Here is a 72089-nt window from a genome sequence, read left to right as displayed (position 1 = left end):
GGCGGCACTAAACACTACCACCATGATCTCCTGTGCCCGCAGATCATGACATCAGTCGAGCATGTAACGCCCCGGTAGTGCCCCGGACTGGATATTGAGTCGTACCCCCTGCCTTAGCATCTGCCGCTAGGAATGACAGGTAGAGGGGAACGTTTTCAAGTCGGGAAGAGGCTGGGGGAGCGCTATTTAAAGGTGGGCGCTTCCTGCCTTTTCTTGTCGGCAAAATTTTTGGTTTTAACGCTGTCCTAAGGAGTTTTGGCCCTCAGCACCACTTTTGAAGTTCCTAAGCGCCGAGCTCTTTCCCTGGGCCTGTCCATTAGTGCTTCCAACACAATTGCTTTTGAGGTCTCTCCAGGCCAAGATTCAAGGCTGCAATGAGCACGGTGTAGCTGGCCAGTAAGATAGCCCCTCCCCTTTAAGAACTGGATGGCGACAGTCTGTCTGGCTTCCATGGTAACTGGCATCGCCTGAGCTTCGGTAGCATTCTGAGGTAGTGCCTCGCTCCCTGACGTTTGCGCCTTAAGAGAGTTGTGTAGCACCTGATTTAGCACTCAAATCATGTCCAGGGGCGATGGAGGCGATAATTAGCGCCGGGCGCTTAACTTTGCACCCAGCCGATATTAGCGCCGCAAAATGGGCAGAACCCAATTTTTCCCCCATATTGTTTAAATCATACTGTGTGATTCTAGTAGTGAATGAGCTAATATATTTGCATGAAGCTCCTTTGCTATTTTAACCCCTTTTACATTAACCTGTTTCCAGAACCAGATGTATTAGGCCTATTGTAGTACCTAATCCAGGCTGTTTTAACAATGGCCCGGATATTCTGATGCCCACAGGTGGGTATGCGCTGTGTACACACCGGTAGGGACATCGGAAATGCCAGTTTCAGGCATGCCAAGTGCATGCGCTGAAAACCGGCATTTCTGATCTGTCAAGAATGCTCTTGACAGAAGGGCCTCTGCGGGCGGATAGTTCCACTTTCTGGAGAACCTCCGCCTGTAGAAAACCTTTAGAAATCTTACGCCTGGTAAGGATAAGATTTGAAAAATGTAAAAAAAAATAATGCTTTCGCTCATTTATCATTTAAAAATACTTTAATAAAGGTAAGTTTATTTTGAGCCCCGTAAAAACCTTTAATTATTTTTTTCAAAAAATTAAATTTTTGTTTAAATTATTTAATTTATTGTAATTTCAACTAATTTTAAAAATGTGATTTAAAAAAATGTACTTAATGTTTTACAATGTTTTTGCGGTGATCTCCATTCATATATTTGACAGGTCTATCTGTCAAGTGTATGAAGGGAGATTCCCTTCTTTGATTGGCTCCCCATGGCCCACATGATCCCAGAGACGCTTGCGAACTGCATGCGCCTCTGGGATACGTGGGCCCTGCACATTTCGAGTTGGAGAGGCCCAGGAGTGAAAGTGTCCGGACCCCGGGAGCCCTCGGGTAAGCCCGTAGATTTTTTCCAGATCGGAGGCCTCCGCACGCAGGACGCCTCCTATTGGAAGTTATGGGCCCATTATCTAGTCAGACAATGGTCTTTGCACCCAATAGATAGGATTAATTCTTAAGTTCATAATTTTCCATGCACTGGAGATGTGAGTATAATGGTGCATCAGTTTGAGTATGTAATTTGGAGATACCCCTCTGGGGTATTGAATAAATTTTTAGATTAATTAAAGGAGTAAGTCATGGCAGGAGAGCTCAGACCCGTGTTCTGCTCCTCCTGCTCTATGTGGGAAGTCAGGGACGCTGCCAGTGTCCCTGGCGACCATGTGTGTGGGAAATGCATCCAGCTGCAGCTACTTGTAGACCGCATTGTGGCGCTCGAGCTGCGGGTGGATGAGTTTTGGAGCATGCGCGATGCTGAGAGGCTCGTGGATAGCACGTTTAGCGAGTTGTTCACGCCTCAGGGTAGGGCTGCACAGGGGGTGACCATCAGGCGGAGCAACAGAGGCAGGCAGGAAGTGCAGGGGCCCCCTGCGGACATCCCCCTTTCAAACAAGTATACCAAGTTGGATACTGTTGAGGGGGATGACTCACCAGGGGAAGGCAGCAGCAGCCAGCTTCCTGGCACGAGGGACGCTTCTGCTGCTCAGAAAGGGAGGAAAAAGAGTGGGAGAGCAATAGTGGTAGGGGGTTCTATCGTAAGGGGAACAGATAGGCGTTTCTGTGGCCGCAAACGTGACTCCAGGATGGTTTGTTGCCTCCCTGGGGCCAGGGTCATGGATGTCACTGAGCGGCTACAGGGCATTCTTAAGGGGGAGGGTGAGCAGGCAGAGGTCATGGTCCACATTGGGACCAACGACATAGGTAGGAAGGGGGATGAGGTCCTGCATCAAGAATTTAGGGAGCTAGGTAACAGATTAAAGAGCAGGACCTCAAAGGTTGTAATCTCTGGATTACTCCCAGTGCCACGTGCTAGTGAGTATAGGAATAGGAGGATAGAGCAGATGAATGCGTGGCTAATGAGTTGGTGTAGGGGGGAGGGTTTCACTTTCCTGGATCACTGGGCCTGCTTCTGGGGAAGGTGGGACTTGTACAAGTCGGACGGGTTGCACCTGAACCAGAGTGGGACAAATATCCTTGCGGGGAGGTTTGCTAGCACTGTTGGGGGGGGTTTAAACTAACTTGGCAGGGGGATGGGATACAGAGGGGAGCTGAAAGAGGGGGTGATGTGCTGCCAATTATAGAGAAAAAAACAAGTCAGCTTGGTAGACAGGGCAAATATACAAGGGCAAGGCTGGATGGCATCTATTTTAATGCAAGGAGTCTTGCAAATAAGGTGGATGAACTGAAGGTGTTGATAAACACATGGGAGTATGATATTGTTGCTATCACGGAGACATGGTTGAGGGAGGGGCAAGACTGGCAGCTCAATATTCCGGGGTACAGAATCTTCAGGCGAGACAGAGGGGGGGTATAAGAGGAGGGGGTGTAGCAATATTAATTAAGGAGTCAATTACTGCAGTAAGGAGGGATGACATATTAGCAGGTTCCTCTAATGAGGCCATATGGGTGGAGCTTAAAAACAAGAAGGGAACAAGCACTTTGCTGGGAGTGTATTATAGGCCTCCAAACAGTCAGGGGGAGATAGAGGAACAGATATGTAGGCAAATCTCAGAGAAATGTGCAAATAATAGGGTAATAATAATGGGGGATTTCAACTTCCCCAATATTAACTGGGATAGTCAGAGTGTGAAAGGCACAGAGGGTGTAGAATTCGTAAAGTGCATCCAGGAGAGCTTTTTGAGCCAGCATGTAGAAGGTCCTACAAGAGAGGGGGCGGCACTGGACCTAATTCTAGGGAATGTGGCCGGCCAAGTGGAAGAAGTGCGAGTAGGCGAGCACTTTGGTGACAGTGACCATAATATGGTGAGATTTAAGGTGGTCATGGAAAAGGATAGGGATGGGCCGGAAGTAAAGGTTCTAAATTGGTGGAAGGCCGATTTTAATAGGATAAGGCAGGATCTGGCCAAAATGGACTGGGATCAGCTACTGGTAGGAAAATCCGCATCGGAGCAATGGGAGGCTTTCAGAAGGGAGATTGAGATCATACAATGGCAACATGTTCCCGTAAAGGTCAAGGGTGGTTCCAAAAACCACAGGGAACCGTGGATGTCAGGAGATATACGAGAATGGATTAGAAAGAAAAGGAGGGCTTTTGGCAGATACAAAAGGCTAAAGACGGAGGAAGCCCTAGAGGAGTACAAAAAGTGCAGGGGGATACTTAAAAAAGAAATTAGGAGATCAAGGAGGGGCCATGAAATAACACTGGCGAGCAAAATAAAGGAAAATCCTAAGATGTTTTATAAGTATATTAAGGGTAAGAGGATAACTAGGGAAAAAATAGGGCCCATTAGGGACAAAAGTGGCAATCTGTGTGTGGAGCCGGAAGATGTAGGAGGGGTTCTAAATGAATTTTTTGCATCTGTTTTCACTATGGAGAGGGACGATGTAGACATAGAAATAGGGCGGGGGGACTGTGATATGCTCGAACACATTAACATCGAGAGGGAGGAGGTATTGGCGGTTTTAGCAGGCCTAAAAATGGATAAATCCCCAGGCCCGGACGAAATGTATCCCAGGCTGCTGTGTGAGGCAAAGGAAGAGATTGCGGGGGCTCTGACACACATATTCAGAACCTCTCTGGCCACAGGGGATGTGCCAGAGGACTGGAGAACCGCTAATGTAGTTCCATTATTCAAGAAGGGGAGTAGGGAAAAACCGGGGAACTACAGGCCAGTGAGCCTAACATCAGTGGTGGGAAAATTATTGGAAAAAATTCTGAGGGACAAAATCAGTCTCCACTTGGAGAGGCAAGGATTAATCAGGGATAGTCAACATGGCTTTGTCAAGGGAAGATCATGTCTGACTAATTTGATTGAATTTTTTGAGGGGGTGACTAGGTGTGTGGATGAGGGTAACGCAGTGGATGTGGCATACATGGATTTCAGTAAGGCCTTCGATAAAGTCCCGCACAGGAGACTGGTCAAGAAGGTAAGAGCCCATGGAATCCAGGGTGCCTTGGCACGTTGGATACAAAACTGGCTTAGTGGCAGAAGGCAGAGGGTGATGGTCAAAGGTTGTTTTTGTGACTGGAAGCCTGTGGCCAGTGGGGTACCACAGGGATCGGTGCTGGGTCCCTTGCTGTTTGTGGTCTATATTAATGACTTGGATATGAATGTAAAAGGTATGATCAGTAAGTTCGCGGATGATACAAAAATTGGTAGGGTGGTAAATAGCGAGGAGGGTAGTCTCAGTCTGCAGGACGATATCGATGGGTTGGTCAGATGGGCGGAACAGTGGCAAATGGAATTTAACCCGGAAAAGTGCGAGGTGATGCACTTTGGGGGGACTAACAAGGCAAGGGAATACACAATGAATGGTAAGACCCTAGGCAAGACGGAGGGTCAGAGGGATCTGGGTGTGCAAGTACACAGATCCCTGAAGGCGGCGGAACGGGTGGATAAGGTGGTAAAAAAGGCATATGGGATACTTGCCTTCATTAGCCGAGGCATAGAATATAAGAGCAAGGAGGTTATGATGGAGCTGTATAAAACACTGGTTAGGCCACAGCTGGAATACTGTGTGCAGTTCTGGTCTCCACACTATCGGAAGGATGTGATAGCTTTGGAGAGGGTGCAGAGGAGATTCACCAGGATGCTACCAGGGCTGGAACGCTTCAGCTATGAAGAGAGACTGGGCAGATTGGGTTTGTTTTCCTTGGAGCAGAGGAGGCTGAGGGGGGACATGATTGAGGTGTACAAAATTATGAGGGGCATAGATAGGATGGATACTAAGGAGCTTTTTCCCTTAGTAGAAGGGTCAATAACTAGGGGGCACAGATTCAAGGTAAAGGGCGGGAGGTTTAGAGGGGATTTGAGAAAGAACTTTTTCACCCAGAGGGTGGTTGGAGTCTGGAACTCACTGCCCGGAAGGGTTGTGGAAGCTGGAACCCTCACAACATTCAAGACGCATTTGGATGAGCACTTGAAATGCCATAGCATACAAGGCTACGGACCAAATGCTGGAATATGGGATTAGGTTAGACAGGGCGTGATGGCCGGCGCGGACACGATGGGCCGAAGGGCCTCTATCCGTGCTGTTTAACTCTATGACTCTAATACCAGTAACTATCAAAATTGCAATAAGGCAGTTAGTTAAATCCAAACTGGACAAGTTAGCCAATTCATAAGGTAAAATCAGTAAGGTAGTGGTAGCTAATGTATGTAAACCTTGTTTTTACATAGAATTTACAGCACAGAAACAGACTATTCGGCCCAACTGGTCTATGTTTATGCTCCACATGAGTCTCCTTCCACCTTACTTCATCTCATGCTATGGACATATCCTTCTATTCCTTTCTCCCTCGTGTACTTATCTAGCTTCCCCTTAAATGCATCTATGTTTTTGCCTTAACTACTTCATGTAGTGGCAGGTTCCACATTCTAACCACTCTCTAAGTAAAGAAGTTTCTCTTGAATTCTCTATTGGATTTATTAGTGGCTATCTTATATTTATATTTATGGCCCCTAGTTTTGGACTCACCACAAGTAGAAACATTTTCTCTACATCTACCCTATCGAACCCCTTCATAATTTTAAAGACCTCTATCAGATCACCTCTCAGCCTTTTCTTTTCTCGAGAAAAGAGCTCCAGCCAGTTCAATCTTTCCTAATAGTTATAACCTCTCAGTTCTGGTATCATCCTTATAAATCTTTTTTACACTTTCTCCAGTGCCTAAGGTTTTAAACCTTAACAAATCTATTTGTTTCTCTTGTATTTTAATGTTTATTGTCTATGGGTTAAAATCATGCTGTGCAATACTAGTAACGAAAGTGAGAATACAATCATGTGAAATTCTTTTTTCTGCTATTTTAACAATTGTTTTAATATTAACCCATTTCCAGAACTGAACACGTTTTGTCTAGGTCCAGTAGCAGCTCATCCAGCCTGTTATAACATTATCTAATCCATAAAAGTAATCCAAAATGTTCCTTTGCTCAAACACACAGCTTGATTGGAATAGAGAAAATGTAACCTTCCACAATGGCAAGAAATTGGCCTCTATTTTCCACCAAAGGAATAATGGTGTGAACATTTACTTAGCATAAAGCTGAACTCCAATATGGATTTTATGTTGTTTTATATTGATATACAGTGAGCATAGCTGAGACAAACAATTACATGTTCTGTAAGATGTCAAATGACCCAATTCATTGCAGTGCAGCCAGCATAATAATAAATACTAAGAAAGGCTAACATTTAGAAGCATCACAAAGTACGATAAGCATTTACCACTGTGATAATATAAATATAGCAAGTATAATCCCAAAAAAAGACACTAAAGCATAAATTATAGCATAAACATTTGTCAAAAATGGTTCACCAAGCACTAGTTGTCAAAACATTTGAAAAGTAAAGAGAAATTTATAATAGTGTCTTAAAATTTTATACATTAAACCACAAATTAAAGGCTGTACAGCATCAAGAACTTTCTTTGCAAAACAGTACCCATTTAAAAGCTATAGTTCATCAGGAAATATTTTACAATATGGCCATTTTGGGGTATCAAAGCTAGCACAATTGTAAAAATATGATGTTCACATATATATGAAGACTCTATTACAAAAATATACAAGAGATTTTTGCCTCCAGTTTTGATATGGTGCTAGGAGATGTGCCATTACGGTAACCAATTACGCAGTTTTAAGCTGATACCTTAATAGTGCTGATGACTCCCCAGCTTGCCAATGGCAATGGGATAACATACAGCCTTTAAATTGTACTGACACTGCTATTGACTTAGCCAGTGTCTGCATAATACAGCTACTAACCAGAAGGCACAAATGCTGTCACGTGACAGGAACATTTGATTGATGCTACCTAATTTTGACTTAATTCATATTTTAGTGGTAGTCCTAAAGAATCATTGTTATAACAGTTATGATTTTTAGCTCAATATTTTGTTATAGTGGCATGCCATACAAATAATATTTTGTCATGTATGATGTTTGCTTGCTTATGCCAGAAACTGTGAATAGATATCAATTTCAGAGAAACAAAAAGGATTTATAACAAAATTAGGGAACAAAATTGTTAGATTTGTGTTCAAATGTGTTTGATGTACAAAACCCTTCACCTTCAAATTTATGTTAATGCAATAAAAACAGGCCTTTGAAAATAAATAGGTTATGGAATGTAAAGACTATCTTACACAGCAGGCACTAAACTGTCATGATTAAACAATAATCCACCCATTATACTAATTTGATTGATCAGGGGACGAAGTAGAAAATTCTGTTGCTTTATTGATTCTGTGTGCACGTGTATGTTAAATGCACAATGTCAGACTTGATGTGCTTGGGCTTTCACAATGAGCTCAGTAAGCTAATCTCAGTTCAGAGGAATATGCACAACGGGAAAATTAAAAAAAAAATTGGTTTAATTGCAAGAGCACCCGAACAGTTACAAACCGTATCAGCATACAAATTAAACATGAGCTTCGCCCGCATCCACCCACCACCCACCCCCCCCACCGCCACCTCCCCCTCCTGGAGAAAACAGCAAAACACATCAAGGCTTTGATGCTGTTCTTCATGAACGTAGCAATTACCAGCTAAATTGGGTTTCGGCTTCTCACCCATCAGCCATGATAGCAGACAAAAAGCAATTAGTTCCCCTGCCTCTTTAGCTGAGCTGTTAGTGAAGTTCCATCAAGTCCACAGGAAGCGGTAGCTAAAGAAATTTGTGTGATTAATGATCAAAGGTCAGTTTGACTGGAGCATCAGCCAAGGCTCAAATTTCCTAATATAACATGACAATGAGATTTATCTGCTATATGCATGAGTGAAGTTAAGGTGTCTTGGAATCCATTACCATGGCTGATCACAGATCAACCCCTTCTCTGAATGCATTAGGTCCTGCTGAACGGATTAGAATATGATAGTGTTTTCAACAGGTTTACCGATCATTCCTTCTTCATTACGATGTTGCAGCCTTAACATTTAAATGAAGACCGTGTTCAAAGAAATAGTAGCAGTTTTGCTGTTACTGATTGTCATCACGCCCATGCTATTGACAAAGATTAGAAATTGATTCATTAAAACTTGTCTGAGTGGACACCCAAGGGGAAAAATTCGGTATTTTTGAAAATATATTTCTTAAAAAACGTAAATAGAAAATGACAAGGTAAAGGAAAAGAATTGAGAAAAAGAGAAAGTGGAATAAAGGTCATTTTGCTCAACAAGTTCTGATAGGAGATGCATCACCCACATACATACGTATGTGTGTATATGTGCATGTGTGTTTGTATATTTACATGCGTATTTATATGTGTGTATGTATATATGTGTGCGCGTGTGTATATATCTATATATCTGTGTGTATTTGTACGTATATCTGTGTGTATAGAATGGGGGAAAAATTCAGTATCACCCATTTTGGGGCGCTAATATTGGCCGGATGCAAATTTTAGCGCCCGCCGCTAATTATCGCCTCCGACTGCAAAATTCGCCTCTATCGCTCCTGGCGGTGATTTGAGCGCTAAACCAGGCAGTACACACCTCGCAAACATCAGGGAGCGAGGCGCTATCTCAGTACGCTACCGAAGCTCAGGCGATGTCAGTTACCATGGAAGCCAGACAGACTGGTACCGTCCAGTTCTTAAAGGGGACTTATCTTGCTGGCCAGCTGCACCCTGCTCATTGCAGCCTTGAATCTAGGCCTAGAAAGACCTCAAAAGCAATTGTGTTGGAAGCACTAATGGATAGGCCCAGGGAAAGAGCTCGGCACTTAGGAACCTCAAAAATGATGCTGAGGGCCAAAACTCATTAGGACAACGTTAAAACCAAAAATGTTGCCGGCAAGAAAAGGCAGGAAGCACCCACCTTAAAATAGCGCTCCCCCAGCCCCTTCCCGACTTGAAAACATTCCCCTCTACCTGTCGTTCCTAGTGGCAGGCACTAAGGCAGGGGGCACGACTCAATATCCAGTCTGGGGCACTACCGGGGCATTGCACACTCGACTAACGTCATGATCTGCGGGCGCAGGAGATTGTGGCAGTCGTGTTTAGCGCCGCCACAAAATGACTGGTCAATTTCGTGAGCGGCGCTAAAATCACTGCGCTCAGGCGCTAAGTTCCTAGCGCCCCGTTAGGGCCCCCTGGAGGTGCTAACAGGAGGCGCTAACCAACCGAAATTTCCCCCCCCAGTCATTGCATTACACAACGTACTGACGGCAGCTTACACGCGGTACAGATGGGAGAGGAAAAAGTAAATGATTGGTCTGGTATAAATAAGCCAGAGGAAGATCCAGTCACCTATTCTGAAGCAATTGGCAAGACAGATCAAAGAACAGTCGGGCTGTGTATAAGTGCAAAGCACAGCCTTTTAGCAACAGAGTGCTTCAGTTACACAGTGAATGTAAAATGATTGCGAAAACCTAGCAGAAAATCATACTGTACTGGAATCGAAATGAAATAGAAAACGGATTCTTTACAAAGAAGAAGGCAATTTATACAAACTTAACAGAAGACCAGAGGGTATTGGTATGGTTTCATTTGCCAGGGAAGAGTTATAGTGGTTGTCAGAAATAAAAGATTACAGAACGGTATAACTGGATGCCCTCAAACCATCAAAGAGTAGAAAACCCAGTGCTCCATACGAATTGAAACTGAAGAAAATATTACTCTCAACAAGACCTAGTTAACAAATGTGCAAATTTTAACAGTAAGTACTAATGTCAAATATGGACAATACAAACTAGCAGATAAGCAAAGTAATACAGAAACCATGGGGACAAGAGAAGTAACAATCACTAAAATAAATAGCACACATTCTACTCGGATAATTATAGAACTCCGTCATCAACCTATTGTCAAACATCAACACTGATCAGATAAAGAGAGAAACCACAAATACTAGATATTTGAAATAAACACAGAAAATGCTGGAAACGCACAGTAGTTCAATCAGATAAAGAAAATCAATTCCTTTAGGCGTGGAATGTTGGTACCCAAAATTTGTTCTGATTGCGCCCGTTTTACACCCATAAATCTGCTTGGCTCAGGTGTCAGATTACCAAGTTGGTCATAAGGAGTAAAGACGACAGGTTTGAATTCCTCTGATGCAGACAGCAAGTACCAGGAACTCCTCACGAGTATCCTGGTGAGCAGCACCATAAAATGTGCATGGAGAATTAAGAACCAACAAAAGTGGATCAATAAAAGTTATGTTTAGAAAGCTTATGCTTTAAATTTTGATTGAATTTTTTTAAGAAGCTTATTACGTGATCAACATACAAAATAGCTACAAGTATTAGACGATGAAATGATTGGGATATAATAAGTTCAGAAAGTAGGATCCCAAAATATGTCGGAAATGAATTAACTATCTCTAAATGTTGGCCAGGATTTTGATTGTCCACAAGAACTAATATCAGCAAGGCCAATGTTGCAGACCTTGGCCAAGTGACACTGTCATCTGAATATGGCTCTCTGATCAACTGACTTTCAGCACTGGCCTGCAGTCAGCTACCATCCTCCATGCAGCTCAGGGATGCTACCATTCATAGCCCCACCAAGTGATCTGAAGGGCCGACTAACAGGATTGGTGCTGACGCTTTTAATCTTATTGACGTTGATGGGCCTCTTTATTTACAGGCTGCTTCTACTGCCTCTTCTTCCCAATGTTCTTTTTAAAATCTGTTTTTGTCTTTAAACAAAAGAAAAACAATGCAAATAAAACGAAAAAGAAAACTGCAAATGCTAGAAATACACAAGACGATAAGTCAGCATCTGTAGACAGAAAAGACAAGTGAATGTTTATGGTAGAGCCCTTCTTTAGAACTGAATACTGAAAGATCAACAAACATTTTAGTGGTATTGGAGAAATAAAGGGTGCATGAAGAAAGAACAGATACTCCAATCACAGCGAAGAAGTAGTGATCCAGAATTTCCTGAAACAGTGCAACCAGCAAATTAGGCTGAAAGTTACGGCAATCTTCCTGTCGGTGAGGTACAGCCAAATTTCCTGGGAATCTCATTTGCATATGCCGGAATGTGAAACCGGCGGAGTATAAGTGGAAATCACTGTAAACAATCGGGGTTCAAGGGAAGTGCGGAACTGACGCCATATTTCTTCTTTAAGTCCCACTTGATGCATGAACATGAAAGTTTGAAGCCTTTGCGCATGTCTTTGGGTGCATCCGGGCCAGCATGTTTAAGAAAATGCGATTGTGGAATTTATTCAATTTTTAATGCAAATCATTTTGTTGTCATAAAATGCATTCAAAGATACAGAATTGCATTACATGGCAGGTCTCAGTGAGGAGAAATTTTAAAAATTGCATAATACCTCAGAAATATGGCTTTGGGTCCTGTTGCACCTGAACTAATGTACACTAAAACAGAGCAGCCTGTAATTATGTCAAGCCTTAGAGGCTGTGACACTTTGGAAAGAAACTGCCATGTTTTTCACCAGGGAAATCTTTGCGCTACACAAGTAGAGTGGAACTATTCACTTTGATAGAGCATATGCCTCTCTGCAGTCACTTTCACCATAGGCGCTCGATCACCTTTCCATTTTATTGAGACACCCAGCTAAAGGGCCAAGGCCCATGGTGTGGCATAGCACCATGGCTGAAAAATGGAAGAGAGATTAACTGAATTAAGTTGTCGTGGTTAAGTGATAGAAAGCTTGACTGCAGGAGACAGTACACAATCATTGATAACATTTTTTAAAAAGTCTGGATTGAGAAGGGGCCATTTAGTCCATCGAAGCCTATCCTTCTTGGGCAGTAACTCACCCCTCATGGAAAATAACTGCATTTTGAACCATATCAGTGTGGGTTTGGCTGCCTCATTTTCTGAGGCAGTTTCACTGTATAGATGTGCAGAAACAAATTATATTTAACATCTGCCCATATTCATGGAAGTGGTAGCTTGCAATTGTGCTTTAATTTCTCTATATCCTAAGATGTTTCAAACAATATACAAGTTAATCTGTATGGTAGGCTGTGCGAGCAATCGTGAACCATCTACAATGTGTCTAAATTATGATCAGATGCCTGTAAAACTTGCATAACTTAATACAGCACACACACACACACATACAAGGAAGCAGGAATACTTGTTGAAACAGTGGAGCAGCAGATGCTGATAACAGGAAGACAACTGCACTGATGTCCTTACTAAATGCAGGGCCTTGAGGGGAAATAAAGTTGACTGTTCCCAATTGTTATTGTAAAAAAAGAAACTTCCATTTATATAGAGCCTTTCATTGCATCAGGAAGTATCAAAACACATCAGAGCAAATTAATTACTTTTGTGGTCACTGTTGTAATATAGGGAAACGTCGCAGCTAATTTGTGCAAAGCAAGATCACACAAACAGCAATAAGATGAATAAACAATTAGGGCTAGATTTTCAGTATAGACAGTTTTGGGGCGCTAACCTTAGCGCCCGCCCGAAGTTAGCGCCCGCCCCAAAGTAGCGCCCCGTTGCTGGAAATTCAGTGGCTTCGCCCTAAGAGGTTGGTGGAGCGCTAAAAGAGGCGTTCCACTACTATCTTTAGGCGCTAAGCCAGCGGTGCAGAGCGCAGCACCCGAGCTCGGGCGCAGCGCACGGCAGACACTCTGGTGCCAGTGAGCTCTTAAAGGGGAAGGGTGCATGTGTTTTTGGAGGAGGAGGAGGAGGAGGAGGAGACACCGTTCACAACAACACACTGGATCCTTCCACACAACACATGCAGACTGCCGTTTATAGTGCAGGAGGAGTGCCCTTTAATTTGCGCTCCCCAGGGTGTGTTGCGTTCCATTTTACAAACGCTCTGGACGCCAGCCGCAGAATGGGGCGGTCCGACTGAAGTTTGGATTCGGGGCGGCCAAAGGGCGTTGCACGAGGATGTGACGTCATTTTCTGCGCGCGCATCCGGGCGGCCGCTAAACTTTGCGCCGGCGCTAACGGGCAACTTAATTTGGGGCAGGGCGCAAACTGCGCTGCGCCCGGGCGCTACACGAATAGCGCCCGAAAATCACTTCTCTTAAGGCGCTAACTGCTGGCGCAAGCAACTGAAAATCTAGCCCTTAAACTTTTAATGATAACAACAGAAAATGCTGGAAAAACTCAGCAGGTCAGGCAACATCAGTGGAGAGAAATTTGAGTTGACGTTTCGGGTCGAAACCCTACAGTTTTGAAGAAGGGTTTCGACCCGAAACGTCAACTCAAATTTCTCTGCACGGATGTTGCCTGACCTGCTGAGTTTTTCCAGCATTTTCTGTTGTTATTTTGGATTTCCAGCATCGCAAATCAAATCAAATCAAATCAAATCAACTTTTATTGTCATTGTTAGTGCACAAGTGCAGTACAACGAAATGTAGGCTTGTGGCTCCCGAGAGTGTACAATTTGGATTAGGACACTTAAACATTTCAACATACATTTGTACATATATATTAGCATAAATATGACCATAATAAAGTGCATCGGCAGATGTGCAGGCTTTAGTGTTTATTTGTGGAGTTCAGTAGGATGACAGCCCTGGGAAAGAAGCTGTTCCTAAATCTGGTCGTACGGGTGCAAATGTATCTGTAGCGTCTTCCAGATGGTAGGAGGGCGAACAGACCGTGGCTGGGGTGGGTAGGGTCTTTGATGATGGACCGTGCCCTCCGTAGGCAGCGTTTCTGATATATATGTTCTATGGTCGGTAGCCAGGTGCCGGTAATGCGTTGGGCAGTTTTGACTACCCGCTGCAGGGCTTTCCGGTCATGGGAGCTACAGCTGCCGTACCATACCGTGATACAGTTTGTCAGGATGCTCTCTATAGTGCAGCGGTAGAAGTTAGAGAGGATCGGGGGTGACAGATTACATCCCTTCAGCCTCCTCAAGAAATATAGGCGCTGCTGGGCCTTCTTCACCAAAGAGGAGGTGTTGAGGGACCAGGAGAGGTCTTCCGTGATGTGGACTCCGAGGAACTTAAAGCTGGCCACCCTTTCCACCTCCGCCCCATTGATGTGGATGGGGGTGTGACTTCCGCCTTTGGACTTCCTGAAGTCCACGATTATTTCCTTTGTTTTCTTGGTGTTAAGGGCCAGCTTGTTGTCGGCGCACCACTTCACGAGATGCTGGACCTCCTCCCTGTAGGCTGACTCATCGTTGTTGGTGATCTGGCCTACTACCGTGGTGTCATCTGCAAACATGATGATGGTGTTGGAACCATTAACAGCCACACAGTCGTGGGTGAAGAGGGAGTAGAGGAGGGGGCTCAGCACACATCCTTGTGGGGCCCCCGTGTTCAGGGTCAGGGGGGGCGGGGAGGTGTGGTTGCCTAATTTGACAGACTGGGGTCTGTTTGTTAGGAAGTCCAGGGTCCAGTTGCAGAGGGAAGTGTTCAGGCCAAGAGTTTGGAGTTTGGTGGCCAGCTTGTTGGGGACGATAGTGTTGAATGCTGAGCTGTAGTCTATAAACAACATTCTGATTGCTATCAAACTTTTAATGATGTTGGTTGAGAGATAAATGTGGGACAAGACATTGGGAGATCGCACCTGCACTTCTTCAAATACTTCCAGGGCCGATGGGTCTTGGTTCAACATCTCATCCAAAAGATGCCACATCCGACAGTGCGGCACAACCTCACATAAGCATTAGCCGAGACCTGGCAGTGGGGCTTGAACGCATGATCGTCTGACTCAGAGGCAAGAGTGCTAACACTGAATCATAACTGACACATACAGCTAGGTACTTCTCCAATGTGCTCCAATATATAGGTATTCCTCCAGTCTGCTCCAATATACAGGTCCTCCTCCAGTCTGTTCCAATGTACAGGTACTCCTCCAGTCTGCTCCAATACAAAGGTACACCCCCAGTCTGCTCCAATATACAGGTACTCCTCCAGTCTGCTCCAATATACAGGTACTCCTCCAGTCTGTTCCAATATACAGGTACTCCCCCAGTCTGTTCCAATATACAGATACTCCTCCAGTCTGCTCCAATATACAGGTACTCACCCAGTCTGCTCCAATATACAGGTACTGCTCTATTCTGCTCCAATATACAGGTACTCCCATCTGTCTGTTCCAATATACAGGTACTCCTCCAGTCTGCTCCAATATACAGGTACTCCTCCAGTCTGTTCCAATATACAGGTACTCCCCCAGTCTGTTCCAATATACAGATACTCCTCCAGTCTGCTCCAATATACAGGTACTCACCCATTCTGCTCCAATATACAGGTACTCCTCCAGTCTGCTCCAATATACAGGTACTGCTCCATTCTGCTCCAATATACAGGTACTCCCATCTGTCTGTTCCAATATACAGGTACTCCTCCAGTCTGCTCCAATATACAGGTACTCACCCATCTGCTCCAATGTACAGGTACTCCTCCAGTCTGTTCCAATATACAGGTACTCCTTCAGTCTGCTCCAATATACAGGTACTCCCCAAGTCTGTTCCAATATACAGGAAATTCTCCAGTCTGCTCCAATATACAGATACTCCTTCAGTCTGCTCCAATATACAGGTACTCCCCCAGTCTGCTCCAATATACAGGTGCTCCTCCAGTCTGTTCCAATATACAGGTACTCACCCAGTATGCTCCAATATACAGGTACTCCTCCAGTCTATTCCAATATACAGGAAATTCTCCAGTTTGCTCCAATATACAGATGCTCACCCAGTCTGCTCCAATATACAGCTACATCTCCAGTCTGCTCCAATATACAGGTACTCCTCCATTCTGCTCCAATTTACATGAAATTCTCCAGTATGCTCCAATATACAGGTACTAACCCAGTCTGCTCCAATATACAGGTATTTCTCCAGTCTGCTCCAATATACAGGTACTCCTCCAGTCTGCTCCAATAAATAGGTACTCCTCCAGTCTGCTCCAATATACAGATTCTCCTCCAGTCTGCTCCAATATACAGGCACTCCTCCAGTCTGTTCCAACATGCAGATTCTCCTCCAGTCTGTTCCAATGTACAGGTACTCCTCCAGTCTGTTCCAATAAGCAGATTCTCCTCCAGTCTGCTCCAATATGCAGATTATCCTCCAGTCTGTTCCAATATACAGGTACCCCTCCAGTCTGTTCCAATACACAGGTACTCCTCCAGTCTGTTCCAATATACAGGTACTCCTTCATTCTGAACCAAAAAACAGGTACTCACCCAGTCTGCTCCAATGTACAGGTACTCCTCCAGTCTGCTCCAATATACAGGTACTCCTCCAGTCTGTTCCAGTAAACAGGTACTCACCCAGTCTGCTCAAATATACAGGTACTCCTCCAGTCTGTTCCAATAAACAGGTACGCCTGCCGTCTGTTCCAATATACAGGAAATTCTCCAGTCTGCTCCAATATACAGGTGCTCACCCAGTCTGCTCCAATATACAGGAACATCTCCAGTCTGCTCCAATATACAGGTACTCCTCCATTCTGCTCAAATTTACTTGAAATTCTCCAGTCTGTTCCAATATACAGGTACTCCTCCAGTCTGTTCCAATATACAGGTACACCTGCCGTCTGTTCCAATATACAAGTACTCCTCCAGTCTGTTCCAATATACAGGTACTCCTCCAGTCTGTGCCAATATCCAGGAACTCCTCCAGTCTGTTCTAATATGAAGGTACTCCTCCAGTCTGTTCCAATATACAGGTACTTCTCCACTCTGTTCCAATATACAGGTACTCCTCCAGTCTGTTCCAAGATGCAGAATCTCCTTGAAATAAAGAGTAGATTGCCTTTCAAAAGCTAGGCTTTATTAACCTTAAAAAACCAGCAGTACATGTTGAGTACCCAGTCTCAACCAAACTGTAGAAACTGAATTTAAGATGGCCACCACAGGTCACATCGAATCAACTAACCAATAAGTTTACAGCATATATCTCAAGGCAGGAAAACAGGCAACCAATTACAATGCTTCTTATAAAACAAGAATAATCACCACATTCACCCTCCTTTTACAATATACTTCAACCTAGGTAGCCTTTACAGTTTTCAATTAGTTATTTATGACTAGAGCAATACATGTATAATGCCTTCAACAATTTTAAAATTTTACTATTAAATTATTAATTATTTTAAAAGTCCATTTTTAATCGGTCGACCGGATATCTTGTTCGTGTCGACCTTCTTAGCCTTGGTGGAGTTCCTTGCCCTCCCACACCAGGAGACACAGAAATATCTTCTGCAGGGAGGCTATCAATATCCCGACTATCAACGGTTTCCGGATTGGAAGTCCCATTAGAAGGTAGACTGGGAGGGTCATGAACATCCATCGGGGGCAGACTAAGAGAATTGTAAGTGTCTGCAATAGGATTGGAAATGTTCGTAGTATCTGTGACGACATCAACATTATCTGAATTATGGCTATTGTTAATGTCCTCAGGAGAGGGCTGGCCACCACAAGGAGCTAAGGCCTAGAAATTCACTAGCCTTAGCGCCGCTTTTGAGGCGCTAGAGGGACTAGCGCCAGAGTTATGGCCAGTTGAAAAATTCCCTGGGGCCCTAAAGCGGCGTTGCACCGGTAGCGCTGCGCCGGCACCGATGATGTCATCGGTGTGCGCAGCGTCCCGGTTGCCATGCCGACGGGCCCCAGCGCCGAAATTCAGTTGCGGCCGCCTCGCCCGTGGCAGCCGCAACTAAGACTCTGGCAATAGAGTCCAACATGTGTTTGCGCCGGCGCATTAAAGGCCCCGCGGCGGCCGGCCGCTTTCCCGCCGGCCGCCTGCCCGCAGCTCCCTCCCCGGACTTCTCCCCCCCCCCTGGAACAGATGCAAGCCCGGCACTTGTCCGAGGTGCCGGGCTCATTTTTAAACAGATTTGCGCGGGCCGCGGCCAGGTGCAGGCAGCTCCTCCTTAATGGAAGGAGGAGGCCTGCACTTCCCCAGCCTGCCGCACCGCATCGGGTGCCGCAGCGCCGGAATTGCGGCGCTAAACGGCAGTTAGCGCCCTTTTCCAGGCGCTAAGACCCTTCAGTAGCGCTGGCAGCCGTTTGGGCGCGGCGCTACTGAATTTTTGCCGCGCGCAGGGGGACTTAGCGCCGGCACTAACTTCCGGCGCTAAAGCCCTGGCTAAGCCAAAACCCAATTTCTAGGCCTAAGTCTTTAACTGAAACCGTACTTTCTTTCCCATCTTGGAATCGAATGTGAGCATATTGGGAATTTGCCTCCAATAGTTCCACCTCCTCCACTAAAGGATCATACTTTGACAGTCTAACATGGCGTCAGAGCAGCACAGGTCCCTGCATAGTAAGCCATGAAGGTACCGAATATCCCATAGAGGATCTCCGCGGATAGTTGAAGAGCCTTTCATGGGGGGTCATCTTAGTAGCCGTTGAAAGCAATGATCTAATGGAATGCAGGGCATCAGGCAGTACCATTTCCCACTGTGTATTCTTAAGGTTCCGGGATGTCAAAGCCAACATAACTGCCTTCCAGATCACCCCATTGTATCGTTCGCACTGTCCATTACCCTGGGGATTATACGGGGTAGTTCTGCTAGTAGAAATTCCCCGACTCTGGAGGTATTCCTTCTACTGGGAAGACATAAAAGAACTTCCCTGATCCGAATGGATATACGCAGGCATCCCAAAGATGACAAAAAGTTGAGTCAGACATTTAATAACTGTAGCAGCTGATACATCTGCACAAGGAATAGCAAAAGGGAACCTTGAAAACTCATCCACAACAGTAAATATATATCGATTCTGAGTCGTTGAAGGAAGAGGCCCCTTAAAATCAACGCTCAGGCGTTCAAAGGGAGAAGTAGCCTTTATAAGATGAGCTCGTTGAGGCTTAAAGAAATTCGGTTTGCACCGGGCGCAGACAAAGCATGACGAAGTCATCCGCTTGACATCCTCAACTGAAAAGGGCAAATTCTTACTGCGTATGAAGTGTATCATCCTCGTAACACCAGGATGGCACAAAGCATTATGAAGATTAATAAGCGTATCTCCGTGAAGCACAGAACAATAAGCCCTCGACAGCGCATCAGCGGCAACATTATCCTTCCCCGGACGATAGACTATATCGAAATGATAGCATGCCAACTCGATCCTCCACCTCATTATTTTATCATTCTTAATCTTTCCGAAATGTTTGACATCAAACATGAAGGACACAGATTTTTGGTCAGTTACTAACGTAAAATGTCGCCCAGATAAATAATGTCTCCATTTACGCAGTGCTTCTACTATTGCGTACGCCTCTTTCTCTATTGATGAATGTCTCTGCTCACTATTGCTCAGAGTACGTCAGAAAAAGGCCACAGGTCTTCCATTTTGGTTCAGGGTAGCCCCAATTGCAAAATCGGAAGCGTCCATCTCAATCACAAAGGGAACCTGCTCATCAATAGAATGCACAACTGCTCCAAGGATATCCATTTTAAGATTATCAAAACACATCCTGGCCTCCCATGATAGAGGATATGTCGTAACCCGAATAAGGGGCCGGATCTTCTGCGAGAAGTTTGCTCCATTATAGCAAAAGGTTAATAAATTGAAATAAAAAGTAGATTGCCTTTCAAAAGCTAGGCTTTATTAACCTTAAAAAACCAGCAGTCCATGTTGAGCACCCAGTCCCAACCAAACTGTAGAAACTGAATTTAAGATGGCCACCACAGGTCACATGGAATCAACTAACCAATAAGTTTACAGCATATATCTCAAGGCAGGAAAACAGGCAACCAATTACAATGCTTCTTATAAAACAAGAATAATCACCACACTCCTCCAGTCTGTTCCAATATGCAGATTCTACACCAGTCCGTTCCAATATACAGATACTCCTCCAGTCTGCTCCAATATACAGATACTGCTCCATTCTGCTCCAATATACAGGTACTCCCTCAGTCTGTTCCAATATACAGGTACTCCTCCAGTCTGCTCCAATATACAGGTACTCACCCAGTCTGCTCCAATGTACAGGTACTCCTCCAGTCTGTTCCAATATACAGGTCTCCTTCAGTCTGCTCCAATATACAGATACTCCTTCAGTCTGCTCCAATATACAGGTACTCCCCCAGTCTGTTCCAATATACAGGAAATTCTCCAGTCTGCTCCAATATACAGATACTCCTTCAGTCTGCTCCAATATACAGGTACTCCCCCAGTCTGTTCCAATATACAGGAAATTCTCCAGTCTGTTCCAATAAACAGGTACTCCTCCAGTCTGTTCTAATATACAGGTACTCCTCCAGTCTGTTCCAATATAATGGTGCTCACCCAGTCTGCTCCAATATACAGGTATGTCTCCATTCTGCTCCAATTTACATGAAATTCTCCAGTCTGCTCCAATGTACAGGTACTCACCCAGTCTGCTCCAATATACAGGTCCCTCTCCTGTCTCCTCCAACATATAGACTTTCCTCCAGTCTGTTCCAATATACAGGTACTCCTCCAGTCTGCTCCAATAAATAGGTACTCCTCCAGTCTGCTCCAATATATAGATTCTCCTCCAGTCTGCTCCAATATACAGGCACTCCTCCAGTCTGTTCCAACATGCAGATTCTCCTCCAGTCTGTTCCAATGTACAGGTACTCCTCCAGTCTGTACCAAAAAACAGGTACTCACCCAGTCTGCTCCAATATACAGGTACTCCTCCAGTCTGTTCCAATCAACAGGTACTCACCCAGTCTGCTCAAATATACAGGAAATTCTCCAGTCTGCTCCAATATACAGATGCTCACCCAGTCTGCTCCAATATACAGGAACGTCTCCAGTCTGCTCCAATATACAGGTACTCTTCCATTCTGCTCAAATTTACATGAAATTCTCCAGTCTGTTCCAATATACAGGTACTCCTCCAGTCTGTTCCAATATACAGGTACTCCTGCAGTCTGTTCCAATATACAGGTACTCCTCCAGTCTGTTCCAATATACAGGTACTCCTCCAGTCTGTGCCAATATCCAGGAACACCTCCAGTCTGTTCCAATATGAAGGAACTCCTCCAGCCTGTTCCAATATACAGGTACTTCTCCACTCTGTTCCAATATACAGGTACTCCTCCAGTCTGTTCCAAGATGCAGATTCTCCTCCAGTCTGTTCCAATATGCAGATTCTACTCCAGTCTGTTCCAATATGCAGATTCTCCTCCAGTCTGTTCCAATATATAGGTATCCCTCCAGTCTGCTCCAATAAACAAGTACTCCTCCAGTCTGTTCCAATATGCAGATTCTCCTCCAGTCTGTTCCAATATATAGGTATCCCTCCAGTCTGCTCCAACAAACAAGTACTCCTCCAGTCTGCTCCAATATACAGGTACTCCTCCAGTTTGCTCCAATATACAAGTACTCCTCCAGTCTGCTCCAATATACAGGTACTCCTCCAGTCTGCTCCAATATACAGGTACTCCTCCAGTCTGTTCCAATATGCAGATTCTCCTCCTGTCTGTTCCAATTTACAGGTACTCCTGCAGTCTGCTCCAATATACAGGTACCCCTCCAGTCTGCTACAATATAGAGGTACTCCTCCAGACTGTTCCAATATAATGTTACTCCTCCAGTCTGATCCAATATGCAGATTCTCCTCCAGTCTGTTCCAATATACAGATACATCTCCAATCTGTTCCAACATACAGGTACTCCTTTAGCCTGTTCGAATATACAGATTTTCTTCCAGTCTGCTCTAATATACAGGTACTCCTCCAGTATGCTCCAATAAACAGGTACTCCTCCAATAAACAGGTACTCCTCCATTAAGCTCCAATATACAGGTTGTCCCCCAGTCTGCTCCAATATACAGGTACTCCTCTAGTCTGCTCCAATATACAGGTACTCCTCCAGTCTGCTCCAATATACAGGTACTCCTCCAGTCTGTTCCAATATACAGGTACTCCTCCAGTCTGCTCCAATATACAGGTACTGCTCCAGTCTGTTCCAATATACAGGTACTCCTCCAGTCTGTTCCAATATACAGGTACTCCTCCAGTCTGCTCCAATACACAGGTACACCTCCAGACTGTTCCAATATACAGGTACTCCTCCAATCTATTCCAATATAAAGTTACTCCTCCCCGTCTGTTCCAATATGCAGATTCTCCTCCAGTCTGTTCCAATATACAGGTAATCCTCCTGTCTGCTCCAATATACAGGTACCCCTCCTCTCTGTCCCAATATACAGGTACTCCTCCTGTCTATCCCAATATACAGGTACTCCTCCAGTCTGCTCCAATATACAGGTAGTCCTCCTGCCTGTCTCAATATACAGGTACTCCTCCTGTCTGTCCCAATATACAGGTACTCCTCCAGTCAACTCCAATATACAGATGCTCCTTCAGCCTATTCCAATATATAGGTATTCCTTCAGCCTGTTCCAATATACAGGTACTCCTCCAGTCAGCTCCAATATATAGGTACTCCTCCAATCTGCTCCAATATACAGGAACTCCTCCAGCCTGCTCCAGTATACAGATTCTCTCCCACTCTGCCACAATATACAGATTCTCCTCCAGTCTGTTCCAATATACAGGAACTCCTTCAGCCTGTTCCAATATACAGGTACTCCTCCAGTCTGCTCCAATATACAGGTGCTCCTCCTGTCTGTCCCAATATACAGGTACTCTTCCTGTATGCCCCAATATACATGTATTCCTCAAGTCTGCTCCAATATGCAGGTACCCCTCCAGTCTGCTCCAATATACAGGTACTCCTCCAGTCTGCTCCAAAATATATGTACTCCTACAGTCTGTTCCAATATGCAGATTCTCCTCCTGTCTTTTCCAATGTACAGGTGCTCCTCCAATCTGCTGCAATATACAGGTAGTCCTCCAGTCTGCTCCAATATACAGGTACTCCTCCAGTCTGTTCCAATATGCAGATTCTCCTCCTGTCTGTTCCAATATACAGGTACTCCTCCAGTCTGCTCCAATATACAGGTACCCCTCCCCGTCTGTTCCAACATGCAGATTCTCCCTGAGTCTGCTCCAATATACAGGTACTCCTCCATTAAGCTCCAACATACAGGTATTCCTCCAGTCTGCTCCAATATACAGGTACTCCTCCAGCCTGCTCCAATATACAGGTACTCCTCCAATCTGTTCCAATATACAGGTACCCCTCCAGTCTGCTCCAATATACAGGTACTGTTCCAGTCTGTTCCAATATACAGGTACTCCTCCAGTCTGTGCCAATAGACAGGTACTCCTCCAGTCTGTTCCAATATACAGGTACTCCTCCAGTCTGCTCCAATACACAGGTAAACCTCCAGACTGTTCCAATATACAGCTACTCCTCCAATCTATTCCAATATAAAGTTACTTCTCCCCATCTGTTCCAATATGCAGATTCTCCTCCAGTCTGTTCCAATATACAGGTACTCCTCCTGTCTGCTCCAATATACAGGTACTCCTCCTGTCTGTCCCAATATACAGGTACTCCTCCTGTCTGTCCCAATACACAGGTACTCCTCCAGTCAGCTCCAGTATAAAGAAGCTCCTTCAGCGTATTCCAATATACAGGTACTCCTTCAGCCTGTTCCAATATACAGGTACTCCTCCAGTCACCTCCAATATACAGGTACTCCTCCAATCTGCTCCAATATACAGGAACTCCTCCAGCCTGCTCCAGTATACAGATTCTCTCTCACTCTGTTACAATGTGCAGATTCTCCTCCTGTCTGTTCCAATATACTGGTACTCCTCCAGTCAGCTCCAATATAGAGATGCTCCTTCAGCCTATTCCAATATACAGGTACTCCTTCAGCCTGTTCCAATATACAGGTACTCCTCCAGTCTGCTCCAATATACAGGTACTCTTCCAGTCTGTTCCAATATGCAGATTCTCCTCCTGTCTGTTCCAATATACAGGTACCCCTCCAGTCTGCTACAATATACAAGTACTCCTCCAGACTGTTCCAATATAAAGTTACTCCTCCAGTCTGTTCCAATATGCAGATTCTCCTCCTGTCTGTTCCAATATAGAGGTAATCCTCCAGTCTGCTCCAATATACAGGTACCCCTCCAGTCTGCTACAATATACAGGGACTCCTCCAGACTGTTCCAATATAAAGGTCCTCCTCCAGTCTGTTCCAATATGCAGATTCTCCTCCAGTCTGTTCCAATATTCAGGTACTACTCCAGTCTGTTCCAATATACAGGTACTCCTCCAGTCTGTTCCAATATACAGGTACTACTCCATTCTTTTCCAATATACAGGTACTCCTCCAGTCTGCTCCAATATGCAGGTATTGTTCCAGTCTGTTCAATATTCAGGTACTCCTCCAGTCAGCTCCAATATACAGGAGCTCCTCCAGCCTGCTCCAATATACAGATTCTCTCCCAGTCTGCTACAATATACAGATGCTCCTCCAGTCTGTTCCAATATACAGGAACTCCTTTAGCCTGTTCCAATATACAGGTACTCCTCCAATTTGCTCCAAAATACAGGAACTCCTCCAGCCTGCTCCAATATACAGATTCTCTCCCAGTCTGCTCTAATATAGATTCTCCTTCAGCCTGCTCCAATTTACAGGTACTCCTCCAATCTGTTCCAATATACAGGAACTCCTCCAGCCTGCTCCAATATACAGATTCTCTCCCAGTCTGCTACAATATACAGATGCTCCTCCAGTCTGTTCCAATATACAGGAACTCCTTTAGCCTGTTCCAATATACAGGTACTCCTCCAATTTGCTCCAAAATACAGGAACTCCTCCAGCCTGCTCCAATATACAGATTCTCTCCCAGTCTACTCTAATATAGATTCTCCTTCAGCCTGCTCCAATTTACAGGTACTCCTCCAATCTGTTCCAATATACAGGTACTCTTCCAGTCTGCTACAATATACAGGTACTCTTCCAGTCAGCTCCAATATACAGGTACTCCTCCAGACTGTTCCAATATAAAGGTACTCCTCCAGTCTGTTCCAATATGCAGATTCTCCTCCAGTCTGTTCCAATATGCAGATACTCCTCCAGTCTGCTCCAATATACAGGTACTCCTCCAGTCTGCTCCAATATACAGGTACTCCTCCAGTCTGTTCCAACATACAGGTACTGTTCCAGTCTGTTCCAATATACAGGTACTCCTCCAGTCTGTTCCAATATACAGGTACTCCTCCAGTCTGCTCCAACATACAGGTACTCCTCCAGTCTGTTCCAATATACAGGTACTCTTCCAGTCTGCTCCAATATACAGGTACTCCTCCAGTCTGCTCCAATATACAGGTACTCCTCCAGTCTGCTCCAATATACAGGTACTCCTCCAGACTGTTCCAATATAAAGTTACTCCTCCAGTCTGTTCCAATATGCAGATTCTCCTCCAGTCTGTTCCAATATACAGATACTCCTCCAGTCTGTTCCAACGTACAGGTACTCCTTTAGTCTGTTCCAATATACAGATTTTCTTGCAGTCTGCTCTAATATACAGGTACTCCTCCATTAAGCTCCAATATACAGGTACTCCTCCATTAAGCTCCAATATACAGGTACTCCTCCAGTCTGCTCAATTATACAGGTACTCCTCCAGTCTGCTCAATTATACAGGTACTCCTCCAGTCTGTTCCAATATACAGGTACTCCTCCAGTCTGCTCCAATATACAGGTACTGTTCCAGTCTGTTCCAATATACAGGTACTCCTCCAGTCTGTTCCAATATACAGGTACTCCTCCAGTCTGTTCCAATATACAGGTACTCCTCCACTCTGCTCCAACATACAGGTACTCCTCCAGTCTGTTCCAATATACAGGTACTGTTCCAGTCTGTTCCAATATACAGGTACTCCTCCAGTCTGTTCCAATATACAGGTGCTGTTCCAGTCTGTTCCAATATACAGATTCTCCTCCAGTCTTTTCCAATATACAGGTGCTCCTCCAGTCTCTTCCAGTATACAGGTACTGTTCCAGTCTGTTCCAATATACAGATTCTCCTCCAGTCTTTTCCAATATACAGGTTCTCCTCCAGTCTGGTCCAATATACAGATTCTCCTCCAGTCTGTTCCAATATACAGGCACTCCTCCAGTCTGTTCCAATATACAGGTACTCCTCCATTCTGCTCCAATATAGAGGTACTCCTCCAGTATGCTCCAATATACAGGTACTCCTCCATTCTGCTCCAATATAGAGGTACTCCTCCAGTATGCTCCAATATACAGGTACTCCTCCAGTCTGCTCCAATATACAGGTACTCCTCCAGTCTGCTCCAATATACAGGTACTCCTCCAGTCTGTTCCAATATACAGGTACTCCTCCATTCTGCTCCAATATAGAGGTACTCCTCCAGTATGCTCCAATATACAGGTACTCCTCCTTTCTGCTCCAATATAGAGGTACTCCTCCAGTATGCTCCAATATACAGGTACTTCTCCAACATACAGTTACTCATTCATCTTGTACCAATATTCAGGTCGACCACCATTATCCTCCTTAGACCAGATTCTACAATTTGGTATGCTTTTAACAATCAGCTGATGTGAGTATTGTCTCAGGCTCAGTTTTTTCACTATCTTTAAATGGAGATTACACAGGATCTGCTCGGATGAGGAGGAACGCGATGGACACCTACAGACGTTGAAAGATGCCCTCGTAAGAACGGGGTATGATGCTCAACTCGTCGATCGACAGTTCTGACGGGCCACAGCAAAAAATCACATAGGCCTCCTCAGAAGACAAACACAGGACACAACCAATAGAGTACCCTTCATCGTCCAGTACTTCCCCGGAGCGGAGAAACTATGCCATGTTCTTCGCAGCCTTCCACATGTCATCGATGATGACGAACACCTTGCCCAGGCCATCCCCATGCCTCCACTACTCGCCTTCAAACAGCCGCCTAAGTTCAAACAGACCATCGTTCGCAGCAAATTACCCAGCTTTCAGGAGAACAGCGACCACAACACCACAAAACCCTGCCACAGCAACCTCTGAAAGACATGCCAGATCATCAACACAGATACCATCATCACTCGTGAGGACACCACTCACCAGGTACATGGTACATACTCATGTGACTCGGCCAACGTTGTCTACCTCATACGTTGCAGGAAAGGATGCCCCGGAGCATGGTACATCGGCGAGACCATGCAGACACTGCGACAATGGATGAACGGATACCGTGCAACAATCGCCAGGCAGGAGTGTTCCATCCCAGTTGGGGAACACTTCAGCAGTTAAGGACATTCAGCCTCCGATCTTTGGGTAAGCATTCTCCAAGGCAGCCTTTGAGACACACGACAACGCAAAATCGTAGAGCAGAAACTGATAGCCAAGTTCTGCACTCATGAGGATGGCCTCAACCGAGATCTTGGGTTCATGTCACGCTACATGTAACCCCACCTGACGTAGGGTCATCCAGACTCGAGTCGTCATTGGCTGGTTCTCTCTACACAGATGCGGCCTGACCTGCTGTGATTTCCAGCAAAAAAAATATTTTTTTGTCTGTTTTTTGTTTTTCATACAGACCCCAGCATCTGCAAAATTTGACCCCTTGTGACCCCACCTCATTGTTCTTTGGTGTAATGTTTTCCTGACTGACCTGTTTGGACACCATTCACACATTTGATTGCTGTGATTATCTCTCTGCCGAGGTGTGATAAATGGCAGTTAGAAAGATTACCTGTAATCATCTGGCATTATTCTCTGACTATATAAGCTGTGTCTTTATGCATCTCTCCACTTCACCTGACGAAGGAGCAGCGCTCCGAAAGCGTGTGATTTCAAATAAAACTGTTGGACTATAACCTGGTGTTGTGTGACTTCTTCCATTTAAATGTAGATACCTCTTGCTTGATTGCCTTCCAGTCTTGGAACCCACCAATACTTAGGAATTCTTCCCTGACAATAGCCAGCGGTACAAAGTTTTCCTCCCTGGTTTTCTTCAGCACTCTAATGTATTTATTATTTGGCCCAAGAAATTTGTTCGTCTAAATTATCAAAAACTTCTGTCAGACTGATTTCAAAATCCTCTAATATACTGTGTGTGCTACAGAAATTGTTCATTTAATATTTCAACTATTTCATCTTCTTGAACTCTACTGCCACATTTACCTGTAGAGAGCAAGAAAGAGTTGGCATGGAAATAATCCACAAAGCCCTCCATGCACAAGGGATCCCTGTCCTCTTGTCATCATTGTCCGCCTGCACTACGCTTTGAAATATTTCAGCTGTTCTTGCTTGTGTGTGCTGTATTAAGACTTGTGTGTTTTACACACATGTTATTTTTAAAGCTCTAACTTTGTCTCTAATTCCACTCTCAGTGCTGTGATACTGGAAGATTTTATTCGTGTTTATTTTTATCATCTTTAACTATAATCATTTCAAATATTCTCTTTGGGCCTCTAATCTATCTGTTTTATTTCCTATACACCCCTAAGGTTCTCACCTCCTGATCCATGCAGGCTTTGCTTCTTTAAAAAATAAATTCCCCAATTTTAATAGCCCTTTTTGTTAATTTTGGGAACTGCTTGTTTCATTTATATTTATTTTTCCTGAGTATATATTTATTTTGTGTACTCATCATTAGTGTTTAAAAAGTGTTCTATTTTCTTCTACCCAGATATCTGTTGGCAATATTTTTACCAGTTAATTATTTTAGGGGTTTTCTGCCCTCATTCTCTTCAGATTTGCCTTTTGAACTCAGTGAGGATGGAAAGAAGAAGGACTTATAGGGCAGCTCAGTGGGAACTCAGGAAAAACAATAGAGGAGAATCCAGAGGAAACAGTGACCATACTGTAGGCTAATAAAAAATCATTTTGATACAGGAGCAAAGTGGTACGTGGGAGGTCATTGTCCTCACTGCTTGCAATTAGGACAAGTTACTGTGCAAGGGGCAGAATGATCACCTTCAAGAAACATAGAAACATAGAAGATAGGAGCAGGAGTAGGCCATTCGGCCCCTCGAGCCTGCTCCGCCATTCAATGCGATCATGGCTGATCATCCAAATTCAGTACCCTGTCCCTGCTTTCTCCCCATATCCCTTGATTCCTTTAGCCTTAAGAAATATATCCAACTCCTTCTTGAATATATTTAATGAATTGGCCTCTACTGCCTTCTGTGGTAGAGAATTCCACAGGTTCACCACTCTCTGGGTGAAGAAATTCCTCCTCATCTCTGTCCTAATGGTTTACCCCTTATCCTTAGTCTGTGACCCCTGGTTCTGGACTCCTTGACCATCGGGAACATCCTTCCTGCATCTAGTCTGTCTAGTCCTGTTAGAATTTTATAAGTTTCAATGGGATCCCCTCTCATTCTTCTAAACTCCAGCGAGTAAAAGCCCAATCGACCCAATCTCTCCTCATACGTCATTCCTGCTATCCTAGGTGTCAGCCTGGTGAATCTTCGCTGCCCTCCCTCCATGGCAAGAACATCCTTCCTCAGATAAGGTGAACAAAACTGCACACAATACTCAAGATGTGGTCTCACCAAGGCCCTGTATAACTGCAGCAAGACATCCTTGTTCCTGTACTCAAACCCTCTCGCTATGAAGGCCGACATACCATTTGCCTTCTTAACTGCCTGCTGCACCTGCATGCTTACCTTCAGCGACTGGTGCACAAGGACGCCCAGGTCTCATTGCACTTCCCCTTCTCCCAATCTATTGCCATTCAGATAATAATCTGCCTTCTTGTTTTTGACACCAAAGTGGATAACCTCACATTTATCCACGATATATTGCATCTGCCATGCTTCTGCCCAATCACCCAACCTGTCCAAATCATACTGGAGTTTCTCGGCATTCTCCTCACAGCACACACGCCCACTCAGCTTTGGGTCATCTGCAAACTTGGAGATATTACATCTGGTTCCCTCGTCCAGATCATTAATATATATTGTGAATAGCTGGGGTCCAAGGACCGATCCCTGTGGTTCCCCACTAGTCACTGCCTGCCACTCGGAAAAAGACCCGTTTATTCCAACTCTTTGCTTTCTGTCTGCCAGCCAGTTCTCTATCCAAGTCAATACCTTGCCCCCAAATCCATGTGCCTTAACTTTACACGCTAATCTCTTATGCGGGACCTTATCGAAAGCCTTTTGAAAGTCCAAATACACCACATCCACTGGTTCTCCCTTATCTATTTTACCAGTTACATCCTCAAAAAATTCCAGTAGATTAGTCAAGCACGATTTACCTTTTGTAAATCCATGTTGACTTTGTCCGATCCGGTCACTGTTTTCCAAGTGCTCTGCTATTACATCTTTTATAATGTAATTCCCCGTTTTCTCTCTACCACCTTTTTTGAACAGTGGTGTAACATTAGCTACCCGCCAATCCATGGGTACTGTTCCAGAGTCTATCAAATTTTGGAAGATGACCAGTAATGCATCTACTATTTCTAGGGCCACTTCCTTAAGTACCCTAGGATGTAGATTATCAGGCCCTGGGGATTTATCGGCCTTCAATCCCATCAATTTCTCTAACACCATTTCCCTACAAATACTGATTTCTATCAGTTCCTCCCTTTCATTAGACCCTATGTTCTTCGACATCACTGGGAGGTTATTTGTGTCCTTCTCTGTGAAGACAGAACCAAAGTATGTATTTAATTGGTGTGCCATTTCTTTGTTCCCCATTATAAATTCCCCTGATTCTGACTGCAAGGGACTATGTGCTGTAATATTCTATGATGCTTTTATGATTCTATACGACAGTCTTTTTACAGCGAGAGAAAAAAAATGGCAGCTCGCATGGACGCAGCAGCTTTGTCTCTCCCGAGACTGAGTGTTTTCACCCTCTTTCTGAGTCTCTTCTGGACTCTGCTGATACGGGAATTGAGGGCAGACCTACTGTACAGCCGGCAGACGCTCCTTGATATCAGTGCCGACTGCGTGCGGCTCACACTCGGCGCCGTCGATCTGCCTCCCGACATCGCCCGATCCCCGGGGCCAGCGTGGCGTCCTTCCCCAGCCGGAATTCGGCGCAGACTGCGCAGAGAACGCAAGCAGAAGCGGGTCAAGAGGGCCGGAATCCAAAATAGGCTGAAGAGGGCCCCACACAAACCCTCCCTCCCAAGTATTTTCCTGGCCAACGTCAGGTCACTGGAAAATAAAATGGATGAGATCAAACTTGATCTCTCCTCACAGAAAAGGACAAAGGAATGCTGTGCCATGATCTTCACAGAGACCTGGTTGAACAACGGCATCCCTGACACCACCATCCAGCTAGAAGGACGCACGGTCTTCCACGCCGACAGAACTGCAGACTCCGGTAAGAGCAAGGGAGGCAGTTTGTGCATTTACACTGACAATGCCTGGTGCACTAACACGGACATAATCGATAGATCCTGTTCGGCTGATTTGGAATTCCTCATGGTAAGGTGCAGACCCTTCTACCTGCCTCGGGAATTCACGGCTGTTATCATCACTGCGGTCTACATCCCACCACATGCTAATGCCAAACTAGCACTGAAGGACCTCTACAGGGCCATCAGCGAACAACAAACTGCGCACCCAGACGGAGCTTTTATCGTCGCGGGGGACTTCAATCACATAAACCTAAAATCTGTGCTCCCGAAATTCCACCAGAATGTTTCCTGCCCCACAAGGGGGGAGAACACACTGGATCAAGTCTACACGAGCATTGTAGATGCTTATAAGGCCATTCCCTGCCCCCACCTTGGGAAGTCTGACCACCACTCCCTGTTTCTAGCCCCGGCATACAAACCGCTCATCAAAAGAGTGAGAACATCAGTGAGATCAGTGAAAGTATGGCCAGAGGGGGCAGTCTCGGAGCTTCAGGATTGCTTCGAACGCACTGATTGGAGCATGTTTGCCCATAATGACATCGAGGAATATGCATCCACAGTGCTATTCTACATTAACAGTTGCGTCGAGGTCGTCACGACCCATAAAAATATCAGGACATACCCCAACCAGAAACCCTGGATGAACAGGGAGGTCCGCTCGCTGTTGAAAGCACGCGACGCAGCATTTAAATCTGGCGACGCGGCGGCTTACAGTGCAGCTGGGACCAACCTAAGAAAGGGTATCAGGACTGCCAAAAGGAAACAGACACTGCGGATAGAGGATCATTTCCACAACAACTCGGACCCCCGGCGCATGTGGCAAGGCATCCAGTCAATCACTGACTACAAGAGTAAAAACACCAGCCCCCCGGTCAGCGATGCCTCCCTTCCGGAGGAGCTTAACAACTTCTACGCTCACTTTGACAGGGACAACAGGGAGCCGGCTACCAAAGCCTTGCCACCCCCGGAAGACCAGGTGCTCACTCTGTCGACATCCGACGTAAGGGGTGTTCTACGCGGAGTGAATACACGTAGGGCTGCTAGACCTGATAGCATCCCTGGACGGGAATTCAAGGAATGTGCTGATCAGCTGGCTGATGTCTTCACCACCATCTTCAATCTGTCAGTGGCCCAGGCAGTAGTCCCTACATGCTTCAAGACCGCTACCATTATTCCTGTGCCAAAGCAAACGGCTGTGACGTGTCTGAATTACTATTGACCTGTCGCACTCACACCCATCATAATGAAGTGTTTCGAGAGACTGGTCCTGGCTCACATCAAAGCCAGTGTTCCCGCCTCTCTTGACCAACACCAGTTTGCCTATCGTGCAAACAGATCAACGGAGGATGCAATCACAACTGCTCTACACTCTGCACTGAATCACTTCGACGGTAAAGAGACCTACATCAGAATGCTGTTCATAGACTACAGCTCAGCATTCAACACTATCGTCCCCAACAAGCTGGCCACCAAACTCCACACTCTTGGCCTGAACACTTCCCTCTGCAACTGGACCCTGGACTTCCTAACAAACAGACCCCAGTCTGTCAAATTAGGTAACCACACCTCCCCCCCCCTGACCCTGAACACAGGGGCCCCACAAGGATATGTGCTGAGCCCCCTCCTCTACTCCCTCTTCACCCACGACTGTGTGCTGTTCATGGTTCCAACACCATCATTAAGTTTGCGGATGATACCGCGGTGGTAGGCCAGATCACCAACAACGATGAGTCAGCCTACAGGGAGGAGGTCCAGCATCTCGTGAAGTGGTGCGCCGATAACAACCTGGCCCTCAACATCAAGAAAACCAAAGAAATCATTGTGGACTTCAGGAAGTCTAAAGGCGGAAGTCACACCCCCATCCACATCCATGGGGCTGTGGTGGAAAGGGTGGACAGCTTTAAGTTCCTCGGAGTCCACATCACGGAAGACCTCTCCTGGTCCCTCAATACCTCCTCTCTGGTGAAGAAGGCCCAGCAGCGCCTATATTTCCTAAGGAGGCTGAAGGGATGTAACCTGTCACCCCTGATCCTCTCTAACTTTTACCGCTGCACAATAGAGAGCATCCTGACGAACTGTATCACAGTGTGGTATGGCAGCTGTAGCTACTATGACCGGAAAGCCCTGCAGCGGGTAGTCAAAACTGCCCAACGCATTACTGGCACCCGGCTACCGACCATAGAGCACATATACCAGAAACGCTGTTTATGGAGGTCACGGACCATCATCAAAGACCCTACCCACCCCAGCCACAGTCTGTTCACCCTCCTGCCATCTGGGAGATGCTACAGATGCATTCGCACCCGAACGACCAGATTTAGGAACAGCTTCTTTCCCAGGGCTGTCATCCTACTGAACTCCACAAATAAACTCTAAAGCCTGCACATCTGCCAATGCACTTTATTATGTTTATGTTAATGTATTACAAGCCAAATGAATGTTGAATGTTTAAATGTCTTAATCTAAATGTACACTCTCGGGAGCCGCAAGCCTACATTTCGTTGTACTGCACTTGTGCACGAACAATGACAATAAAGTTGATTATTATTATTATGTTAATACTAACTTGGAAGACGCTGTGTCAGCAGAAAATGCTGTAATGCTAAAATCTAAATCTAGGTTGCACTTAATGTTGGTTGACAATATAGAGCTTGGTAAATATGCTGTGTACCTGTAATGATTAATCAGTGCTATTGCAGGAAGATGCTCATATGCAAGAACTTGAGAATGATTGAATGTGTGAGACTGACTGTCTCACAGAATAACAATGTAACGTGCCATTTTTCAAAATGGCAGGCATTTTTAAGTGCTACTGTACTGAAGGCAAATTGTTCATTCAAATTATAACTTGCCCTTCTCTAGTATTAGGTAGTTCGAAGCAAGGTATAGTCATATTTCATTAAAGTCATAGGGCCCAATTTCTGTCCAAATTCATAGGCACATACCAAAGGGCAGAGCACATGCTATGTGCCTCATTTGTACTCGTGTGCAAACTCCATTATTTCAGCTGATGTATATAGTGTCCATAATTAATTAAGGTTAATATCATGCAATTAGGCTGGATGTATAATTTCAATTGGTTGCACCACTTTTTTGGTTCATTGTAGCTAGCAGAGAAGATGCAGGTGATTATTTTACCTTGTTTTTGGCAATCCCTATTCCAAATGTGCAGGAGTCGGTGATCAAGCTCTTGTCCAGATGTGTTCAGCAATACAAAGCTTGGAGGAAGCTAGATCTCGCCTGAACATGCATTTATCCCACATCTGATAAGGCAGATTGACTATGGCAACAATAAGGATCAAAGGCCTAGAAATTCAGTGGGCCTTGCGCCCACTTAGCGCCTAAAGAGGTCTTTTGCGCCGGCGGGGTGGTAGCGCGGAAATTGAGTGCAGCGGTATTGGCGGCGGTAGCCGTTAGCGCTGCGCCGGGACCGATGACGTCATCGGTGTGCGCGGTGGCCCGTAACGCCCCGAAACCGAGCCGATCCCCATATTTATTTGCGCCCGCCTCCTCCGAAGCGGGCGCAAACAGCGAACAGAAAACGGGGCCGTCCTGCTGCCATAGTGAGGCGCTTTAAAGCAGAAGGTGCGGCCGGCCGCTTTTTCGGCGGCCGCCTGCCCGCACCTCCTTCCCCGGCCTCCTCCACCCCCCCCGCGGCATTGCCGGCTCGTTTCCGTGGAGCCCGGCACCTCTCTGTTGTGCCGGGCTCTTTTGCCGGCACTCGCGATCGGGGCTCCGGCCATTGCAGGCACCTCCCCCTTAAGAGAAGGAGGAGGCCTGCAGTACCGCAGCCTGCCGCACCGCATCGGGTGACGCTGCGGCAACTAGCGCGCCGATATTCAGTTGCAGCGCCCCAAACGGAGGCGGGCACACCCTGGTATAGCGCCCGCTTCCGAATTGGGGCGCAGAAGACGAATATACGGCGTGCGCTAATGCCTCCCCGCCCAGCGCTAACTTTTGGGCGCGAGCGAGCTGCCCGTGCCCAAGTGAATTTCTAGGCCAAATACTTTTCCTTCTTAAAGGTACGCATCCTTTCACATAAATAGATGTAACCAAAAACCAATTACGTTTGTAAATAGGGACATTGGAAAACAGTGGCAGTAGGTATACAGGAGCATTTGAAATGTATGTTTGCTAACAAATACAAATTGCATTGTGAAATGTCCCCAGTTGTACAAATTATAATTTTGCAAAAATTGATGTGAAAACATTGCAGTAAGAATAAACTGGTATTAAATGTGAGACCTGTAATCAAGCATTTGTCCTGCAGCCTTGTCCTACAATAGGGTAAGGCTTCCTTGCATAGGAACATAATCAGAAATTCCGGTCAGAGGCTTCCCGCGGGCATAAGCCCCCGACCTGCAAAAACGAACCGCACCGACCGTAATGTTCTGGGCCGGCATAGAATTCCATTGATGTGCCTCCTCCAGCTGCTGGTGTGCAGGGCACGCGTATCCCAGGGGCGCAGCTAGTTCGCAGTGTCCCTGGGATCACGTGGGCCATGAGGAGTCAATCGGAGCAGGGAATCTCCATTCATAGATTTAACAGGAAGACCTGTCAAATCTATGAATAGAGATCACCCTCAAAACATAAGTAAAACTTCAAATATATTTTTTTTTAAATCACATTTTTAAAATGACTATAACTTACATAAATTAACTATTTTAAACAAAAATTTAAATTTTTGAAAAAAATAATTCAAGTTTTTACAGGGCTAAAAATAAACTTACCTTTCTTTAAAGTATTTTGAAATGATAAATAAATTTTAAAAAATAATTTCTGTAAGAGCCATAAAAGCTTAAAAAAATACTTTAAAATAGTGGCTAAATGGCATAATACAGTTAATTTACCTGAACGACTTATTGTATTAAGAAACCCCCTATTTTCTTGCTCCAGTGGTATAGTCCGACACCCCCTTCATTCTTGCCACAATGGAACAGTCCCTAAGCCACACATTGGGTGCAGCCTTTTCACAGTTTAAACTGCACGTGGTGAAAGAGGCAGAAGCTGTGAGGTTTGGAGCAGTACAGTTTTTGACTGTGTTCGTTTATACGTGTTTGCTTTGTAATTCTGCTTGTTAAGTGTTATAGTAAACAGTTTAAAAGACAAAGCTACGTTTGGGAACGTTTTATTTCGACACGCGTCTACTCGTTGTTAAAGGCCCCACAGCTCAGTGGCCTGCCTGTTTGGAAACTAAGAAGCACCACCACAATTTATTTTACTGATATCACCTCTTGCCTTGTTAAAAGCAGGCCTTGCGCCTGCTTTTCCAGGCGCAGCTGCTACCGACTTACCTAGACTGCATCAACATTGAAGAAACAGAAGTTACAGCTGTACGCACTGCCTCTCCGGCGCAGGTGTTTGACCTGTGAACCCCTTTCTTCAGGGAACGGAAGTTCCGGTTTCCAGTGCATGCGCAGTGCATGCGTGAAACCGGCACTTCCGTTGGCTCTATGGGTGAGTACACAGCATTTCGGGGCCAATAACATAAGGAATAAGAGCAGGAGTAGGCCATTCAGCCCTTCAAGCCTGCTCCACCATTCAATAAGATCATGGCTGATCTTCTACCTCATCTCCACTTTCCTGCACTATCCCCATATCCCTTAATATCCAAAAAGCTATCAATCTCTGTCTTGAATATACTCAACAACTGAGCTTCCACAGCCCTCTGGGGCACAGAATTCCAAAGATTCACCACGCTCTGAGTGAAGAAATTTCTCATCATCTCAATCCTAAATGGCCGACCCCTTATTCTGAGACTATGACCCCTGGTTCTAGACTCCCCAGCCAGGGGAAACATCATCCCTGCATCTACCCTGTAAAGCCCTGTAAGAATTTTGTATGTTTCAATGAGATCACCTTTCATTCTTCTAAACTCTAGAGAATATAGGCCTAGTCTACTCAATCTCTCCTCATAGGACAATCCCCCCCATCCCAGGAATCAGTCTGGTGAACATTCGTTGCACTCCCTCTATGGCAAGTATATCCTTCCTTAGGTAAGGAGACCAAAATTGTGTACAGTACTCCAGGTGTGGTCTCACCAAGGCCCTATATAATTGCAGTAAAACATCTTTACTCTTATACTCAAATCCTTTTGTAATAAAGGCCAACGTACAATTTGCTTTCCTAATTGCTTACTGTACCTGCATATTAACTTTCAGCGATTCATGTGTAAGGACACCCAGGTCCCTCTGAACACAACAACAACTTGTATTTATATAGCACCTTTAATGTAGTAAAACATTAAGGTGCTTCACAGGAGTATTACAAGACACAAAATTTGACACTGAGCCACATAAGGAGAAATTAGGGCAGGTGATCAATAGCTTGGTCAAAGAGGTAGGTTTTAAAGAGTGTCTTAAAGGATGAAAGAGAGGTAGAGAGGCGGAGAGGTTTAGGCAGGGAATTCCAGAGCTTAGGGCCTAGGCAACAGAAGGCACGGCCACCAATGGTTGAGCAATTATAATCAGGGATGCACAAGAGGGCAGAATTAGAGGAGCGCAGGTATCTCGGGGAGTTGTGGGGCTGAAGGAGATTACAGAGATAGGGAGGGGCAAGGCCATGGATGGATTTGAAAACAAGGATGAGAATTTTGAAATCGAGGCGTTAAACACCAATATTTCCCAATCTCTCACCATTTTAAAAATACTCTGCCTTTCTATTTTTCCATCCAAAATGGATAACTCCACATTTCTCCACATTATATTCCATTTGGCATCTTCTTGCCCATTTGCTTAGCCTATCTATATCCCCTTGAAGCCTCTTTGCTTCCTCCTCACAACTAACATTCCCACTTAGCTTTGTACCATCAGCAAACTTGAATATATTACATTTGGTCCCCTCATCCAAATCATTGATATAGATTGTAAATAGCTGAGGCCCAAGCACTGATCCTTGTGGTACAGCCTGCCAACCCGAAAATGACTCACTTGTTCCGACTATCTGTTTTCTGTCCATTAACTAATCCTTAATCATATTACCCCCAATCCCATGAGCCCTAATTTTGTTTAATAACATCTTGTGCGGCACTTTATCGAATGTCTTCTCAAAATCCAAATATACTACATCCACTGGTTCCCCCTTATCTATCCTGCTAGTTACAACCTCAAAAAACTCCAACAGATTTGTCAAACACGATTTTCCTTTCATAAATCCATGTTGACTCTGCCCAATCCTATTATTACTTCCTAAGTGTCCAGTTACCACGACCTTAATAATGGATTCTAGCATTTTTCAGACTACTGATGTCAGGCTAACTGGTCTATAGTTCCCCATTTCCTGTCTCCCTCCTTTCTTAAATAGTGGGGTTAGATTTGCTACCTTCCAATCCGCAGGAACCGTTGCAGAATCTATGGAATTTTGGAAGATGACAACCAATGCATCCACTATCTCTATAGCCAACCTTTTTTAAAACCCTAGGATGTAGGCCATCAGGTCTAGGAGATTTATCAGCTTTCAGTCCCAGTAATTTCTCCAGTACTATATCTTTAATAATACTCATTTCTTTCAGTTCCTCATTCTCGCTGGACCCTTGGTTCTCCACTATTTCCGGAATGTTTTTTGCGTGAAGACAGACACAAAGGCCGTGAATTTAATGGAAGAGGCGGGATGGTGGCGGGAGAGCTGGTTTCCTGGTTCCAGTCATGAACATGGCTGCAACCACTCTGTAAACAGGATTTTCCCTTGATTGGCCTTGTTAATCTGCACTGCAAGCTTCCCGGCCAATTAACAGGAAATGGGTCTGATGACGTCATTTGATGATGCATCATCAGCCGGTTTCCTTAAGAGGACCATGTCCACATGGAGTTTGACTGTTGTTCTGTCAATGTTTGACAGCACTGAGGTGCTGCAAACACTGACAAGCACAGCACAAAGGTGAGCGCTTGCACCCAGGCTCTCCAATGACTCCCTCCATATGATTATGGAGGGAGTCACAGCATGCAGGGAGGTTCTCTTTCCTTTCAAGGGTGGAAGAGACCACCCCAGGACACCAATGCAGCCTGGTTGCACATTGCACAGGAGGGCAAAAGCAGGCATGTCGTCAGGGGTCCCTGGCTGCAGTGGCACCAACCTTTCAATGATCTCAGTGGATCACGAAATGTTACTGCAAAGCCACGCTCAAACTCACCCTGCTGTGCCACTCAACACATCCTCATCACTCTGCCTTCCATACCCTTCTCCTACACATCCTTATTCACACCAACGTACCTTGCACCTCAACCCAACCCTCACTATTTACTTTATCACTTCCCCATCTCAATAGCCACCCCTCACACTCATCCTCATCCTACTGCAAGCATACCAATGAACAACACACAAGGGTAGGCACTTGATTGGTTTAGCCAATGTCCATGTGAAGTTTCTGGCAATGTGTTGTCGTACAGTGAAATCTATTTTTCCAAACTGCTCCTTATTGGACAGATCTGAGCGCATCTTGAGAAGTGTCTTACTAAGTTCCAGTGATTGTTAAGTCATAACTTCCCCCCTCCCCCGCTAAAGTGATGAGTGTGCATGGAATGGCTTGGACATTAAAGGGATGCTTCATGGTGCTGTTGTGGGATGGTGTCAACCTGGCGCATCATGTGGCAGCCAGGGTTGACAGCGAAAAGTGAAGAAAATCTGGCCATGGTGATGCCATCGCTGGACTCCTGGGCAGCAATGTTGTCAGGGGCTGATGCCCTGTGTCCGGTGCAGCATCAGGTGATGGCGGAGAAGGTTGGTGATGTTGTTGGTGATGTTGATGTGCCTGGTGATGTTGGTGTTGGGGCTGATCTTGGAAGGAGTCAGAGGATCAAGGTCTGATTATTCCAAAGGCACCGATGTTGCTGCAATAGACGGCAGCTGCAGGTGAGAAGACAGAAGCGATCTGTCAATGGTGAGACAGGTTCTTCCAATGAGGTGGCACTGGGAATATAGTTGGATCTAAAAACTTGTAAGCTAAAGAGATCTCTATATGTATAAAAAATGCATTAACCAAAATTTTCTGTGCTCTGAAACTCACCATCTGCAACATGGTATCCTTTACATCACTTCTGCAGCTGTCAGCTGATCAGAAACATCAGAGCAGACTCAAAACATGCCAAGTTGAGCTGCCGTGTCCCCCGAACAGCAGGTAACCCATGGGGGAGAACGTAAAATTTGAAGGAAGCCTCAAAATAGTCTTAAATTGGCTCTTAACAAGCCATTTAACAAGCTGAATTGTATCCCCTGCTACTTGGTGTCGGGTCAGCTCTCCGCTGACAGACCCGACACCTGGGAGACTCATGTGGAGGCGGGTTGACAGCGGTTTCCTACCTACTGTCAATCTTTGCTATTTTGGCAGTGGACCCACCTCCAACCCCACCCTCAGAGCACTGGCAAATTCATGTCTAAAGTATTTGCTTAATTTCTATGCCATTTCTTTATTCCCCATTATAATTTCTCTTGTCTTAGCCTGTAAGAGACCCAAGTTTACTTTTGCTAATCTTTCCCTTTTTATATAACTACAGAAGCTTTTACAGTCTTTTTATGTCTCTTGCTAGCTTACTCTCATATTGTAGGAATGGCTAGATTCCTAACTAAAGGACTGAGGTCGAGTCAGTCTATCAAACCAACGATGTTTAATACAAATCAACAGAGTTTAAAACGAAAACACAGGAGAACTACATTACAGGTCTGCACTCTTTGCTGGCTCCACGAGGACTGACTAGGGCGGCTCCCCAGCCTGACATCATGACGTCATCACGTTTTCCCAGCGCTGGAGGATCACGTGATCAACGCGATGACGTCATCGCGTTTGGTCTCATTCTTAAAGGGACCATGCTATGTACATGCAATGATATGAACAAAGATACAGATTCATTCTGTAGATAATAATTTGTTAAAGATAATTATGTACATTAGATCAGAGTCCCCCTGGTGGCTCCACCACATGCGCCCCCCCAGAATTGTCTTTAACAGTAAAAGTCAATCGACTAGGAGGTCTGACAAGCCTGTCAGAGTGACTCCTGTATTCTTGGATTGGACGTTGTTGAACAGCGGGCGGGCTGGCGGATGGAAGCCTTCGGTCTGGCGTGGATGCAGCGGGAGGTCCACCACGTCATGGTGGCTGTGCAGTCTCTACTGGCCGGTCGATGTCCAGGTGTGCCAGTTTGAGAAGGTCAATGGATATGTGGTCGGGTTTACCACCGATGTCTACAGAGAAATTCTTGTCGCCTGTCTCCAGTACGCGAAAAGGGCCTGTGTAAGGGGCCTTGAGCGGATCCCTATGAGCATCATGACGAATGAATACAAATTCAGCATTCTTTAGCTCCGCTGGTACGTGTGAAGATGGAAGGCCGTGATGCAAAGTTGGGATAGGCGCAAAAGCCCTGGCTGTTTCCCGGTGGCTGCTGAGTTGTTCGGCTGTGGACCACGGCTCAGTTGGAAGCGGCAGGAAATCTCCCTGTACGCAGAGTGGCTGGCCGTACACGAGCTCCGCGGCGGACGATTGCAGGTCCTCTTTGGGTGCCGTGCGGAGACCCAACATGACCCACGGAAGCTTATCCACCCATCCGGCGCCTTGGAGGCTGGCCCTCAGTGATGCCTTTAACGATCTGTGGAAACGTTCGCACAAACCGTTTGCTTGCGGGTGATAGGCCGTGGTGCGGTGAAGCTTGGTGCCGAGACCCTGGGCCACAGTGTTCCAGAGCTCGGAAGAGAACTGTGGACCACGGTCTGAAGAAATGTCCGCCGGAACGCCGAAATGTGCGACCCACGAGGAGAGGAATGCTCTGGCGACATCAGCGGACGTAGTAGACGCCAGAGGAACTGCCTCTGATCATCTAGTAGTACGATCGACCATGGTAAGGATGTGTGTGAACCTCTGCGACGGTGGAAGCGGCCCGACGAGGCCCACGTTGACATGGTCGAATCGACGTTCTGGTACTGCGAACGTGGCCAATGGGGCCTTAACGTGACGTTGCACCTTAGATGTTTGACAGACGATACAGGTGTTAGCCCAGTCGCGGATATCCTTACGCATTCCTCTCCAGACGAACTTAGCCGACATTAATTTGTGAGATGCCTTCACGCCAGGATTCGAAAGCCCATGTATGGCATCGAAAACTTTGCGGCGCCAGGCGACTGGAATGATCGGGCGGGGATCTCCCATGGAGTCATCACAGAGTAACGTGGAATTGCACATCGGTCGGTTGGAGGCTAGAGGTGTCGGTGCGATATGCCTGTGTTTCAGGGTCGGATGCCTGATCGGTAGCCATGAGGGCATAATCGATGCCCAGCTGGACCGCCCGTACGGTCGCGTGAGAAAGGCAATCAGCTACCAAGTTGTCCTTGCCAGCTACGTGTAGGACGTCTGTCGTGAATTCTGAAATGAAAGTTAGCTGTCGCTGCTGTTGAGCCGATCACGGTTCGGCGGTCTTGGCCATGGCGAAGGTCAGTGGTTTGTGATCTACAAACGCAGTGAAGGGACGTCCTTCTAACAAAAAGCAGAAATGGCGGATAGCCAGGAACAGTGCCAGCAACTCCCGGTCGAAAGTGCTGTATTTGCGTTCGTTGCGCCGGAGTTGGTGGCTGAAAAATGCCAGCGGTTGCCACGTCCCATTGACCCACTGTTCCTGCACAGCGCCTATGGCATAGTCGGAAGCGTCGGTGGTAAGGGCGATGGTGGCACCTGGCAGAGGGTGCACCAACATAGTTGCATTGGCTAGAGCGGTTTTGTGTTGTCGAAAGCGTTGTCCATTTCGACCGTCCAGGCTATTGTATCCTTTCCAGCCTTGCCTTTGAGGGCCTCGTAGAGGGGCTGCATGAGTCGTGCTGCCTTGGGCACAAAGCGATGGTAGAAATTCACCTTGCCCAGGAATTCTTGAAGAGCCTTGGTGGACTGCGGCCTTGGGAATGCCGTAATTGCTTCGACCTTTGACTGCAGCGGAATTGCGCCCTCAGAAGTAATGCGGTGGCCCAAGAAGTCAATCTGTTGTAGGTCGAACTGACACTTGGCTGGGTTGATTATGAGGCTATGTTGGCTGAGGCGCCGAAAGAGGATGCGGAGATGGCAGATGTGTTCCTCTTTGGTAGAGCTGGCTATCAGGATGTCGTCAAGGTAGACAAATAAAAAGGGAAGATCCCGCAGGACCGAGTCCATTAGTTGGTGAAAAGCCTGTGCGGCGTTCTTGAGCCCAAATGGCATCTGTAGAAACTCGAACAGTCCAAAGGGAGTGATGACAGCCATTTTCTGGACGTCCTGCAGGTGTACGGGAACTTGGTGGTAGCCACGGACGAGGTCGACCTTGGAGAAGATTGAGTTTCCCGCCAAATGGGCGGAGCAATCGTGTATATGCGGGATCGGGTACCGATCGGGAGTAGTGGCGTCATTAAGGCGTCGGTAGTCCCCGCATGGCCGCCAGCCACCGCCGGGCTTCGGGACAATGTGGAGAGGCGAGGACCAGGGACTATTCGACCGACGAATAATCCCCAGCCGTTCCATCGTGGCAAACTCTGCCTTCGCAGCCACGAGCTTGCCGGGTTCCAGGCGCCGAGCTCGCGCATAAACCGGGGAGCCAGTCATAGTAATGTGGTGTTTGACACCATGCTTAGTGGCGGAGGAGGAGAAAGTGGGCTTGGTCAGCTCTGGGAATTCACCTAATAGGCGAGTGAACTCGTCCGGCGAGGACAATGCGCAGGAGACAGTGTGCGACGTTGCGGAACTGCGGAAGCAAGGGATGGAGTGGAAGGTGGCCACGTTGACCAATCGACAATTTCTTACATCCACCAAGAAGCTGTTGGCGCATAAGACATCCGCGCCGAGGATGGCTTGCGAAACCTTGGCTGTAATAAATTCCCACTGAAACCGTTGCCCGCTGAAGCACACCTGGACCCGCCGTTTGCCAAAGGAATGAATGGCCCCGCCATTAGCTGCCACGAGGGAGAGGCCGTGCATCCCAGACTGAATATCGAGTGCTGAGGCAGGAAGGATGCTACACTGTGCCCCAGTGTCGCATAAAAAGCGCCGGCCTGAGAGGGAATCTGTAATGTAGAGGAGATTCCCGGTATTTCCAATCGCCATCGCGGCCGCGGAACGTCCCTCAGACTCGGCCCTCCTTTTCTGGAGTTGCTGCTGGTGTTGATGTCGGTTTTTTTAGTTTGGCGCAAAACTGCAGGGAGAGCGGCAGCCTCTGGCTTTCGCGCCAAAACGGGCATGGTAAAAACACAAGATCGGATAAGCATTCGGGTAAGATCTTCGGGTAAGCATTCTCCAAGGCAGCCATCGAGACACACTACAACGCAAAATCGTAGAGCAGAAACTGATAGCCAAGTTCCGCACTCATGAGGACGGCCTCAACCGGGATCTTGGGTTCATGTCACGCTACATGTAACCCCACCTGAGGTAGGGTCATCCAGACTCGAGTCGTCATTGGCTTGTGCTCTCTACACAGATGTGGCCGGACCTGCTGTGATTTCCAGCAAAGAAAATGTTTTTTGTCTGTTTTTTGTTTTTCATACAGACCCCAGCATCTGCAACATTTGACCCCTTGTGACCCCACCTCATTGTTCTTTGATGTAATGTTTTCCTGACTGACCTGTTTGGACACCATTCACACCTTTGATTGCTGTGATTATCTCTCTGCCGAGGTGTGATAAACGGCAGTTAGAAAGATTACCTTTAATCATCTGGCATTATTCTCTGACTATATAATCTGTGTCTATAGGCATCTCTCCACTTCACCTGATGAAGGAGCAGCGCTCCGAAAGCTTGGGATTTCAAATGAAACTGTTGGACTATAACCTGGTGTTGTGTGATTTCTTGGATTTGTAAAAGGTAGATCATGTTTGACTAATCTAATTGAATTTTTTGATCAAGTAACAGTGAGGATTGATGATGGGAATGCAATGGATGTTGTCTACATGGATTTAGGAAGGCATTTGACGAAGTACCACATAGAAGGCTGGTTAACAAAATTGAGGTATGCAGAGGCAGCGGACCTGAGAGGGAGCAAGAGCAGTGCCTGAGGATATAAAGAGCACGGCAGAGCGAAGCCTGAGAGCGGAGGCAGCGGACCTGACAACAAAAACAAGGAGTGACGTCACAGGAAAGCAGGGAAGTGATTTGTTGGTCAGTATTTCTCTCTTTATCTTGGGCATTGGTTTAAATTAAGAGCCGGGATTAAAAACTAAACATTCAAAAAGAGGGAGCTGATTGGTGAGTATCTGGTAAGTGTTTTTACTTGGCTTTCTTAAAGTTTTTAAGTTTATTCCAGTTTGGTTAGTAAATAATCTGATAATTAGAGGTATGGCAGGGCAACTCACACCCGTGAAATGCATATCCTGTGCCATGTGGGAAGTCCTGGACTCCTCCTGTGGTCTGAACAACCAGATGTGCGGGAAGTGTCACCAGCTACAGCAGCTCGAGCACCGGGTTGCGGAGCTTCAGCGGTGGCTGCAATCACTGCTGTGCATCCACGAGGCTGAGAGCTACGTGGATAGCACGTTTTGGGATGTGGTCACCCCACAGCTTAAGAGTGTGCAAACAGAGAGGGAATGGGTGACCGTCAGACAGGAGAGGAGGACCAGGCAGGTAGTGCAGGAGTCCCCTGAGCCCATCTTGCTCACCAACCAGTATTCGGTGCTGGGTATTGTTGAGGGCGATGGTTCCTCTGGGGAGTGCAGCCAGAGCCAAGTCCACAGCACCATGGAAGGCTCAGCTGCACAGGCGGGGGGGAAGAGGAGAGGGAGAGCAATAGTGATAGGGGATTCAATAGTTAGGGGAGCAGACAGATGTTTCTGCGGCCGCAGACATGATTCTATGATGGTATGTTGCCTCCCTGGTTCCAGGGTCAAGGATGTCACTGAACAGCTGCAGGGCATTCTGAGGGGGGAGGGTGAACAGCCAGAGGTCGTGGTCCATATCGGTACCAACGACATAGGTAGAAAGACGGATGAGGTCCTGCAGGCAGAGTTTAGGGAGCTAGGAAAGAGGTTAAAAAGCAGGACCTCAAAGATAGTAACTAGTGCCACATGCTAGTGAGTACAGGAATAGGAAGATAGAGCAGATGAATACGTGGCTGGAGAGATGGTGTAGGAGGGAAGACTTTAGATTCCTGAGGAATTGGAAATGTTTCTGGGGGAGGTGGGACCTCTACAAACCAGACGGGTTGTACCTCAATGGGAACGGGACCAATATCCTCGTGGGAGGGTTTGCTAGTGCTGTTGGCGAGGGTTTAAATGAGCTTGACAGGGGGATTGGAACCTAAGTGTAGAGTCAGTAGGGAGGGAAGAAAAACATGAATTGTAAAACAAAAACATAGAAAGTAAATTGGAAGGACAGAGGAATCAAGGGCTAGATAGTAGTCAGCAAGGAGGTTTGACTGTACTAAATGGTATATACTTCAATACAAGGAGTACAGCGAACAAGGCAGATGAGCTGAGGGCACAGGTAGATACTTGGGAATAAGATATTATAGTTATTACAGAGACGTGGCTGAAAGGGGGCAGGTATGACAGCTCAACATTCCTGGTTACAGGATTTTCAGACGGGATAGAGAGGGAGGTAAAAAGGGAGGGGTTTGTGGTATTGATTAAAGAAACTATTACAGCTGTAAGGAGTGTAAGATTCGCAAAATTTCCACTTTTCCACAAAGGTTATTATTAATAAAAGGGACCCTGCGTGGACATTTTAAAAAGGGCACCCAAAGATGGTGTCCGCACCTCGTGACCAAAAGCCTGTAAGATTTAAAAGCTTGGACTCTGTGGCACAAGCAGCTTGTGGGGAAATCGAAACCTAATATGCAGTTTCTGTGAAGAAGGACTTTTGTATTTTGAAAAGCAGACAGCAGGACTTTGAAGATGCATTAAGCCAAATTGGGGACAGATCAAAACCAGTTAGACCTATACTTGAGGCCATCAAGCGGTTTGCATAAATTATCGGAAACAGCTTAAGGAAGCCATCGAGGCTGGACAGGCCAATTAAGATGCATTAATAACAATACAGCTCAGACATCAGGCCAGTAGGTGCGATTACCGGCCATCTAAAAACAGTTAGTTTAGATTGCTACAATTATTTAAACTAGCCCGCCAAGATTGGGACAATGAACTAACCTGATTTGGCGCGCAGATAAGGGCCATCCGAAGGAGTATAACTGTAGACCCCGGGTAGCAATCTCTCTCTTGCTCTCTTGCTCTTCTCTTGCTCCCCGCCCTCATGGCTGCTGCTCTTTCCCTGTCTCGCGCTTGCCGCCTGGCCACTGCCCGTGCCTTTCCCCATCCCATCAGGGACGCCCGGCATTGCACCAGGCAGACACAAACAAACCAGACCAGGCCAGGCGGGGCGAGGCGAGGTGATGAGACGAGATGAATTGGGAAGACGATTGAAGAACGCTTCGAATAATTGGGCCTTCAATCCAGCTGACCTGCGACTATCTTCATGCAAACTCCAACTGCCGACCGAGGAAGAGGAACCATCATCCCTGTGAGGTAAAGTACCCAAGCAAGGACTTTAACCTTGGGGTACATGTACCTGGACAACGCCCTTGCAGCGCCCCGTGACCACGTGATGACGGCAGGCCCCAGAGAGCACAAAGAGCGAACCCCAAGCCCCACCGTTGCTTGAATTCAGCAGATTTTGATTGGTGAGCATGAATTCTGGCCCCTCATATCTTAATCGAGTTAGGTATAGGGGGTGGGATAAGGATAAGGGGATTGTTAACATTGTTTGTTTTCCCTCGATGTGCCGTGTGTTCCCCATTCCCTGTATAAGTATATAGTTATTTTGTATTTGCCTGTAATTTTATACTAGTAACTTCTCGTAAGATTGTGTTAATTTCTATTTCAATAAAATCTTGGTTTTCTCACATCACAGAATCACAGAATCACACAGTGCAGATAGAGGCCATTTCGGCCCATCGAGCCTGCACCGACACATATCCCACCCGATCCCCGTAACCCCTACACCAACACATATCCCACCCTATCCCCGTAACCCCACGTATTTAATCCCCCTAACACTAAGGGTCAATTTATCATAGCCAATCAACCTACCCCGCACATCTTTGGACTGTGGGAGGAAACCGGAGCACCCAGAGGAAACCCACGCAAACACGGGGAGAATGTGCAAACTCCACACAGACAGTCACCCGAGGCCAGATTCGAACCCGGGTCCCTGGCGCTGTGAGGCAACAGTGCTAACCACTATGCCACCGTGCTGCCACATCCTGTCTACTCGAGTCTTTTCTGTATCGCCGCCTGTACCTAAGTCCGGTGTCGAGAACCCAGGGGTGTGGGAGCGATTCGAACCGCTCACAAACAGTCAGGGGCATAACTGACTGGGCGCACGCGCCAACCCCACCACCCCTACAGGAGGGATGATATGTTGGAGGGATCATCAAACGAGGCCATATGGGTTGAAATGAAAAACAGAAAAGGGGTGATCGCACTGCTGGGAGTGTACTACAGACCCCCAAATACTGAGAGGGAGATAGAAGTACAAATATATAGACACATTTCTGAGAAGTGCAAAAACTATAGGGCAGTAATAGTAGGGGATTTCAACTACCCCAATATTAACTGGGATAAAATTAGTGTGAAGGGTATAGATGGTGCGGAATTCCTAAAATGCATCCAGGAGAACTTTTTTAGCCAATATGTAGCAAACCCAACAAGGGAGGGGGCGGTTCTGGACTTAGTTTTAGGGAATGAAGCTGGGCAGGTAGAAGGCGTATCAGTGGGGGAGCATTTTGCTGCTAGTGACCATAATTCTGTTAGATTTAAGGTAGTTATGGAAAAGGACAAGGATAGACCAGGAATAAAAATTCTAATTTGGGGAAAATCAAGTTTTGCTAAGCTCAGAGGGGATTTAGCCATAGTGGACTGTGAACAGCTACTTGAAGGTAAATCAGTGTCAGAGCAGTGGGAGGCATTCAAGGAGGAGATTCGGAGAGTTCAGACCAAATAAATATGTACCCCGAAAGAAAAAGGTGGGACTAATAAAGCTAGAGCCCCCTGGACGTCTAGGGACATACAGGGTAGGATAAAGAAAAAAAGGGATGTGTATGACAGATACTGAGTGATAAATACTCCAGAATCTTTAGAGGAATACAGAAAGTGCAGGGGTGCAATTAAAAAGGATATTAGGAAAACAAAGAGAGAGCATGAAAAATTCTTGGCAAGTAAAATCAAGGAAAACGCAAAGATATTTTATAAATATATTAAGAATAAGAGGATAACTAAAGAAAGGGTAGGGCCTATTAGCGATCACGAGGGTAACCTGAGTGAGGAGGCGGGAGATGTCGGTAGGGTTCTTAATGAATACTTTGGGCTCAATTTTCATCGAGCCGTTGAGGTGGGATTGGAGGCATGTGGGGGGTTAAAATTGCAAAAACTGGGGGGCGGGAACTGGGGGGCGGGGCAGGCCCAACCCCGCCTCCATCCCGCCTCCAAGCAATTTTCATTAAATCGTGTCTACTGGTCCCATCTCCGTCCCTCCTCCAAGAGGCGGGATAGGCCTTTAAGGCCCTTAACAAGCACTAAATTGCCTCTATAATGCCATTTTGATAGGCCTTTGTGTTTTTAACCCTTTTCGCACATGAAGCCCGCCTGTTCTGAAACATGACGGTGAAACCTGGTGGTAGCACAGTTGGATTGCTGAATATCAGCTGCAGCTCAAACGTTAAATAGGAGATTTGATCAGCCATCATTTGCAGGAGGCAGGACTTTGTTGTCTCAGGTCTGGGGGAACTTTTAGAAGGCATAACCACAGCTGTGAAAGTCTGACACCCATCTCCAGTGTGACCTCCTGGGAACCCCTCTCGCCACCTTCACTGAGCACTTCCTCAACTGAGGCATATACCAAGTAATCCTAAGCCCTCAATGTGGAAGTCCCATCAGCAAAATGACACACGCCACAACTGCAGCATTAGCCATCAGATTTTTTATTTACAGTAACCATCTGATGGCTTTTTAAAATTAAACATCAAATTTCACCCAAGTGACTACCCTTGTGACTATTTGTGCAGTATATTTCTCTTACGTGTGCTCCTATGTGGTGCTTCCCCTGTGGCTACAGCAGATGTGAAGGCCCCTTGCTCACTTTCTTGCTGCTCGTGTCTCGACACCTTTGGCGGGCATCCTCTGGGCTTGCGAACCTGTGATGGCTCACCAAAAGTCTGCTGCTCCTGCGGCTGTGCAGGGGTTGAGATGCCGATCTCAGTTGGGTGTGGACTCTGGTGGGGCTCTGACCGAGGGCTCTGCAGTGGCATGGAAGCGTGAGCGCTTGGAGAGGAGCCCGTACTTCCTTGATGTCTGCCACCAACTTCCCTCTCATGGGTCATGTCCTCCTCAGCGCTTGCAAGTAGCTTGAGAGCACCTTGCTGCACATCAGGGGGGCCATGGGGGCCCGTATCTGCACTGGCAGTCCTACTCAGAAGGACTTCCATGAAGGTCTGGTTTCTCTGTTCAATCGATGACCATCGCTCCTCCAGAGATGTCATTCTATTCAGAACACTCACCATGTTTTCTGCACTCTGGCGACTTATCACCTCCATGGAGGTTGCCATCCTTTCCATGGTGATGCGTTCATGCGCCAATGACTCCACAGAGGCTCTGCTCATGTTCACAATGGACTCCTCCATTCACTCCACACTCGCAGCGACCCTGGATGGAGACAAAACATGCCAGAGACTCCTGCATCTGTTCCTGGAGTTCCAGCACTGCTGATCTTATGGATGGACCCAGAGGCAAAGGGTCGACATGCAGCTGAGCCAAGCTGGCAGAGTCCTGCGCCCTCCGACTAGGACTCTCCACTGCTGTCCCTGTCTCCCCAATCTGCTGATGCTCATTTGTGAGCTGTGATACACCAGGTGACAACACTACTCTATCTCGCGATGTTCCCTCCGAGGTGTAAGTGTCTGCGCTGGTGCTAGGTATGCTGAATTCTGCTGACGCTGTACCCTCAGAGATTGCAGCTTCCTCTGAGGAGTCTTGAGGCTCATGCTGTTCCTCTTGAATAGTGGGGACGGGTGCTTGCGATGGTCCTGTGGGGGAGTAAAGGAAAGAGTCAGAGATGTGATGCCAAGGCTACATGCACATTGCATATTGCAGATGATCATAAGCCCATCTGTTAGAGCTTCAGAATCATTTTCAGCGACTCATGCAATGTCATTGAGAGAGATGGAAAACTATTCTGTCACCAGCTTGCTGTGATGCACCCGTCTGTCCGTCCCCCACTTGGGAATCTTCCTCCACTCCCACGATCTCCAGGACCACCTCCTCCCAGGTGGCGAGCTGGGCTACTGAGGGTGGCCCTCCTCCTGTCCTCACTCTTTCCCTCTTATTGTGAGCTGTCTTTTCCTGCAATGAGGGAGACAAGTGGAGTTTGAGTGAGAATGAAGGAGTGAGTGTAGAGAATCCATAGCATAGATGCTTAAAAGGACACAAAGATGGAGTGAGGTGGCAAGACCAAGGGTCCTCCCTGTGTGTTGTAGGTTGTAATTGCATCACAGTGATAGGGAGTGTGAGGGCTGCATAGTCGAATAGTTAGGTGAATGTGACCATAGAGAGAGAGGGAATTGTATTGATTTGTATGTGGGTTCAGTGACGACACATTCATGAGAGAGAATGTCTTTTAATCTAAAGCTTGTTCATCTAAGTTAACAGCATTACAGGAGACACCATGTTAGAGATCCATCTGAAACGAAACTAAAACTAAACTCCCTCTCTCACATGCCCTCTGCTGGTAAGGCATAAATAATCAAACAGGCAAATATGCTGGTAAGGCATCATAATCAAGCAGGCAAATACCATCACTATTTGCTGATATCATTACATCTCCCTTTCTTAAAACAAAAGTATTTTACTTTTATCTGACAACATGTTTTCTTTGTATTACTCTGCATTTTAACTGTAACACTTAATGAACTTACATTATCATTATCATTATCAAGGTTTGTTAACCTTGTTTTGTGTGTTCACGTGAAATATGTAAATACACTAGAACTTGAAGAGAGAATAAGGTAACATTACTTCCTTCTATAACAATAGTCCTTAAATTTGCTCAATGAGTCTCTCAGGAGGCTTCACGCATCTTGAGGATTTTCTGATTGATTGTCCTTGAATCTGAGTTGTTGCCTCAGATGATGATTTCTCAGCTGTGTGATCAGGTTGTTCAACAGTATCAGTCTTTTGACTTGCTGTGGCTGGTCTTATGAGAAGATCCCGACGATTTCTTCGCAGAACAGCACCCTCATCTGTCTGAATGGTGTATGATCTTGGTTGAACTTCACTCAGGACAGTTCCCTTCTGAGTCCATATGTTTGTTTTGTCTTTGAACCTTACTTGGTCACCAGTGTGGAGTTCAGGTAGGTTTTGTGTTCCTCTGTCATAGTAGTACTTTTGTTTTTCTTTCTGTTGTTCTTTGAACTTCCTCACTTTCTCCCCTCTTTTGTTTTCAGGAGGTTCTCCGGGATGGGTAGGTTTGACCTTAGCAGACGTCCCAAAAGGAGTTGGGCTGGTGACATACCACATTCGAGCGGCGTTGTGCGGTATACAAGCATGCTCTGGTAGAAGTCAGTTCCACTGTCTTTTGCCTTGTACATCAGTCTTTTCACTGTCTGGACTGATTTTTCCACTAGTCCATTGGACTGTGGAAAGTGAGGACTTGACGTTCTGTGGACAAAGTCCCACTCTTTGGCAAAGTGTCGGAAACTTGCATTGTAAAACTGGGGTCCGTTGTCTGTGAAGACCTCGCTTGCCACGCCATGTCTGGAGAATTTGGCTTTCATACATGTTATCACAGCATCTGCAGTGGTGGTGTACAGTCTACAAACCTCTGGATACAGGGAGTAATAGTCTGTGACTACAAGATAGTCCTTCCCTTGACATACGAATAGGTCAGCGCCTACCTTCTGGTAAGGTCTGTCTGGCGTTGGGTGTGGCTTTAGTGGTTCTACAGGATTGCTTGCTTGATATTTCAGGCATATTGTGCAGTTTGACACCTCATTTGTCACATCTTGGTTGATTCGTGGCCAGTACATCACCTCTCGTGCTCTTTTCTTACACTTTTCGATTCCCAGATGTCCTCCATGGATCCTTTTTAGCATCTCTTTTCTCAGACTCTTTGGGATAACTATTTTACTTCCTTTGTACATGATGTCTTCGACCACTGATAGTTCCGCCCTGCAGTTCCAGTACTCTGCCATGTCAGGTGAGCAGTCTTGCTTCATGTTGGGCCATCCATCCAAGATGCTTTTCCTCAGTCGTCTCAGTGTTTCATCTTTGTTTGTCTCAGTCTTTGAGCTCCATTTTTGCATCTGCTATGGGCAGTGCACTTGTGATCATGTCCACGTAGGCATTCATTTTTTCATCCATTTTGGTGTTTGCGGGCTCTCTTGGGTCTACAGCTCTGGACAATGTGTCTGCTGTATACATCAGCTTACCCGGTGTGTACGCAACATTCAGTGTATAGCGTTGCAGCCTGATCATCATTCTTTGTATTCTAAGCGGACAGCTATTTAGTGGCTTTTGGAACAATGCAATCAAGGGCTTATGGTCAGTCTCTACACTGATTGCTTGTCCTGCCACAAACTGGTGAAATCTTTCACAGGCGTATGTGATGCTGAGCAGCTCCTTTTCTATTTGAGCATATCGCGTCTCCGCGTCTGTCATTGAGCGCGATGCATATGCAATAGGTTGCCAGTAGTCATATTTTTGCAGAAGAACGGCACCGAGCCCACTCTGTGATGCATCTGATGATATCTTGATGGGTCTCGCTGGGTCATAAAACCTCAAAACTGGTTCCTCTGTGAGCAGTTTCTTTAGATCGCTCCATGACTTCTCATGCTCATGATTCCATTCCCATTCTATGTTCTTTTCAGTTAGTCTTCTCAGTGGCGCCATCTTTTCTGAGAGGTTGGATATGAATTTACCCATGTAGTTGATCATTCCATTAAACCTCTGCACGTCCTTATTACATTGTGGCTTTGGCATATTCTCAATGGCGGACACCTTTCTGGGATCTGGTCTGATGCCCTCACTGCTAAGGATATCTCCCACGAATGTCAGTTCTGTCACCCCGAGCTGGCATTTCTCTCTATTCAGCTTCAGGTTTGTTTTCCTTGTTGCTTCCAGAACTTTTTTCAGTCTCTCGTCATGCTCAGTTCTCGTGGTTCCCCATACTATGATGTCATCCATTGATGTATCAGCTCCCTTCAGGTGCTCATAGATCATATGAATAGTTTTGTGATACACTTCAGGAGCTGAGGCAATGCCAAATGGTAACCTTAGGAATCTGTATCTGCCAAATGGACTGTTGAATGTGCACAGTCTTGAACTTGCCTCGTCCAGTTTCATCTGCCAAAATCCTGATGCTGCATCTAACTTGCTGAAATACTTTGCATTTGCAAACTGTGACATGATTTCCTCACGTGTAGGAAGCTTGAAGTGCTCTCTCTTTATTGCTCTGTTTAGATCTCTTGGATCCAGGCAAATTCTGAGCTTTCCATTCTTTTTGTCCACAACAACGAGGGAACTCACCCACTCAGTTGGCTCATTTATCTTCTGAATCATGTTCAGGCTTTCCATCCTGTCCAACTCTGCCTTCAGTTGCTTTTGAAGAGCAAATGGAACTTTTCTGCATGGATGTATTACCGTTGTCATACTTTTATCTACTCTGATCGTGTGTTCTCCTGGAAGGCAGCCTAGACCCTGAAGTAGGTCGTTGTACTCTTTCATGAGTTCATCATAGGCTGTCTCTCCTTTGCTTTCCACAACGAGGACTCTCTTTACCAGGTTCAGTCTCTCACAGGCTTTTAAACCTAGTATGGCTTGCACATCCTTTGGCACCACGATTAATGCTAGCGTGTGCTCTCTGTCCTTGTGTGTCACTTTGACAATGCATTTTCCTTTCACTGGCATATCAGTACCTGAGTATCCTGTCACTTTCACTTTTATTCCATTTATCTTTGGTCTGGGTCTAATTTTCTTAAAATCAGTCTCTGATATCACATTAACTTGTGCTCCAGTATCCAATTTAAATGGAATGTGTATGTCATTCACTTTTAGTGTCAACATCCAGTCTCTTTTTTCTTTTTTGTTTTCAGACACAACATCTACATAGAACTCCTCTATCTCGCTTTCATCTACTGTATGGACCTTGCTTTGTTGCGCTTGGTTCTTACAGCAACGGGCATAATGGTTGTTTTTGTTGCAACTATTGCATGTTTTACCATATGCTGGACACTTTTTTGGTGGATGCTGTGTAGCGCATCGACTACATGACTTTCGATTGCCCCTTTCATTTTTGTTCGCTGGCCACGCCTCTTTTTTCACATTGGCGCTCTTTTTGTTAAACGGTTTGTGTCTGTTCTTTCTCACTGCATCCACGTTGCAGCTACTGTCACTGAACAGCTCCTTTGCCTGCGACTTCACAGTCTCTGTAGCCCTACACAGTGCTATGGCTTTTCCCAGGTCTAGATTTTGCTCTCTTAGCAGTCTTTCCCTTAAACCATTATCTGGAATACCACACACCAGTCTGTCTTTTATCAGCGAGTCTGTCAGTCCCCCAAATTCACATGTTTTGCTTCTGTTTCTCAGTTCAGTCACATACTGATCAATAGTCTCTCCCGTTTTCTGTACACATGTGAAAAATCTGTCCCTCTCAAACGTCACGTTATGTTTAGGTATGCAGTAGGCCTCAAACTGTTCCATTATTTTATCCAGCTTCATATTGTCTCCATCAGCAGCGAATGTGAAGTTATTATACACCTCCAGCGCTTCATCACCCACGACATGTAAGAACACTGACGCTTTCATTTTATCACTTTTCTCGTCAGCTCCGATTGCCGCTAAATACAACTCCAAACGTTGTTTGAATCTCCTCCAATTTTCAGCCACATTACCTGTCAACTGAAGCTTCGCCGGTGGGTGTAAACCTTCCATTTTTCACTTCGTTAGCTATTCTCCAAAGGTAAGTAACGATGTTCTCTTTTGGCTTGCTAATATGTGGAGAGCTGATTTAACTTCAGGTTTTTCCTCTTCATCTCTTTCAATCACTTCTGACACCATGTATTGATTTGTATGTGGGTTCAATGACGACACATTCATGAAAGAGAATGTCTTTTAATCTGAAGCTTGTTCATCTAAGTTAACAGCATTACAGGAGACACCATGTTAGAGATCCATCTAAAACTAAACTAAAACTAAACTCCCTCTCTCACATGCCCTCTGCTGGTAAGGCATAAATAATCAAACAGGCAAATATGCTGGTAAGGCATCATAATCAAACAGGCAAATACCATCACTATTTGCTGATATCATTACAGGAATGGGTAAGGCTGCATGGATGTCAGTGTCAAGTGGGATGTGGAGGAAGAGATTGCTAAAGCTGAGTGCTGGTGAGGAGAGGCAATGGGGATCAGATTGAGGATGATGGGAATTCATACTCACTTTTCCAGTGTGCAGAAGGTCGTGAAACCTCTTCCTGCACTGAAGCCAGGTTCTGCGGGTTATTGACAAAGAGTTGACCTCCTTTGCCACCTGGATCCACACAGCCTTAGTTTGCTGGGGAGGCTTCTTCCTCCCTGAAGAAGGGAAGAGCACCTCTTTATTTGCTCTTGCTCCCTCTAATAAAGCCTGCAAGGCAACGTCATCAAAGCGGGGTGCAGACCTAGGTCTCTGGCTGCCCATTCTTCCTGCAGGTGCCTCTAACATGCAAGGGCAAATGCTTGGCAGTCTGCAGAAGAAGCAAGGCTTGTTGCAGACCTTAAATGCAGCAGCAATGATGCTGTCATCGGAGGCGAGTTTCAGACTGGGAAAACTCATTGACCATGGGTTCCCACACGTTGGAACTTAATTAGCCAATTAAGTTAAAATTGCATCATTCTCCCACATCAATTTAGAATCGGGTGGCTAACACGAAATGCAGATTACACGACCCCAGCCCGACCCAGTATCCAAATCCAGCCCTTTGCTTCTGTTTTCACAAAGGACAGGGGCGAAGCAGATATTGCTATCACGGGGGAGGAGTGTGAAATATTAGATGAAATAAACATAGTGAGAGAGGAAGTATTAAGGGGTTTAGCAGCTTTAAAAGTGGATAAATCCCCAGGCCCGGATGAAATGTATCCCAGGCTGTTAAGCGAAGCAAAAGAGGAAATAGCAGAGGCCCTGACCATCATTTTTCAATCCTCTCTGGCTTCAGGTGTGGTGCCGGAGGACTGGAGGACTGCTAATGTGGTACCCTTGTTTAAAAAGGGAGAAAAGGATAGACCGAGTAATTACAGGCCAGTCAGCCTAACCTTGGTGTTGGGAAAATTATTGGAAAGAATTCTGAAGGACAGGATAAATCTTCATTTAGAAAGACACGGATCAATCAAGGATAGTCAGAACGGATGTGTTAAGGGAAGGTTATGTCTGACAAACTTGATTGAATTTTTTGAGGAGGTAACAAGGAGGATAGATGAGGGTAGTATGTTTGATGTAGTGTATATGGACTTTAGCAAGGCTTTTGATAAGGTTCCACATGGCAGACAGGTCACAAAGTTAAAAGCCCATGGGATCCAGGGCAAAGTGTCAAGTTGGATTCAAAACTGGCTCGGAAACAGGAAGCAGAGGGTAATGGTTGATGGGTGTTTTTGTGACTGGAAGGCTGTTTCCAGTGGGGTTCCGCAGGGCTCAGTACTAAGTCCCTTGCTTTTTGTGGTATATATCAATGATCTAGACTTGAATATAGGGTGTATGATTAAGAAGTTTGCAGATGATACTAAAATCGGCTGTGTGGTTAATACTGAAGAAGGAAGCTGTAGACTGCAGGAAGATATCAATAAATTGGTCAGGTGGGCAGAACAGTGGCAAATAGAATTCAATCCGGAGAAGTGTGAGGTAATGCATTTGGGGAGGGCTAACAAGGAAAGGGAATACACATTAAATGGTAGGACACTGAGTAGTGTAGAGGAACAAAGGGACCTTGGAGTGCATGTCCACAGATCCCAGAAGGTAGATAAGGTGGTTAAGAAGGCATATGGAATGCTTGCCTTTATTAGCTGTGGCATAGAATACAAGAGCAGGGGGGTTATGCTTCAACTGTATAAAACACTAGTTAGGCCTCAGCTAGAGTACTGCGTGCAGTTCTGGTCACCACATTACAGGAAAGATGTGATTGCACTAGAGAGGGTACAGAGGAGATTTACAAGGATGTTGCCGGGAGTAGAGAATCTTAGCTATGAGGAAATACTGGATAGGCTGGGTCTGTTTTCTTTGGCTGAGGGGAGACCTTATTGAGGTGTATAAAATAATGAGGGGCATAGATAAAGTGGATAGAAAGGACCTATTTCCCTTAGCAGAGGGGTCAAAAACCAGGGGGCACAGGTTTAAAGTAATTGGTGGAAGGTTTAGAGGAGATTTGAGGGGAAATTTCTTCATCCAGAGGGTTGTGGGGGTCTGGAACTCACTGCCTGAAAGGGTGGTAGAGGCAGGAACCCTAATCACATTTAAAAGTACTTGGATGGGCACTTGGGATGCTCTAACCTGCAGGGCTACGGACCAAGAGCTGGGAAGTGGGATTAGGCTGGATAGCTCTTCGTTGGCCGCGCGGACACGATGGGCCGAAATGGCCTCCTTCCGTGCTGTAACTTTCTACGTTTCTATGATTCTATGAGGCTCATGGAATAGGTGGGTCAGTGGCAGCTTTGCTAAGGAATTGGCTTAAGGGCAGAAAACAGCGAGTTGCAGTAAATGGCTGTTTTTCAGACTGGAGGATGGTAGACAGTGGTGTTCCGCAAGGGTCAGTGCTGGGGCCACTGCTTTTTTTGATATATATAAATGACCTGGATATTAGAATACAGAGTAGAATTTCTAAATTTGCCGATGGCACCAAACTTGGGGTGTGGCAAACAGTGAAGATGATACCAATTGACTGCAACAGAGCATAGATAGGCTAGCAGAATGGGCAGACAAGTGGCAGATGGAATTTAATATGGAGAAGTGTGAGGTGATGCATTTTGACAGACGGAACAGGGAGAGGCAATATACACTTAATGGCCCAGAAATTCGGGTCCCAACGCATGAGTACGCGCTGGGCCCAATGAAAGTGCCGGTTTCGTGCATGCACTGCGCATACGCGAGAAACCGGCACTTCTGTTCCCCTGAAAGAAGGGGTTCAGTGGTCGAATGCGTGCACCGGAGAGGCAGCGGCCCCGATTTTTGGGCAGCTGTCGGGCGGCTTTTCATGCGGCCGTGGTCTGAAAATCGTGGAAAAAGCGAGTCGGGACCCCCCCGCCTGATTCCCCGCCCCGTCTGACTTTCGGACCGCCGTTTGCACGCGCCCTGCTTCAGTCCCGCCCGCCGCTGGCGGGACTGCTCGTCGGCACACTAATCACCAATGATCACCTTGTTAAGGACGATTTTCCCGTGCTGTTGCGACTTTGGGGCTTTCCCCACATGAAACCCGCCTGTGGGAACCCCGCCGATGAGAGCTGGCGTGAAAACAGCTGGCTTGCTTGCTTGCAGCAGCAGGTCGCTGAGGGCTGAAGGTATTTAAAGAGGCAGCATTTGCAGGCTGCAGGACCTTGTTGATCAAGGCTTGGGGGAACTATTTAAAGCCTTAGGAGCAGCTGCAGAAAGTTGGAGCCTCACACACTTCTTCAGTGTGAGCTCCTGAGAAGCCCCTCTCACCACCCTAACTCAGGACCTCCTCAACCGAGGCATCTGCTAGAAGCATGGGAGGCCTTTGGCACCTTCCCTTCCTGGCATTAGAGGATCTCCAACAGCAGAGGTGGCAGCAGCAGAACCAGGAACAGCAGGATGATTACCAGGAGCACCAGGCTGCTGCTCACTCACCTGAAGCTGCACAAGCCAGAAGGGGCCAGCGCTTGGAAGTGGCTTGAGAGCACCTTGCTGCACTTTAGGGGGCCAGTGGGACCCGTTTCTGCACTGGCAGTCCTACTCAGAAGGACTTCCATGAAGATCTGGTTTCTCTGTTCAACAGATGGCCAACGCTCCTCAAGAGATGTCATTCTCTTATGAGCACTCACCATGTTTTCCGTATGCTGGCGAGTTATCTCCTCCATGGAGGTTGCCAACCTTTCCATGGTGCTGCGTTCATGCACCAATGACTCCACAAAGGCTCTGCTCATGGTCGCTATGGACTCCTCCATTCGCTCCACACTCGCAGCGACCCTGGAGACAAAACCTGCCAGAGACTCCTGCATCTGTGCATGGAGATCCATCACCTCTTCTCTTGCGGATGGACCCAAAGGCAGAGGGTCGAGATGCAGCGCAGCTGAGCTGAGCTGGCAGAGCCCTGCGCCCTCCGACGAGGACTCTCCACTGCTGTCCCTGTCTCCAGAATCTGCTGAGGCTCACTTGTCAGCTGTGAAACACCAGGTGACAACACTACTCTATGTCCCAAAGGTCCACCCAAGGTGTGAGTGTCTGCGCTGGTGCTGGGTGCGCTTACTTCTGCTGACGCTGCACCCTCGGAGGTTGGAGCTTCCTCTGAGGAGTCTGGCTGCACAGCCTCTTCCTCCTCCACAGTGAGGACGGGGGCTCTGGATGGGGGGGAGTAAAGGAAGGAGTTACAGATGTAATGCCAAGGTTCCTCTGGTGACTCCCAGCGAGTTGGCATCTGCTGACACCTGCATCCATGCAGCATTGGTCTCAGTGGGAGGCCTCCTCCTCCCTGACCTAGGGAAGAGGACCTCCCTGTGGGCCCTAACCCCATCCAATAATGCCTGCAGTGAAGCCTCGTTGAATTTGAAGGCAGCTCGGGGTCTGGCACTGGCCACAGCTGCTGCAGGCTCCTCTGCCATCCTGTATGGTTCATTTGGAAGCCTTCAGAGGATGCAATGCTTGCCATGGACCTTGAAAGCACCACAAATGATGACATCATACTGTGGGGATTTCTGACTCGATTTAGACAATTAGCAAGGCTTCCCACATGCTGGGAATTAATTGGCCAATTGAGGGAAAATTGCGTGGGGCTGGCTGACACTTTTTTATGTGTGTCAGAAACCCCACATTTGGGGAAATCCGACCATTTACCACACAAGCCGAAAATCGGGGCCAACATGTGCGCATTGAACTTGTGTTTTTTGCAGGTTTCTCCGGGAGGGTAAGTCTCCAGCAGTTACACTTTTAAAAAGCAGGCGCAAGGCCTGCTTTTAACAAGGTAAGTGGTGAATTAATTAAAATTAAAACATTTTTTACACAGGTTTATTATTTTTAAATACTTTAAAGAAAGGTAAGTTTATTTTTAGCCCCGTTAGAAAATGTAATTATTTTTTTCAAAAAGTTAAATTATTGTTTAAAATAGTTATTTCATGTAATTTATAGTAATTTAAAAAATGTGATGATTTTTAAAAATTTATTTGAAGTTTTAGTGATGTTTTGGGGCTTATAGTATTTATCAGTTTGACAGCTCTTCCTATTAAACTTATGAATGAAGCATTCCCTGCTACCATTGGCTCTCCATGGCCCACGTGATCCCAGAGGACGCATCGAACTAACTGCGCGCCTGGGATACGTTAGCACTGCGTGCCGGCAGTTGGAAGGGGCCCAGGATCGGAATCCCACGCGGGCCCACAGCTCAACGGCCGGCGCACTAGGTAAGTGCAGGTCGAGGGCTTGCACCCGCGGGAAGCCCCCGACCCGAATTTCTGGGCCAATGGCGCAGTTTTAAAGAGTGTGCAGGACAGAGGGACCTGGGAGTTAATGTGCATAGGTCCCTGAAGGTGGCAGGACTTATTGAGAGAGTGGTTAGCAAAGCATATGGGATCTTGGGCTTCATAAATAGAGGTATTGAGTACAAAAGCAGAGAAGTTATTCTGAACCTTTATAAAGCACTAGTTAGGCCACAATTGGAGTATTGTGTCCAGTTCTGGTCACCACATTTTGGAAAGGATGTGAAGGCCCTTGAGAGTGTGCAGAGGAGATTTACTAGAATGGTTCCAGGGATGGGAGATCTTGGCTACAAGGACAGGTTGGAGAAGCTGGATTTGTTTTCATTAGAGCAAAGGACATTGAGGGGTGATTTGATAGAGCTGTACAAGATTATGACGGGTTTGGATATGCAAGACAGAGAAAGGCTGTTCCCACTAGTTGATGGTACAAGGACTAGGGGACACAGATTTAAGGTTTTGGGCAAGAGATACAGAGGGGAAGTGAGGAAAAACTTTTTTACGCAGCGAGTGGTGAGGACCTGGAACTCACTGCTGACGGGACGTGGTGGAAGCAGAGACACTCAATGTTTGCAAGGGGAGACTGGATAGGCACTTGAGAGAAATAAACTTGCATGGCTACGGGGATAGAGCGGAGGAATGGGACTGACTGGATTGCTCTACAGAGAGCTGGCACAGACTCGATGGGCCAAATGGCCTCCTTCTGTGCCGTTATGATTTTAAAATACTATCTTTGATTTCTCTTGTTAGCCACGGGTGGACCATTTTTCCCTTGGTGTTTTTATTCCTTAAGGGAATGTAGATTCATTGCAAATTATGAATTATTTATTTACATGTTTGCCATTGCTATTCTACTGTCATATCTTTTAATCTAGTTTCCCAACCTATCTTAGCCAACTCACCCCTCATACCTACGTAGTTTGCTTTGTTCAGATTTAGGAACCCAGTTTCGGACTTAACTAAGTCACTCTCAAATGAAACATAAAATTCTATCATATTATGATCACTGCTCCCCAGAGGCTCCTTTACTGCAAGGTTATTAATTAACCCTGTCTCATTGCACAATACTAGATCTAAAATAGCTAATTCCCTAGTAGGTTGTTTGACATACTGATCTAGAAAACTATCTTGAATGCATTCCATGAACTCTTCCTCTGCACTATTACTGCAAATTTGGTTTGCCCAGTCTATATGAAAGTTAAAGCCCCCCATGATTACTATATTACCCCATTACATGCATCTCTAATTTCCTGATTTATACTCTGACCGACACTACAACTACTGTTAGGGGGCCTATAAACTACTCCCACTAATGTTTTCTGCCCCTTGTTGTTTCTTAGCTCCAACTAAACTGATTCTACGTTTTGTTTTTCCGAGCCAAGATCCTTTCTCTCTACTGTCTTTATCCCCTCCTTTATTATCAGGGCTACCCCTCCTCCTTTTCCATTCTGCCTGTCTCTTCTAAAAGTCAAATATCCTGGAATATTTAATTCTCAACCTTGGTCACTCAGCAAACATGTCTCTGTAATGGCTATTAAATCAAACCCACTTATTTCTATCTGCGCTATTAATTCAACTATTTTGTTGCGAATGCTTTGTGCATTCAGATATAGTACCTTTAACTTGTTTCTATGTTTCCCTGACTTTAGTCACTGATGCCCTATTACATTTATTAATCTGTTTCTTCCTGACCAACTCTGCTTATCTTTACCCAGGTCACTACTCTGCTCTACAGCCTTGACATTTCTCTCACAGCTTTTGAATTTACTCTTTTCTGAATCCGCCCACCTCCCCCCTTCATTAGTTTAAAGCCTTATCTACCGCCCTAGTTATCCGACTCGCCAGGACACTGGTCCCAGCCCGGTTTAAATGGAGCCCATCCCAACGGAACAGCTCCCTCTTTCCCCAGTACTGATGCCAGTGTCCCATGAATCGAAATCATAGAATCGTAGAAATTTACGGCACAGAAGAGTGCCATTCGGCCCATCGTTCTGCACTGGTTGAAAAAGAGCTATCCAGCCGAATCCCACTTTCCAGCTCTTGGTCCGTAGCTTTGCAGTTTACAACACTTCAAGTGCATATCCAAGTACATTTTAAATGTGCTGAGGGTTTTTACCTCTCCCACCCTTTCAGGCAGTGAGTTTGAGACCCCCAAAATCTCCTCAAATCCCCTCTAATCCATCTACCAATTACTTTAAAGCTATGCCCCCTAGTTATTGACCTCTGTGCTAAGAGAAATAGGTCCTTTCTATCCACTCTATCTAGGCCCCACATTATTTTATACACCTCAATTAAGCCTCCTCTCAGCCTCCTCTCTTCCAAAGAAACAAACCCAGCCTATCCAATCTTTCCTCATAGCTAAAATTCTCCAATCCTGGCAACATCCTCGTAAATCTCCTCTGTACCCTCTCTAATGTAAGCACATCTTCCCTGTAACGCGGTGACCAGAACTGCACGCAGTACTCTAGCTGTTCTCGCATAGCCTCTCTGCTCTTATTGTCTATGCTTCGACTAATAAAGGAAAGTATTCTGTATGACTTCTTAACCACCTTATCTACCTGTCCTGCTACCTTCAAGGATCTGTGGACATGCACTCCAAGGTCCCTCTGTTCCTTTATATTTCTCAGTATCCCACCATTTATTATGTATTCCCTTGACTGTTAGCCCTCCCCAAATGCATTACCTCACACTTCTCCGGATTGAATTCCATTTGTCACTTTTCTGCCCACCAGTCTATTGCTATCTTTCTGCAGTCTACAGCTATCTTCCTCACTATCAACCACACAGCCAAGTTTTGTATCATCTGAAAACTTCTTAATTGAAGTCTAAATAATTGATTATACCACAAAAAGCAAGAGATCTAGTACTGAGCCCTGTGGAAGCCCACTCGAAACAGCCTTCCAGTCACAAAAACATTCGTCGACCATTACCCTTTGCTTCCTGCTACTGAGCCAATTTTGGATCCAGTTTGGATCCCATGGGCTTTTCCTTTTTTGACGAACCTGCCATGTGGGAACTTGTCGAAGGCCTTGCTAAAATCCATGTAGATTACATCAAATGCACTACCCTCATCGATCCTCCTCATTATTTCCTCAAAAAATTCAATCAAGTTAGTCAGTCATGACCTTCCTTAACAAATCCATCATCCTTGATTAATCCATGATTTTCTAAATGAAGATTTGTTCTGTCCTTCAGAATTTTTTCCAATAATTTTCCCACCACCAAGGTTAGGCTGACTGACCTGTAATTACTCGATCTATCCCTTTCTCCCTTTTTAAACAAAGACACAACATTAGTAGTCCTCTGGCACCACACCTGTAGCCAGAGAGGATTGGAAAATGATGGTAAGAACTTCCGCTAATTCCTCTCTTGCTTCTCTTAACAGCCTGGGAAACATTTCATCCGGGCCTGGTGATTTATCTACTTTCAAAGATGCTAAACCTCTTAATACTTCCTCTCTCTATATATTTATCCCATCTAATATTTCACACTCCTCCCTCTTAACTGCAATGTTTGCATCACCCCTCTCTTCTGTGAAGACAGATGCAAAGTATCCATTAAGAACCATGCCCACGTCTTCTGCCTCCAAACAGGTCCTATTCTTTCTTCAGTTATTCTCTTGCTCTTTATGTATTTATGAAGCATCTTTGGATTTTCCTTGATTTACTTGCCAATATTTTCTCATGCCCTCTCTTTGCTTTCATAATTTCTTTTATAATGTCACCCCTGCACTTGATGTAGATGTACTGCAAAACCACATCAACCTCATTTCCAGTAGCTGAAGCTTCTGGGTTGGCAATAAAATACCCTGTGGGCTTTGGGAAGTGTATTTCCTGTTGCTTACATGTGGCAGCAGTGGAAAGCACAATCATTCCCTGAAGACTACATACACAAATTGCTATCATTTGTTTGAAGCAAAGTAGTTTCCACACTATTTTGAATTGTCGCTTGATTCTCACATTTGATTCTTTAGTGCTGCATTATTCACAGTACAATGCATAGAACTACAAAATATTGTATATATCTTGCACAGTAGCCCACATTAAGGTATATGAAAACTGTGCATCTTATTTATAAATTCTTCTTAATATATGCTGTATGTGTAACTTTTCTGTAACCACTTGTACGGAAATTAAAATATTGGTGAATTGTCGTAGCTTGTGTATATTACATGCAACAAAATCAACAAAATACGGGTACAATGTGCACACATTGAGATCCATTAGTAACCCCTCAAAATCTTGGGAAGCAACTGTGTGGGTGCAGGGTTAAGGAATGTAAGAAAATCCAGAGTGAGTAAAGGCCATTCGGTCCATCAAGCCTGCTCCATACAAAGCTCATGTATAGTTAATCTCTCATGGATTTCCCACCCTCACCACCTATTGATCTGTTACTTTACAAAATACTAACTTGATTCCCCAGTCTCTCCAAAACATATAAAAATGCAGTGTTGTTAATATTTCTACAACTTTCATTTCCCCCCAACCTCATCAACTACTTGTCTGGAAGTTTGTTCCATATATAATAGCCTTTGGCAATTAAAAAAATGCTTTCTAATCTCTAACCTTGCTCAAAGCTTTTAAATGTTGTCATCACTTGCATCTTTACAATTTTACTTTTGTTGGCTAGACAAGGCCAGTTCTATTCCCTTGCTCTGCCTTATTTGCACTGAACATAATTTATTGTACCTTGTCATGCTCTCTCTGTGGTAAAGGAATGACTATGCCTCGACAATGGACTAACGTATGCTTGAAAACAAGGGCAGTTGTAGGTGCTATTCATTTATTAAATTATTAGCTTCACCAAGTAATAGAGGAGGGGCTGCCAAAAGAGTCAAACATGCTGTCAACAATTTATGTCTAGAATCAGGTCTAGTGTTCATTGTTCATACTTGAGAATGTCAGTAAATTGCTAGTGTGTTGAAGGAGAGCTGTCCACATCACAAAATGGATGGGCTTCTTTGTTGGTGGTAGGTCACATACCTCGTCAGGTACAGGAGTAGGCAATTTGCCAAGTCCTTGAACCTGTTTTAGGACAGTCTTAAATCTGCCATTCTGGTCTGTTTGAAAAATGATACTATGGCGACCTAACTGATGCACAAAAATAATGAGAAGCCAAATTTGGAAAAACAGGGTCCTGTAATGGCTGGAGAAAATATTAGACAGGCGAGTAGGACCGGTAAAAGGATCACTCTGGTGATGAAGCAGTATGGTTTGCTTATACCCGATGACGCCAGCCCTTTCCTAAGTATGAAAAGGTATGTGAAAGCGTGAATGCTAATGGAGATGCTCATGTATGTAGTTGCTAACTTGAATGACACTAGGGTCCCGAAATTCCACAGAGGTGTTGCTGGTCTCCTGTCGTAACTGAGAATTCAATAATACAAAAATATCCAGCCTATTAATTTATAAAAAAGTTTGGAGAGCATTTGTCACATTCAGCCATCAAACCCCAGCTTTTGTATGAGATGACAACAAATCACAATGTAACAATCTTTAAATACTGTTGAAAAAGAGAAAGAAACCCAGGTATTTCCTGCTTGTTTTCTGGACTTGAGATAACCTGGAGAGGCTGTTGACATAACAAGGAGGGAAGCCCAGCAGCTGACAATCTATACAACCTTCCAATAACAAAATTAATTCCCCTCGAACTGACCGCAGGACCTATTTAGACCACTTCCCCGCAAGTGGTACCGAGGCCTTAGAGGGACAGGGCAGGGTGCAGCTAAACATTATCATCATGTTCAGACCTCAAACTAACCATGAACAATGACAATGGGCATTAGATAATGTTATCATTAATAATATGCAGAAAAATATAATTTAAAACTTTAATTTGAACAGCTTGTACTCATCATCTGAATCTCAAGATTAAATTACAGCCCTGTAATCACTCCATCCAATCCATTGTTCCATATATAATTGTCACGAACATTTGAAGCACAAATTGCAGAACTCCTTACCACCCAAATATTTTAGCAGCTTTAAGGTTCAGTGAACATAATAAGATATTAAGAATGATGTTCTCATTTTTAGCTAACAATAATTAAAATATATCAGACATTATTTCCATTTGACAAGACTTTGAATGTGGCAGCCTATGCGATTTTGGAATTTTATTATTGAATAACTATTCAATTTGTTTAATATATATATTAATGCTTGGGAGAAGGATTTGTCTGAAAATGATCATTTAAATTATGTGAACTTCAATAGGTTACAACATTATGTTGCCCACAGTCATGCTTCAAGATTATTATCTAGTTGGAAGTGACTTTTAGTTTAAGCTACAATATGTTTCTGATATAAAGTCAGGTTCAGAATTCAAAGGGCTAATTCCAAGAGTTCATCATATTTTTTTGACTTGACAGCATAAAATTTCGAGCTGCTAAAACAAAGGGTGGCTAGGAGTTTGATGGGATCTTCCAAAGGGAAATTGGCTACCCATTAAAACTGCTCAACCACATTAATTTGAGTGATGGAGGGTTGTTAGAATGTTCCAAGACCTCTTGAAATTTTCGCATTTGCAATATTGGTTTGGTTTCATTCATTGAGCACAGCATGGGGCCTAGCTGGCCAAACAATGCAGCTGCCTTGGCATTCACATGAAGGAGGAGTGCTGGTAGTTTTGATTGTCAGCTTGATGAGCCAATCCTCAGCATAGGCAGCTGGAGGAGGGGTGAGATTAAGGTCTTGGCTTTCTCTCTCTCTCGTTATAAAATATGAGCAAGCAGTAGGTTTGAGTTTGAAGCTGTCAGAGAGGCACAGAACTTTCTCTTTTGAGCTGAGTGCCAGTCTGTTCAATGAATACTGACTAGTGAAATGAAGGTAGATCCATATTGAGGGTAAAATTTACATAATGTATTACCTTTGGCATTGTGAGGAGCGGTAGAAAAAGGAAAATCTCACTATGACAACAACATTCTGTTCAGTCCCATATTTCTTGTAAAATAAACTAGTTCATTATTTTACCATTGGCCTTATCTCACAAAAGTGTTTATCACTCTGCTTTCTGGAAGATAGTAAAAATGCATGTTGGACATGCTTGATATCATAAGAGATCTTATTGTTATGGTGCCTGAGTCACATTATCTTATAACTAGATATTGAGCAGTCAATTAGGGAATGAGAGGTCTACCTGTGGGAATGACTGCTGAGGCTGAACCCAAGAGAATGTCTACTACAGACCCAACATTTGTAACATCCAACCACACAAGGACCACAATCTTGCCAACCCTGGGGAGGTGGGTATGGAGTCGGGACTGCTGAGAAAATGGCAGAATTTGGGGGTGGGTGCCCAACCCGTCCACAACCCACCTTCATGCCATCTTGCCAGAAGGCGGGTAGCAGTCCCACGCCGGGTCCCGTCTCCTTGGTGGCGGGAAGGGATTACAGCCACTTAGCTGCCTGTTAACAGGTTGTTAACAGGCAGATAAGAGGATTATCCCCATTTTGCCCACAAAAGTGTGGGCTTCCTGAAGGCTCCGAACCCCGCCAGGGTCACCGAGGCGAGTAGTGGGTCTGCAGGGGTTGGAGGAGTCCAAAAGTGTGCTGCGGAGGTAAGTGATGGGTGCAAGTGTGGAGAGGTGAGTATCTGAGGTAAGTGGAAAGTGTTAGAAAAAGTGTACTTACCTTTGTTTCTTCCTGCAGGTTTCAGTCGGTGGGTATGCGGAGAGTCTCACACCTCCATGGCAGAGATGACAGATGGCTGTTGCATTCTCCAATGCAACAACCATCTTATTTCTGCAAAAGAAAGAAGTTTGATGAGGTCTTGAATTCAAGAACTCATCAAACTACAGAGAATGTCACTGTTTGACAGCATCACAGAGCTGCCAAACGATGACAATTCATCTGTCAAAAATCTTTGACAGATGAAATGTCATACGTTGATGTTCTCTGCAATTGGCTTTCCCTTAATTGGCATGCTGAGCCCGCTGGGCGGGCTGAACAAGTTCAATCAAGGGAAAGTAGCGTGGGTTGGCCACAAATCAATGGAGGCGGGACATCGACCCGCCAAGCAGCAGTCACGCCTCCAACGCGCCTCCATTGGCAAAATCACCCCCAAGTATTCTGCCTCTACAATAAATTATGAATGTTACAACTTAACATTTTAAAGCTACAGTTAAAAGCTAGTAGCCACGAGTATTTACCAGGAATATTCCTACTTTTTAAATAAACCCAATAAAATTATTTTAGCAATAATATAAATAAGAAAACTACTTAAATAACTAATATCTTAAGGTCTTAGAACTAGTACAGTGGGTTCCATTGCATTTATATACATAAAGATATGAGGCCCATTAATATAATCATGTATGTCTATGCTTGATGATAGCAATGTTATGTTGGTCCTCCGCCGGAAAATTGACGTTTAGTCTGGGTTGCCAGCTTTTGTCTCTGAAACAAGTCCCAATATGCTACAATTTGTTGCATGAGTGTCTGCTGAAAATTGGTGCCAGTTGACATTCTATCAGATGATGTTGATTATATATAAATATATATAAATTCACATTATCTCTCTAACACTAGAATTCCACCAGCTGCGATTGAGAAAATCAAGAATCTAAAGCTAAGGATTAGTGAGAGTGAGGATTTCCTAAATACTGGAAAATGTAGTGTAGTCTGCTTGTCTAAGCTGTCTGATGTGCCTCAATCTTTCAGCGATGATTCAATAGGCACCTCCAATTTCTTACAGCTTTGCTTTTTGCCCACAAATTACATTCTCCTATCGCAACTGATGCTTTTTAATTGTTAACTATGTGGCAAACATTGAATAATGCAAGGCTAGCACGGTTGATAAACATAAAAAGAGATTGATAGTAGATGTATGAGGTCTCTGATGCTCATTCCAGCACTGGTCAAGATAAGTGGTCAGGTCGGATTGTTATCTGCCTCTCCTTAACGATCAAGCCTATTTTCTCTCAGTCAACAAATATCATGCCAATGAATAACACTTATCGCCTTGATTAGATTCCTCTTTTCCCTCACAGAATAAACTTGCACACCCCAGATAGATATACAAGGTAATTGAAAAATAATCATTTCAAAATAAGACACTTGACTCAGCAGTAACTGATCATAAAAACAGTTAGATGCCCAGTTTCAGCTTCGACGTGATCATCTATTGATTTAATACTGTGTAAAATTGAGAACTCAACCAATGTTTTAATTACTGACTTCATTGAAAAATTGCAAAATGATTACATTTTTCCAATAACAAAACATTTTTTTTGTCCAGTGACAGAAAACTGCAACCCACCAGATTCTGAACTATTTCCTCTCCAGCATCACTCATCCTGGTGATTGAAAAATCCTTCCACAGCCGCACCCCAATGGCTCACCTGGTGAAGGGTGTCTTTAAGAAGCATTGATTTTTTTTCCAATGATGTGTTTTTTAAACATTTTGTACAGCTTTAAAAAGCATTGCACACAGATCTGCTCCTGAACTCCAAAAAGATATGAGGGTGGATTTTTGTCTTCAGCTCCTAATGGAGTCCGGAGAACAAATAATAGGGCCACTCTAGCAGAGATAAAAGTTGGGGGCAGTCAGAACACAATGGAACAATGGAGGGAGTGTCAACATCCAAGTTCATCGAGATTACAGCTGGAGGCAAAATTTGAGCCAAAAAGATCGGCTTTAAGGGAGCTAGCAACTCCATCAGAGTACCATCAGGGTGGAAGCAGACTCACAGAAATGATCAGAAACAGCTTTGGCAAGGGATCAGGAGGAGCAGCTGCTCTAGGGACAGAAAGACAGCACTTGGTGTTTCATTTC

The sequence above is a fragment of the Somniosus microcephalus genome, chromosome 4 (genome assembly GCF_052327205.1).
Source record: "Somniosus microcephalus isolate GS21.2 chromosome 4, FLI_Smic_1.0, whole genome shotgun sequence".
In the NCBI taxonomy this organism is placed as follows: Eukaryota; Metazoa; Chordata; class Chondrichthyes; order Squaliformes; family Somniosidae; genus Somniosus; species Somniosus microcephalus.
The sequence above is the reverse complement of the archived record's forward strand: the minus strand, read 5'-3'. Positions refer to the sequence as shown.